Source organism: Sorex fumeus, unplaced genomic scaffold, assembly GCF_029834395.1.
Source record: "Sorex fumeus unplaced genomic scaffold, SorFum_2.1 ptg000123l, whole genome shotgun sequence".
Classification (NCBI taxonomy): Eukaryota; Metazoa; Chordata; class Mammalia; order Eulipotyphla; family Soricidae; genus Sorex; species Sorex fumeus.
In genome coordinates, this window is record NW_026606180.1 from 384,951 (window position 1) to 457,039 (window position 72,089).

Below are 72,089 nucleotides of genomic sequence, written 5' to 3' on the forward strand. Positions count from 1 at the left end.
GCATTCTTGCAGAACTAGCGGGTGGTAAGAGGCCAGCTTTTTTACTCAAACCATGACCTCCACTGAGAAGGTGTCCAGATTGAACACCTGGGAACACACCAAACATTATAGCATGTTTGGTGAACACACCAAACATTATAGCATGCCTCCTTGGCAGTCATCTTCTGGCCACTGAGGAGCATTTCAGAGGCAGCCATTCCTCACATGATCATGGGAAAGGTCAGGCTGAGCAGGCATCTGGGGTCTGGCCTTGGGTGGTATAAGGGGTCTGGAACCAAGCCTTGTCACTGGACCACAGTATATCACACAGGGCCAGAATGGACACTCCTAAGCCCACGGTAGGCCCATGAACTGCAGCCACGATGGGTTTCTGAAAGTGAGTGAAATGATTCACAAAGCTTTTCAGGGCTTCTGCAGTCTTCTCACTATGCCCTTCAGGGTATACTCCTAGGCTCTTTCTCAAATAGACCAAATCCAGTCCCGCGCAGGAAGTAATGCTTACTGCACATAGCAGTACACACCCGCTGACATCCTGAGCTGTACTGCTCAGGGCATGCTGAAATTCTGCCATGATACCTGGGTTGAGGCAGTTCTTCTCTGAAGACCTGCTGAACAAGATGATATGGGTGAAAGTCTCTTGCTTCCTGACTACTGTATCTTGGTATGTGTGGAGACCTTCTTCCTGTCTCAGTGGAAGGGAGACGGAGTTTCAAAAGCCTGCTTCCGGCTCTCAGACGCAGGTCTCCTCTGCCTCGAGAACTCCTTCGCTAGCCATGCCCATCTCATGCTTTTCCCAGGGGCTGGTGATGTGGACTTCCTAGGGGAATCTCTTCCTTCACCGAGAGTTGGCCTTAGGGGCTTCGACTAAATACCCAGGCCACATATATGCAGCCCCTGCACTGAAAGACAAGGCCTACTTTCCCTTTCTGACAGCTCGGTGTTATGGACAAGTCGACTGGGCACGGCTACCTTCTCTGCTGCTGCCACCGTAGCATCCTGGTCCTGAGCCAGCAGAACCACCTGGATCATGGGGCAGCCTTGGCCCTGTTGTTCCCAGAGCTGATTCTTGGTCCTGATGCTCCGGGTCACAGGGGTCTTCGAAGCTGCTCTGACGCTGATGTCCCTCAACATCTGGCTGCTCGCCAACAGTCTGGTGTTCGCAGTGTCCTGGCTGGGGCCATTGAACCCCACTTGAACAGAGTCTGTGTGCAGGGAGTCACAGAGTTGTGTTTCAGGCCCACTCTGAGGCCAACCCGAGCCAGAAGCGTTCCGTTGGTGGAGTCCTTCTGCCTGACACAGCCTGAAGTCTCGAAGTGATACAGCACAGTCCACCAGATTATCTTCTGGCTCCCACGTGTCTGAATACCAGACATAGCCTTTCCACTGCACCAGGTATTCTCGCTTTTCATTTAGCCCTTGCCTCTTAACCGCGATCCTCTCCACCTCAAACAGTTGTTCGCTCTCCATGCCGCTGATCGCACGAAGAAGCCTTTGGTGCGATGCAGCCAAGGCCTGGACTTCTATGACACTTCCGCTTCCTGTCCTTGCCAGGGCAGCTCTCAGAACACGGACAAACAGGAAGCGGGCGGGGCTCTGAGAGAATGTGGCTGCTAATTCGCGGGAGAGCTTCCATCAACTCAGAATTGCAGAGGAATTCCCAGGTTAGCACCAGCTAGCTTGGTACCTTTCTCAGGATGAGCATTTGAGTCCAGACCCTCTTTGTGGTCATGCTCGATTTTCCACACTCTTTTGTGCCTCGGCACCTCGAGGTCTTCCCAAAAGAGCACTGCAGGACATCAAAGCCCTAGCACTTGAGACTCAAACTGCAAGACAATATCTTTGAAGTCAAGGTTCTCTCCTGGGCCAATGTTGAGGGACGCACGACCACGCACTGTACAAACATGCACCCTTCCAAGATTCCATTCCAACCAAGAAATACGAGTTGCTCAGAAAATCCATCACGTTTTCCTTCTACACTTCCTCTGCATGACTCTTTTGCCTATTCCTTATCTTCGATTTATATACTGGAGACTCCCTATGTTGGCCAACATTTCTCTCATTTTGGCCATATCTGCATTTCTGCAGTGGATCTCAGAATGCTTACTTGGATGAAAATTGCATTTCATGGCTGCTTTCCTGATTCGGTTGTTTCCAGCACAACAGGTCAAGTCTACTCATGTAGCGAAATAGACAGACATTTTCTCGGATGAACTAGGCTCCCTCTAGTTTCTCGCTGCTTACCATAGATCCCAGGAATAATAGATATAGACTGGCTTTAATACACACTATGATAGAAAGCATCATCCTTCCTATTTATACAAGAAGGCAATGAATTGTGTGAATGCTTAACACATGAAAAAAAAAAAAACCTGCTATCCATTCCTTTTGTGAAAACGCAGAATAAAGTGGAAACAGCAGCTGATTCCGTAACATAGTGATGACCACACATGATGACCAAATAAGATACCCTATTCATTATGGAAAACTCCACCTCATAAATATTGTGCTTGCGACACCGATGTACTTTCTGCAGAATGGAGTGCTGCAGTTTCATCATACATAGTCTTGATTCTAAAACATATTATCTCAGGGTCCTAACACTATGCAAGAAATGACCTGGGGTAGAGTGTTCTCAAGTTGCTCTCCAGGTTCTGAGAAATGACCTTTAGAGCTCAACAGTCCTGGGCCCATCAGGCAAACCGTAAACTGGTTCAATATGCATTCAGCTCCTGCTATGCAGGTCTCTGAATCTCTCCAGGTCCCGTTGACCTCCTTTTGGTGTTGTCGTCAGGAGAGGTTTCGTGTCAGCACACTATTTTCCACTTCACAGTCTCTACATGTTGTCGATATTAAATGAAAAACTGTTCCCATGTCTTTTCTATGAATTGATATACAGTATTTCATTTATGTCGACGTCCCTATCCTCATGCCCAGAATCTTCTTGTAAAACTCTTGAGTCATGTCATCTTCTTCAGAGATCTTATACTTTCTTCATTTTAATGTTTTAGCAGTTTTCAAACGAAACTCTTTTTTTTTTCTGCTTCTGGATTTCTTTCATGTTCCTTGGACTTTTGTGTCTTTGGTGCCCCTCATATATGTAGGGAATATGCTATTGCATCCAGCAGGAAATGGAACACTTTGTGGAATGTTTTGGTAACATATTTTGTCAAGTATTCCTAGAAGAGGAATCGTTATCTTAAATTATGTTGGTAGAATATAAAGAGATTGATATACATATGTTTATGACTCTATAAGCAGAGAGAGAGGCAGGCACATTGCTGGAATTATGACATGCCACGCATATAACTTTGTATAGTTTCTCTCTGAATTCAAGGTTTTTCCAATTTTGAGCCACCGCCGCGACCAAGTCCATGGGCACCTGCCTCCACTTCCACAGCCAGCGCCAGACCAACTAGTCACACAGCAGCCCCAACGGGTCTGTTCTATCTTAGCGACGCCCGACCCAAACTGAGGATTGGGAAAGCCAGCCGGCCCTGGTTCACCAGCCTGGGAACTTGCCTCCACTTCTGCGGCGAGCGCTAGTCCAATTGTTTCTGCGACTCCCCAACAGGTCTTTGGACTAGCATTGGGACTGGCTGGGGGTGTCGCCACCACTGTAGGGGCCATGGCCTCCTCGATAGTGGGTGTGGCCTTCTCAAGTGGGCGTGCCCTTCTCTGAGGAGGGCCACCACTCAAGGAGCCGCAGTTACATTTCCCAGTCCCACCACTCTTGACTTTCATCCCAGCCTTTACCATCTAATTCTGTGGGGAAATTCTGACCACCTCAACCACAACAATTAACCACTGGACTACTGCAATTCTAACAAAAGAGTACTATGCCGGAATCTGTCCAAACCCAAAACTGAAAGAAAACCTCCCCCAAAGCTTCACAAGATGCCCATCATTAGCCAAAGAAAATCACCTGGGACCAAGGTCCGTCTCGAGAAAGGATAAGGGTGACCACCATCAACTGGCCTATCCAGAATTCTTACCCACGATAAGAGGGAACTGTTCTAGTGAATTCCTGATCCAAGATAAAAGGGAACAGAGCTACTGAATTCCAGGCTTTTATGACTAGACAATCAAAACAACATGAAGAGAAAAAGTAAAGGTAGAAAAACTGGAAGAAAGAGAAGAAGAAAAAGAAAAAGAAGAAAAAGGAGGAGAAAAACAAAAATGAAAAAGAAGAACCAGCTCTCACTATTCTCAGATCATATAGTACTTGTGGGAAGCCAAGAGCCCTCTCATAGACCTTAGCTGTGGTTCCCATGTTAGGAACTGCTTGGGACAGACATTGGTAACAGTCTCCCAGGGCTTCCTGACCTCAACGGATGCCCGATCTATAGCCACACATCAGGCTGACAATTCTTTTATCTGGCCTTAACTATAGTAACCTCCAGGATGCGGATATGCAGATGTAAAGCTCAGGATGCACCTACTGCCTTAGACCCTTTTGATCTACAAATGTTTACCTTGAATGTTAGCTCTTGTTGCTGACTTTACCATATATGGTTATACTGCTTCTGCTCCTGACTGAGCTGCCCGGACCCTATATAAACAGCCTGTATTCCTCGATAAAGTGCTGTCCCCTTTTCTCTCTATTTCTATTTCTAAACTGTACTCTGTCTCTTGTGTCTTGTGTTCATTTGGTTCGTTCTTCCGTGCACTTATGCATCCTAGGGCCACCTCCGTCGGCCGGAAAGTGGTTTGCGGGTCCTCTTGCAAGTGGCGCCCATGTGAGGCAGTGTCTGGGAGACGACTTCCGAACTCCCCTTCAGGAAGCGGTGGCAACCGGGATGCACGGAAAAGTAAGTGCGCGCCTAAACAAAAATCCCCGTCTCGTTCGAGGCCGAGTGGGAACATCCCTGTCTCGTTCGAGGCCAAGTGGGTATTAGCGCCTGCCTCATTATAGAGGTAAACGGGATGGGATAAGGGGAGAATTGAGTGTTCAGTCTCATATGAGGTATATGAGACGGTCACTGGGTTGGATAAGCCCCCCCCCCCCACACTCCGTTGTTGTGTCCTTTGTGGAATGTGTGTGCGAGTGAATGAGTGGTTAGAGGCATCCTCGCCTCTGATTCGAGTCTGTGCTTCTAAGGCCGCGCACCCTTAAGGTTCCTGAAAAGGCTACGGAATTCAGTTGGGCTGTCTGTGGTTCCATGGGAAACATCCATCTTTCTTTTTCCCTAAGGCTACATTTCCCACTGGCCAGACAAGCATCTGAGTGGGCCCTTTGTCGGGCCTCCCCCATGTCTTGCGTTTTGTTTCCCAGGTATTCACGTGGGGCTTCAGCCTTCCAGTGACCCATCTCGTGTCTCGTCTCTATTCATTTTTTTTTCCTTTTCTGCCTTCTAGTCCTTCTGTCTGTGTTACAATTGAGTGTTCAGTCCCATATGAGGTATATGAGATGGTCACTTGGTTGGATAAGCCCCCCCCCCCCGCGCCCCTTTGTTGTGTCCTTTGTGGAATGTGTGTGCGAGTGAACAAATGGTCAGAGGCGTCCTCGCCTCTGATTCGAGTCTGTGGTTCCACAGCTGGGCACCCTTAAGGTCCCTGAAAAGGCTACGGAATCCAGTTGGGCTGTCTATGGTTCCACAGGAAACATATGGTCTATGGTGGTGCTGACTTAGACGTCAGCCGTAAGTCACCTTTGGCTGATCCAATACGACTAAGTTTCCCACTGGCCAGACAAGCACCTGAGTGGGCCCCTTTGTCGGGCCTCCTCCGTGTCTTGCATCTGTTTCTCCCAGGTATTCACGCAGGCAACAGCCTTCCAGTGACCCATCTCCTGTCTCATCTCTCTTTACGTCTTGTCTGCCTTCTATTTCTTTCATCTGCCTTACTCCTCTCCTTCCTATATTTCTCATTTTCTATATTCATGTGTATCTGTATCTCTGAACTAAGAAAGAAGGAATTGTTTGTTCGTGGTTTAAAGACCTCCCTTAAGCACCGAGGAATCTAGGTACCTTGTCAATTTCTTTCTTCTTGAAGAAACGTAGGGGCTATGACTGTCTTAAATCCCCACCTCGACCTTTTCCTACTGGCAATGAAGCTTAGAAACGTTGTTAAAGAGCTACAGTCCTTCTGCTCCACAATCCCCGGTCCTTCTCGGCCTCCCTCTATCCCCTCCCCCCTATTAGCCCAATCTTGTTTCGGCTGGCCCGGTTAGTGGACCGATCTTTCTCCCTCTCACTCTCATGTCCCAGCGTTTCCTCCCTGCAGGCACGGGTCGAGCACTTAAAGGCCGCTAGGGCGCTCGCTGCTAGAAGATTCCTGTGACAGGATGAGGTGGTCACAGCCGCGATTCCCAGAATAAAATTGCGTCCCCCACAGAAGAAAAAACTGCATCGTTAGGTACTCCTCAGTTAAGCACACCCACATCCCCACTTTTGAAAACGCCGCCTTTCTCTTTTCCTCTCCCTCCACCCTCCTTTCTTAGGACCTTGAGAATTTCGCTTAGCAAAAGGGAACTCTTTGTTGTAGGTCTTAAAGACTCTCTCTGGGTTCCAATTACACACTATAAAGTAGCTTTTTCATGTAAAATGAGATTGTAAAAAAAAAAACTTGGGAATGCCTGAATGATTTCTATCTGACCCTCTGACCAGGAGAGCTCCCAGGAGCCTTGTGGATTGTAGGGCATTTTGAATCTGATGTAGAGGATGCTGTGAAAGATTCAGAGGCCTTCTTGCAAGCAAAGTCTCTCGGGCCTCCGCTCCTGTGAAGAAGCCCATGTCCCAGTCTCTCGTTACTATCCTCACGCCTGTTTCTGAGGCTAATGTTCCTCGTTTATACCCAGTTCTTAAGGACAATCTCACAGATCCACCCTTTGCTCCCCACCATGACTCCCCTTCTGTCCTATCCCCAGAGGATGAGGCAGACCTACAGCAGGAGGCTGTCCGATATCAAGAGGCCAAATGGCCCCCACACCTCCCTACCTTTTCTTCCTGACCTCCCCCTTACAACCCTAAAATGTATTTGCAAGAGAAAATGGACCTCTCTTTGGCTGCAGAATTCCAGTTATGCACTGCTAATTAGTAACTTGATCTGTAAAACCTGGCGCCAGGAGAAGACTTGGAAGAATTGAAACACTGAAGGTGAAAATCACATACACGCCCTTTGGGGAAATTAGGAAATCTCTGTGTGATTGGTGAGTGTGGTGCGCACTCGTGTAAGTGGAGGACCGGTCAGAGCGAGTGTAGGAGTGTGATCTGCGCGTGTGTTCCTAGTGTGTGTATTGTGTTAATATCTTTCTCCTAGTTCTGTTTATTAAGGTTGTTTAACATGGGTCAGAATCGATCGACCCCCAAAGCTTCAATTCTTAATCACTTCTCTGAGATCCAAAGGAAAGCTCAGGATCTGGGCTTGAGGGTCAAGAAAGGTAAGTTTGCCATTTATTTTTCATCAGGATTACCTTCCTTTGGTGTGTATTGGCCTCCACAAGATTCCTTCTCAACAAACCATGTGGCTCCAGTAAAAGAGGTAATCTGTAGAAAATCTGCTGTGAAGGTATACTCCCCTGGAAATATCTAGGGGGCATGGGGAAGGAATGTGATAACCTCTTTGTGAATGATCTCTGCAAAGAGGCACCCATCCTTTGTCTGTTTTGCGTCACCCTCCACTAAGAGGAAGCCCACTAGTGAGAAAGACTCTGGGAAACTTAGGCAAGCCAATTTCCAGGCATAAGATCCTTTTCTCCACCCAGGTCTAACTAGAAGATAGAGGTCAATTGAAATGCTAATGAAGACAGTTTAGACAAAAGAAATAAAAAGGGTAAAAGGCCAAAGGATAGGCCAATTTACAGGGGGTTAGAATCCCCTTGGAGAGGCCAAAGTGACAGACCTGGAAAAAAGTTTTGCCAAGGAACCATCCTACTTTACATATAGATTTTTGCTTGCAATTAGAAAAACATCCTAGGAGCTTTCAGCTAGGTAGTTTAGATAAAGAGTATCTTGTTGAGCCCCGTAACACCATGTGGCCTGAGTATAGTGGGGAAAGATAGCAAATTTGCATTACCAGATCATTTTGCAGTCAGATCTTTGCAGGTAACAAAAGAAATTGGAGAGTATCGAAGCAGAGCAGGCAGGAAAAAGCAAGATCTTATGATTAACAAAGAAGCCTATCCCCATGTCTGATAAGAAGTTGCTAGCTCCCTGCCTCAGAATTAGTCTTGGCCAAAAAATGGTAACATCTTTGTGATAATTTATTTTGCCAGCCTATACCAACAAGAGCTTTCCTGGCCCATTTTAACAACAGGAGTCTGGCTGTTTAGGCTGCAAATGGGGAGCAGTGGTCCCAATCGTCTGATAAGGTTTCTTCGCCCTGGGGACTGTCCTTACTTTCTCAGACCATCAGTTTCTCCCTGTCATCTTTTGAAGGGTAAAATTGATCTATCAACTGCAGATGTGTGCACATGTATGTTTGGTGTTTTAGTCAGTTCATTGTCTGTCTGTCTGTCTGTCTGTCTGTCTGTCTATGTTCAACACTCGAGTGTTGGAACCAGATTGAAATAAGAAGTAGAAATTTTAAGTTATTGATACGCTACCCAGTGATTTAAGAAATGCAGTTGTTTTTCGAACCTGTTAGAAAAGGGTGAATCCTTCTCAGAAGGTTGAACTTAGAGAGAAAGCAGAATTCTCAATCTAAATTTATTGGTAGAATAACATTAATGATTATGTGATTGGTAGTTGAAATTCTTTTAAACTTAAGAATCTTGTACCATCTAGAAGATCTATGGAACTAGAGCCTGAAACTGAAGTGAAATAAGAATTCAGAGAAAGCAAGACCTTATCTTACAAGACTCAGATAACTTTAATGAAAAATTAGGCCGCTTTTACAAACTACAGAGGTACAGTAGCCATTAAAACGAAGTTTCCTTATTTTCCTAAACAGTGGCAATTTATAGGATAACAATTGGATTTGTCCATTCTCCCTTGACACAACGAGCTAAGGTTTATCAGGTTACACCCATCACAGTGCTCCTGAGTCACTTCCATTCCTTTGTTTTTCCATAACCACTTCTGTATGCTCTCCTCCCCAACCAGTTAATCAGCTTTTCCCCTAGACAAAATTTGTTAATTTGTAAGATCAGATCCTTCTAGGACACTGAACTTGTATTGTAAATTGTGAGTTTATCTGCTAAGTGAGAATCTGTCCTAGAAGAATATCCTGACTGGTTTGGATGAGGATAAACATTTTTTCCCTTTCAAACTGCCTTCAGTAAATAATTTCAGTATACTGCAAGTGGCAGCTTACCTTAACTCACAGAAACCTTGCTGTTATAGGAAGCTTCTCTTATCTCACAGAGAAGATCTCAGGTGCTAGCCAGGCCTGATCTTTGGGATATAGATGCCAGGCTCCAGGAAGGCTGATCTTTGAGATGTAGATTGGTCTTTGATGTGCTAATCCAAGTGCTTGTAGCTTGTAAAGGTGAGGAAAAAATTACTGGCCTGCAGATGTAAAGAAGCAATGTATGTTTTGCAGCCTCAATGTTCTTTCTCCTTTTGATGACATCACTCTATTGCCCCTTTAGAGGTACCATGATCTATATGAGGAGATTTCAGGGCTCTCTACTAGGAGGTCTGAGAGTACAGGGGAAAACATGCCTGAGAGAACCTGAATTTCTTTTATTGGATATAATGAGACTGTAAGAATGGGCTGGGAGAGACAGAAGAGATACAAGAGTGAATGTCGAGAGGATTGGATTAAATTGGAACTAAGATCAAGCAACCTGGCCATAAGGTTTCCTTCCTTTTCCTGCCCATCGCCATCCACCTCACTGGATTTGGAGAAACTACTGAACGCGGGTCCTGGGAAAGATAGATTGCTGCCATCCTTTTTGTGTTCACACAGCAATTCAAATATTTTCTTATGCTAATATCAAAGTTTGGTTAAAAAATCCTAAGGGTTTTTTCTGTGTCTGAAAGCATGTTTGTATTTTTGTGGAATTGTTAAAAATATCTGGTATAGAAAGCTCATGATTTTAAATAATTTAGGTACAAGAACTATTGAAATTAAGTCAAAGAAGTTTTTATCATGTTTTGTAAAAATTGATCATAGGTCTTATGTTATGTTAATGTACATATTTGTATCTGCATTGGAATAGAATATTTGATCTAGAAGGACTTAAAATAACTATGACACATGTAAACAGGTTTAAAAAGGTAATGGTTTAGTTTAAACATGAGTTTCTAGAGTTATAAAATTGGTTGCAAAATTTGTCCTTACCAGTGCTCTATTTGAACTCTGAGACTCTTGGTAACAAAAATTTCTAGAACTTCTAAGAGTTATAAGTGGGATAATCTCAGATGTCAGCCTTCTGTAATGATTTATGAGAATGGAGAATTTCATGGAAAATGTGGGAAATTTTACTAACTACATTGTTAATCAACCTGTCCAGTGTTTGAAAGTACATGCTATAATTTTGATAACTATATTTCTTGCTAAGCCTTGTCACCAGGTATCAACCTGGCCCTGTTCTTCAGAAAGCTTTGTACACAAGTATGAAATACTTCATTTTTCATAATAATCTATGAGTGCTTTAATCTTTGTATTTGTGTTTTCCTGGAAATCAGAATTTTAAGATGTCTTCTGGTTGATTTCTAATGTAAAGTGATCTTTTGCCCAGTGAATATTCCTTGTAAGAGCTTTAATTGTGAGCATTTTTAAGGCTTTTTGAATATCTATGAAAACATTGCAGAGCTCAGTTTTTGTTAAGTGAGATTAAGATTAGGTCAGCACCATTTCTGCCTCCTCTCCAGTCTGGCTCTGCAGACGCCCTCTGGGCTCTAGTGGTCGCCTACTTTGACCCCGACCGAGGATGCCAGTCACTCTGCTCAGAGGATGCCTGTTACTCTGCTCAGTGACAGGCCTGACTCCTCATCTTGCTGCCTCTGTTTTTGACTCCTCTTCACATTTCTGTATGACTGTTCTCGTGGTCCCTGTATTTTGTACCACCCAACTTCCACCCTTTATGATTACTGGTCCCCACACAATGTTGTCACACCCCACCGACTCCACCAGGATCCTGTCACCGACCTCACCATCGCTGCCCTGTTCACCCTTGACCCTGCAGGTGCCAGTTCGGGCATAACCAATCTGACCTCACAGCACTCCGGTTTAGCTACACTTCGTGTCGCCGTGGATACAGACTTAAAGCACCTTGAACAATCCATTTCTCACCTTGAGAATTAGCTGACATCTTTCGGGGATTGCTCTTCAAAACCAGTGAGGACTGGACTTGTTCTTTATTAAAGAGGGGGCATTGTGTGCTGACTTGGGGGAGGAGTGTTGCTTTTATGTTAACCACAGTGGAGTGATTAAAAACTCCATGCAAGGACTAAGGAAAAGTTTGGAGCAGAAACACTGGCAAAGTGAGTCTTCTAGCTCTGGATGGACCCTGCACACTATACTTCCTTACTTGCTGCCACTCTTGGGTACCCTGACTGCCTTTTATTGATTGCTACAGTGGGCCCCTGCATTTTTAACCGGATTATCGCTCTTGTTAGACAGCAGATAGCTTCTCTATCTGACAACCTCTCTATATTTGCCTGGCTATGGAAGAAGCTACGCTGTCGCAGGCCTCCACTGGGTCAATTGAGCTCCCCCGTCAGTCTATCGAATGGACCTTCCCAACACGGGAGTAGTGGCATCGGACCCGCTCCCTGTGCCCCTTTTTTTCTTTTTGGAACCCGTCAGTTGAAAGGCAAAGCACTGCAAGGGATGGCCCTGTGGCCAATTTCCTACTCCCTGAGAGGCATGCTGGGTCTACCTGGAGGTTCCTCTGTCCCTGCCTTTTTCCACAATTCCCTTTTAGCAAGAAGAATTGAGAGATAGGCATCTCTTCCTCCCCTCCACAAAACAGAGGTATTTTGCAATCTTGGGGAACCAGCCAATACCTCCCTCAATGAGGCTTTTATATAATATCAAATGGGGAAATGTGGGAAGACAAAAGCCCTCTCCTAGACCTTAGCTGTGGTTCCCATGTTAGGAACTGCTTGGGACAGACATTGGTAACAGACTCCCAGGGCTTCCTGACCTCAGCAGATGCCTGATCTATAGTCACACACCAGACTGACAATTATCTTATCTGGCCTTAGCTATAGTAACCTCCAGGATGAGGATATACAGATGTAAAGCTCAGGACGCACCTACTGCCATAGACCATTTTGATGTACAAATGTTTACATTGCATGTTAGCTCTTGCTGCTGACTTTACCATATATGGTTATACTGCTTCTGCTCCTGATTGAGCTGCCCAGACCCTATATAAACAGCCTGTATCCCTCAATAAAGTGCTGTTCCTTTCTCTCTCTATTTCTATTTCTAAACTGTACTCTATCTCTTGTGTCTTGTGTTCATTTGGCCGGTCCTTCCCTGCACCTACAGAAGTTAGGGCCACCTCCGCGGGCCGAAACGTAGTTTGCAGGCCCTCCGCCAATACTATACTTAGAGAACCCAATAACCTCCTCCAAAAACTCCTAGAAATAATAGACTTGTATAGTAAAATTGCAGGCTTTAAAATCAATACCCAATATTCCACGTCTTTCCTATATGCAAACAGTGAGAGAGAAGAAAGCTACATGAAAATAACAATCCCGTTCACAATTGTGCCCCAGAAAATAACATACCTAGGAATCAGTTTTACTAAGGAGGTAAAGGATCTGTACAAAGAAAACTACAAAACGGTACTTCAGGAAATAAAAGAGGACATGAGGAAATGGAAAGATATCCCCTGGTACTGGGTCGGGAGATTTAACATTTTCAAAATGGCAATACTATCGAAAGAATTGTATAAATTCAATGCAATCCATATAAGCATACTCTGGCATTCTTCAAAGAAATGGAGCAAACGCTCCTGAAATTTGTATGGAACAATAAGCTCCACGGATAGATAAAGCAATTCTTGGGAAAAAGAAAATGGGAGAAATCAACCTCCCTAACTTCAAACACTACTATAAAGCGGTAATCATTAAAACAGCATGGTACTGGAACAAAGTCAGAACTGCAGACCAATGGGACAGGGTTGAATACACTGACATCTCCCCTCAATCATATGATCATCTAATCTTTGATAAAGGTGCAGGAAATGTGAACTGGTGTAAGGAAAGACTCCTTACCAAATTCTGCTGGCATCCCTCGATGGCTACATTCAAAAAAAATGGGCTCAGAGCTCTGCCTACCACCATCTACAAAAGTAAGATCAAAATGGCTAATAGACCTCAACATGAGACCAGAAACCATAAGGAACATTGAAGACAAAGTTGGCCAAACCCTCCATGACATTGAAGCTAATGGTATTTTCAAAGATGCCACGCCACGGGCCGAGCAAGTGAAAACGGAGATAGATAAATGGGACTATCTTAAACTAAGAAGCTTCTGCACCTCCAAAGAAACAGTGACCAAAATACAAAGACATTCTACAGAATTGGAAAGGATATTCGCTGAATACACATCTGACACGGGTTGATATCAAGGATATACAAAGTACTGGTTGAACTTCACAAGAATAAAACATCCAACCCCATCGAAAAATGGGGCAATGAAATGAACAGACACTTTCTCAAAGAAGAAATCAGAAAGGCAAAAAAACACATGAGAAAATCCTCTACATGATTAATTATCAAGGAGATGCAAAGAAAAACCACAATGAGATACAATCTCACACCTCAGAGACTGGCCCACATTCAAAAGAATGAAAGCAACCAATGCTGGCATGCATGTGGGGAGAAAGGGACACTCCTTGACTGTTGTAGGGAATGCCAAATCGTTCAGCCCTTTTGCAAAACCGTATGGAAGATTCTCAAAATATTAGAAATTGAGCTCCAATTTGACCCAGCAATGCTACTCCTGGGAATATATCCCAGAGAGGCAAAAATGTATAGTCAAAGTTACATCTACACTTGTTTCTTCATTGCAGCACTCTTTAAAATAGCCAGAAATTTGAAGAAACCTGAGTGCTCAAGAAACGATGACTGGTTAAAGAAACTTTGGTACATCTACACAATGGAGTAATATGTAGCTGTTAGAAAGGATGAAGTCATGAAATATACATACACGTGGTACAACATGGAAAGTATCATGCTAAGCAAAGTGAAAGAGAGGGATAGACATAGAAATATTGCATTCATCTGAGGGATATAGAGTAACAAAATATGAGATTAATACCCAAGAATAGCTGGGTTCAGCACCAGCAGGATTACTTCATAGGTAAGAGGTCTGCCGGGTATACTAAGGAAAAGGGCAGCTCAGACAGAGAAAGGAGCACCAAAAAAACGGTGTTTGGAGGCTCATCGGAGGAGGGGAAATGCGGGTTGGGAGTAGTCTATGGACTGAACATTTTTGCCACTCAATGCTTCTTTCGCAGACCACTACACCCAAACGGATAGAGAGGGAAAAAAGGGAATGCCCTGCATCAGATGCAGGGTGGTATGGTGATGATGGCGGTGGGAGGGATATTATTCATGGTGGTGGAAAATGGGCACTGGTGGAGGGATGGGCAATTGATCATTGTATAATTGAAACCAAAGCACGAAGATTTGTGGGTCCACAACTGTACAACATGGTGTTTCACTAAAGAAATAAAATTAAGAAAAAATATCTGAAAATAATTAAACAAATAAATAAACCTGTAAGACATATGGGCCCAAGAAAGGTGAACTCTATAATTCATTGTTTAGTGTCTAAGGCTAAATAGATTTGCATCTGAAATTAGAGGGACATGAAACAAATTCAATGTGTGTTAATACACACTAATGATTGCATAAAAAAAAACATGAAGAAAGAGCGCCAAACTCCACGACAAGGAGAGGACGAAGAAAAGAGTCACAACCCTCAACTAGGGTTATCCACATATATGCTTTCTTCGAAAAAGAATTCCGAGATAAAAGGCAGAGGATGCTTAAGGAATTACTCATAGAATCAATGCAGGAGATATTCAGAAGACTAAAGGAAGGAATGAAAGAAACAATAGAATCATAGTCGAGAAAACACAGGGAGAACAGAGAGACAGGAAATAAAGCTACAAAAAGAAGTATCACAAATTAAGGATTCGGTAGAAGAAAAATTAAAAACTCTGTAGCTGCCCTCAACAGTAGGATGAATACAGCTGAAGACAGCATCAGTGAGATGAAGATGGACAACAGAAATCCCATAGGGAAAAACAAGCCATGGCAAAAGATCTCAAAATGGCTCTTAGCAGAAACAGAGACGTAAGGGATGAGGACAAGAGCAAGACGAGTAGAATCATTGGAGTGCCAGGAAGACAGGGAGGAAACCCCAATGAAAAAGCCACAGTTGAAGAAAACATTGCTGAAAAGTTGCCAGATTTAAAGAATATAGACATCCAGATCCAAGGAGCCGGAAGAGTGCCCGCTAAAACAGACTCAAAGAAAAACACTTCAAGGCATATATATATATATGTATATGTATATATATATATATATATATATATATATATATATTAGACAGAATGATGGCTGCTGTGGACAAGGCACAATACTGAAAGTAGCAAGGTCAAAGCAGGAAATCACATACAAAGGAGCACCACTTATGTTCACAGCAGACCTGTGAGAGGAAACTCAAGAAGCCCGAAGACAATGGTGGGATATAGTGAAAAAACTCCATGAAATGAAAGTCTCACAAAGAATACTCTATCGAGCTAAACTGTCACTCTAACTCAATGGAAAAATACACGATTTTGTAGATAAACAAAAACTCAGGAACTTCATACACTCAAAACCAAATCTAAAAGAAGGATTAAAGGACTCCTGCAAGATAAGAAGGAAAACACTGATGAAAACAACCAACCCCTCCAGCTAGATGCCGCAAAAGACCATGACAATAATCTCTCACAGTTTCAATGGTCTATATGCCCGAAGCAAGAGACACAGAGTGGCGAAATGGATACAGAAACTGAAACCAATATTCTGCTGTCTACAAGAGACTCATCTGAACATTCAGAGCAACCACAGACTCAAAGTTAAAGGATGGAAAACAATCATGCAAGCAAACAGCTCCCTCAGAAAAGCTGGGGTGGCCATACTAGTATCTGATCACATAAATTTCAGGTTGAAAAGTATTAGAAGGGAAGTGGAGGCTACTTTCTATTTCAAAGGATCACTTAATCACTTAATTAATCACTTAATCCCCGTTATTCATCGATTTATTCCAGCGGGTGCCAGTAACGTCTCCATTCATCCCAGTTGCGTGCTAGCATAGCCCAATGATACCTGTTTGTTCTAGGAACATGCAGAGCCTCAAACCGATCATTTAGGGTCTTGACGAAGAAGTCTGACCATCTTATAGGTGGGCGTCCACATGATCTTTTGATGTCCAGTGGAATCCAATCAGTAATGGCTCTAGTCCAGCGGATGTCTGTAAATCTCATTACGTGTCCAGCCCATCTGATTATTGATGTCTTGGAAAATGAGACAGCGTCCCTGATTCCTGAGCGTTGACGAAGATCAGAATTCCGGATTCTATCTCTCATTTGAGTGAATCGAGATATTCCAAGCATAGTTCTTTCGATTCCTCTTTGAGAGACCCAAATAGCGTTCTCATCCTGTTTTCGTAGGGTCCAGGTCTCTGAGGCATATGTTAATGCAGGAAGAATAGTGGAATCAAAGAGATGTGCTCGTAGCTGGAGGTTCTTTGTCCTTTTAGTTATTTCTCCAATGCTCTTGAAGGCATTCCAAGCCGCTCTCTTCCTCCTGCGCAACTCAGGTGCCAGGTCATTCATCACGTTGATTTCTCGACCTAGGTATATATAACTGTTGCATTCGGAGATGGTGGTTCCGTTGAGAGCGAATGGAGCATCAGGAACAAGGCTGTTTCTCATAAACATTGTCTTCATAAGATTCAGCTGTAGTCCGAACTTTCCACATTCACGGTCAAAGTCGTTCAGCATTTGTGCCGCTTGGCTGATGTTTGGTGTTATTAGAATGATGTCATCAGCAAAGCGGAGGTGGTGTAGTTGCCGACCATCTATCTTCACTCCCATGTTTTCCTATTCCAGTCGTCGCATGATGTTTTTGAGGGTGGCACTGAAGAATTTTGGTGAAATGGTATCACCCTGCCGAACCCCTCTCTTGATATGGATGATTACTTCTTTGTAGAACGGTGAGATCTTGGTAGTGAATCTGCAATAGAGCTCACGAAGGATCCTGATGTAGTGAGTTTGTACGCCCTGATTGGCTAGGGCTTCCACGACCGCTTCCGTCTCAACAGAATCAAAGGCCTTCTTTAAATCAATGAACGTTAGACAGAGCGGCATCTTGAACTCCCGAGATACCTCAATGAGCTTGGTTATTGTGTGGATATGGTCGATGGTACTGAATCCTTTTCGGAATCCAGCTTGTTCACATGGTTGTCCTTCATCTAGTGTTCTGCTAATCCTATTCAGGATGACTCGAGTGAATAGTTTGTAGATGACAGACAATAGGCAGATTGGGCGATAGTTGCCAATGTCGTGGATGTCTCCTTTCTTGTACAGTCCTGCTGGTTTTCCATTGGGATGGAACCTTGCATTCAGACAGGTAGTGTGTGAAGAGTCGAGGCAATGTATTGATGAGTACTGATGGTAAGTTCTTCAAAGGAAAGGTACAAAAAAAGAAAAAGGAATCACACTCTTAAATGGATATGGACCGAATGAGAGAACAGCTCAATACATAAAACTACTGCTTACAGATTTTGTTTCGGGCATTGCGAACAACCAAGCAGTAACTGGAGATGACAACATCGCCTTGACTTCTCTGGATAGATCAAGAAGAACAAAACTCAACAGGGAATCATTAGATTTGAAGAAAGAAATAGAAGAATGTGGGATAATAAACCTATACATGGCCTTACACCCCAGAAAAAGAGAATGCACTTTCTACTCCAGTACACACGGAAAATTCTCCGAAATAAACCACGTTCTGGGCCACAAAACATACCTCAGTCGAATCAGAAAGGTAAAAATACTATCAGAAACCTTTTCAGACCTCATTGTGATAAAGTTATGCACAAGATCCAGCTCAAGTGGATGATGAATACTTGCGCCAAAATGGTTTTTGAAGGAACTTTCCGCAAGATAGTCAAAGCCATCTATGACAACTCCAGGGCAAGCATTATCCTCAAAGGGAAAAGACTAAGGGCCTTTCCTCGAAGAGCAGTGAGAAGACAAGGATGCCCACTGTCAAAACATCGCTTGAACATAGTGCTGGAAGTAGTTACAAAAACGGTTAGACAAGAAAAGGACATTAAAGGTATTCAGAGAGGAAAGGAAGAAATCAAGCTCTAACTATTCGCAGATGATAGGATACTGTATCTAGAGAATCGTAAGTCCTCTAACAAGAAACTCCTAGGAGCAATAGCTTTGTATAGTAACGTCCAAGGCTATAATATCAATGTGCAAAAATCCATGGCCGTCTTATATGCAAATAATGAGAGAGACGAAAGTGATATGAAAAAAAAATTCCGTTCGCAATCGTAACCAAGAAAATCAGATACCTCAATATCAGTCTAATAAAGAGGTAAAGGACATCTCCAGTGAAAAGTGCAATAATCTACTACATGAAATAAACGAGGAAACGAGGAAATGGAAACATATCCCCTGCTCATGGATAGGGAGAATTAACATCGTCAAAATGGCATTATCCCCGACAGCACGACAAGAATTAAACGTGATCCCCATCAGGAAACCCATGAATCAGATCAAGCACTTCTGAAATTCATATTTAACAACAAACGCCCACGAATAGCTAAAGCAACTCTTGAGGAAAAGACGTGGGAATGCCCAAGGGTACTCCCCAACCTCAAATTCTACTAAACAATGGTAATAATGAAACAGCCACGTAGTGGAACAAAGGTATGGCCGAAGAGCAATGGAAGATTTTGAATATACTGGCATCTCCCTCCAAACATACGATCACCTAATCTTTGATACGGGAGCACGAAATCAGAAGTGTTGCAAGGAGAGCCTCTTTAAGAAATGGTACTAGCACAACCGGAAAACCAAGTGCAGAAAAAGGGGCTAAGACCACGACTTAACAGTATACGCAACAGTCAGATCAAAATGGAATAAAGAGGGTAATGTCACGACAAACTCCATTAGGAACATTGAAGACAAGGTCGGCCAAACTCTGTTCGAAATTGAGACTAAAGTTGTCTTCAAAGACGACACTCCACTGACCAACCAAGTGGAAACAGAGATAAACAAAGGGGAATATCTTCAATTCGGAAGATTCTGCCCATCAAATATACAGGGCCAAAATACTTTCGACCCACGTGCAAAAGAACGAAAGCAACCTTTGTTGGCATGAATGTGCTGAGAACGGGACTCTCCTTTACTGCTGGAGGGAATGGCTACTGTTTCGACCCTTTTAGAAAACAGTGTGGATGATTCTCAAACTATGAGAAATTGAACTCACATTCGATCCAGCTCTATGACGCTTGGGAATATATCCCGGAGAGGCCAAAAATGCAGTCGAAATGACATTTGCACTTCTATGTTCATTGCTACACTATTCACAATGGCTACAATCTGGGAAAAGAACCCGAGTGCCCGAGAACAGATAACACGTTAAAGAAAATTTGGTGCATCTACACAATGGAGTACTATGTAGCAGTTAGAAAAGATAAAGTCATGCAATTTACATACAAATGGTACTGTGTGGAAAGTATCATGTTAAACGAAATTTGTCACAAAGAGAAGGGCAGACATGGAACGATGGCATTCATTTGTGGAGTATAAAATAACAACATAGGGCACTAACACTCAAGATTAGTCAAAATAAATAAAAGGAGGGTCGGTCACTCCATGGCTTTGAGACGAGCTGCACATACTAGGGAAAAGGTAGATCAGATATAGAGAACACCAAATAAAGGGTGTTGGAAAGATCCACCCAGGATCACAGATGCCTGCTGAAAGTAGACTACCGATCGGAAACAATTGCCACTCAATTCCTCTTTTGAAAACCAGCGCACACCCCCAAATGGGGCAGCACATAAAAGAGAATCCCCTGCTAGAGGCATGGGGTGGCCTGGAAGGAAGGGGCGGTGGGATACTGGGAGCACTGGAGGTGGAGAATGGGAACTGGTAGAGGGATGGATACTCAATCATTGTATAATTGAAACCCAAGCACAAACAATTGTAAGTCTACAACTCTACCTCATGGTATTCCCATAATTAAAATAAAGAATTAAAAATTGAAAAAGGATCATCAAAAAGACCTTTACAAAATAGAATCCTCCATGCAGAAGATTTTAAAGTTGTGTGTCTCTATGTCTTTCTCGTTGTCTTGATTGTTAAAATCATTTTGTTGTATAGCAGTTCTAAAGAATTGTAATTTACTGGGCTTTCCTTTTTATTTACTTTTTATCATTCTGTAAATTTGTCCTGTCTACTCAAAATTGATGAGTGATTTTTCATAGTTCCTAATTTGGGGAAGTAATACACGAAATTCTTTGAATACTCACATATGCAATATGAAAGAATGGAACATTTTTGTTCTGCCTAACCATTTCATCAGGAATTGCTGAAATTAATTATTTGCATGCATTGCATACTTTGTATATATAAACATGTATGCGTAGATACATCCACAGATATGAACTTAACATGCACACACATAAGTGTAGCTGAAGAAAACATTCCTGTATAGATTTTAATTTCTGATAACAGGAAAGCAACATAAAAAAAAACGACATCCGAAGAAGCCTTGCTAAGTTCCTCTAAAAATGCTGGCTTAATTTACTAATGAAACTTATCAGGATTTCCCTTTACTATTTTTAAGTTATTATAATAGTGCTCATCATAATGGTTAGGATGAACGTGCAGTCCAAGATAACAGCTACTATCAGCCCACCAATGTCAATAATATAGTTCACAAACAAAATTGGATTTCAACAAGTTCTTGATAAGATTCTGCCAAGGAACTACCCGGCAAGCTACTGAGTAGGGTTTCCCAATCAATCCCTAGAGAAACAGTAAGGAGATTTTTCTGCAAAGCAACAGAGGTAATCAATGACTCAAATATAAACTATAATATACCTACATGACACACAAACCAAACAACCAAAATGCTCATGCACAACCCTCATCTTTGTAGCACTTATTCCAGCAATAGGTTATGCAGTGAATCCAGGAATGCTGAGAAAGGCAGGTAGATAAGGCAGGTGTGGTGCTGATCAATGATGGAATAATATGCCCCTCAAGAATTGAAGAAATCATGCAAGTTCCTGCGACCTGGAGGATCCTTGAATTTATCATGTCATGGGAAAAGACATACATCTAGGAAGAATGAGCAATGCCAGAAAAGCTCATGCATCTGTGAAAAAATAAAAGAAGGAAGAGTGGAAGGCAAATGATCTAAATGCCAAGATTACATTTGAACTAGGGAATGGAATTTAGAAACGAATAAGAAACAAACATCAGTGAAGGGCATTTCATTAGAAGGGAACGGTTCCAGGGGCAAGATTACATTGTGCACTTTGGTGTTGTCAATTGCTTATGTAAATTGTATATATATATATATATATATATATATGTATATGTGTGTAGATGTAAATATATATGCTCACTTTGATTAGAGCACTTCTCAAAATGAAGCACATTAAGATGTTGCAAGTCATATTTGGACCTATTTCGCTTTAAGAAAATCTGTACACCCTGCAGTGTAGTGTTCAGTGCCAAATGAACTACAGCACGTTTAGATGCTAACAGATATCGGTGAATTACCTGTCAGGTGGCATCCAATAAATGTCGCAGCCACCTCATTTTGCTAGCTTTATATATCGTTGAGTGGCATGTCTTCACTGTCTATTTTCCTTTGGAAAACACACATACTGCCCATTGTTTATGACCTTTTTTCCCCTTAACGTTTCAATTTAATCACCAGGAGATACAGTTACAGACTTACAACCTTTCCAGTTGTTTCAGCATACAACGATTGAGCACTCATCCCTCAAATCATGCCAGTATCCCTCCCGTTAATTCACAATTCTCCCTATTTCCCGCTGTGTCAGATGCATTCCTTTGTAGTTTCGCTCTGCTTGGCTGATATGGTTTGAAGACAGTTATTTAGAGGCTTGCATGTTCGGTCCATAGTCAAATTTCAGCACACATTTCCCATTGTTAGGTATCCCTCCAAGTATCATTTACTTGGTATTCCCTTCCCTCTCCCAGCTGCCTTGTCTGCCAGTTTGTGAGTTTGTTTTGCTAGTCGTGGTTCGATCGTCCTTGCCCGTATTTCTACTGTCCTTTGATGTTAGCAACCGTGTATGTTATTTTTTGTTCCACATACGGCTGTTCTCACTCGATGTTTGTCTTGCACTCTCTGGCTAATTCCACTTAGCATGACGCTCTGTATATCCATCCACTTCTATGCAAAAGTCATAATTTCAACTTTTCTAACACCTGCATAATACCCAATTTTGTAGAGGTACAAAGTTTCTTTAACCAGTCCTCTGTGTTGGGACACTCGGTTTTTTCCCAGATTCTTGTCACTATGAACATTGCTGCAGTAAAACTCAAAATGCATGTCCATACAGCCGTGTTTGTTTCGGCTCTCCTGGATATATTCCCAAAAGTGTTATTGCGGATCATGGAAGCTCAGTTTTTAGTTTTTGAAGGAATGCCAACATTGGTTTCCAAAAGTGCTGGACTAGTTGGCATTCCCACCAACAAAGATTGAGTGTCCATTTTTCCCCTAAACTGGGCCAGTATAGGTTGTTCTTGTACTTTTAGATATGGGCCAGTTTCTGCGTTGCAAAATGATGCCTAAGTGTTGTTCTGATTCCTTAGGAATGCAGAAGCAAAGTTCCTCAACAAATTACCAGCAAATAGAATCCAAGGACTCATCCAAAAGATCCTAATGCATGACCAACAGGATTTATGTTGGGCCAGGAAAGATGGTTTAGCATTCACCAGTCAATAAGCATCATGCAACATATCAATAAGAGGAAAGATAGAAATCACGTGAGCACATCAAAAGATGCAGAGAAGGCATTTGCCAAGAGCCTGCAGCCATTTATGGCAATGACCTCAGCAAAATGGCTATTGAATGCCAATGCTAAACTGCATATATAGGACGGAGACAACGGATGAAAGCCATCCGAGTTGGTTTGTGACCAAGCTAGAACAGTTGCCCCAAGTCGGAATAATGACCTAGATTAACTCCTGGATAAGGAATTCGAATGGAACTCCTAAGGACCCATAATGAACTTGAAGACAGAGTGGAAATCAACGTCGATAAACTCCAGGAGGACATGAAAGCAGAAATGAGGAAAATGCAAGTGAAAATACAGGTATCCGTAACTTCAGATCTGAGAAATAAGGTCAGTGAAACGAAAAAATCACAACAGCTTCTGAGGACCTTCCACTGAGCTTCAAGATCAGTGGATAAAATCTGCAGATATGAGCAGATGCAAACGTGTTTCCAAATAAGCCAACAGATGATCAGAGCACATCGGGAAGAAGTCAAGAGGTACATTCGATGAATATTAAGGCAGAGTGATAACCCTGAGGAAGAAGTAGTGTCAAAGTCAAAATTGGTTCCAGAGATCAAGTGTCCATACGCGCAAATGAAGAAATCCGCAGAGTATCAGTCATCCTTACGAGGATCCCAAAAACAGAGACATAGGCAGAATATTGAAAGCGACAAAATCACAAAGGGAAATTAAATTGAAGGAGAATTCTTCCACGTTGAGGGCAGACTGATTAGAAATTTTCTAACTGCCCAAATACAGTAGTGTGATGCATTGCAAAAGACGAAATAACGCGAACTTCTTGATGAATTACCAAACCTCAATATCATGCAGAGTTCAAGGAATAGTACACTACTTTCAGAATACAAAAATCAGAAATGATCATCTTAGACTCGCTGGAATTGTTACAAAGAAGCCATACAGGCTATTTTTCAGCAAAGAAAAGCATGACAAGTACAGCGAACTCCTGCCTAAGGATTCGCACCGAAGTCTTTCCAACTTCTCTTTCACATTTCCAGCGGATTCACTGTATCACTCAATAGGCAGAGATGATCACCACAGGACGGATCAGAATATTGAACCCAATGCTTTGCCAGAGAGAAACACATTCGAACAATAGCAAAACCACTTATATAATACAAAGCCTGGAAAAAAATTCATCAAGCAAACCACCACTCTGAGAAAGGTAGTATCCACACTGGTAACAAAAGATTTCAGGATGAAGAGTATTAGAAGAAAGAGTGAAGGTGACTTAATAATGATCAAGCAATCTGCACATGTAGAAGAGCTCACAAACCCAAAGCATACATTCCAAATGAGGGAGCTGCAAATCTTTAAAACATCTCATAGATCTTGAAGAAACGTTCATAGCAAATAAATAGTAGTTGGCTTTGTTAACACACATTTTCACCTCTCCCTAGATCAGAAAGAAACAATATCAGGAAGCAATTAATTTATTCAGGGAAGCATGAAGTTAGGTGTTAAGTATATGTCTCTATATCGATATATACATATATGTGTGTATGTGAACATATATTCATGCATATTTAGATTCACATATCTATGTGGATACATATGTACTTATGTGCGTATTAAATAACCATCGGGAATCTCCTGAAAACCTCTCTCCAATTTGTGGCCACCTAAGGTTGATAGGGGAATTAGAAACGGGAATGATAGCAAGGAATTCCTCGTCAACAAACGTGTGGCAAAAATGGCATGCTATGTGCAAAAAAGTTCTAATACCAAGCAATGAAAGTTAGACCAAAATGCCTTAAGACACCAATATCAGTCCAGAAGCCACACAGTTATTTAGGAAAAATATGGGGTACACCTCCATGACATTGAAGATAAGGACATAATCAAACTGAAAACACCGCTGACCTAGCAAATTCTGGAAAAGTTGTACATTCACACGGCTTTGAACTATTACGCTTTTGAAATCTAAAGTAAATGGTGACAATTATACAAAGAGAACCCATCGACTGGGAAAATATGTGCCTTAAATCCATGTGAAAATGGGTTCATGTCCAAGACTTACTAGGTACTGAGAGAACTTTACCAGTAAAAAAAAAAAAAAAAAAAAAAAAAAAACAAAAAAAAAAAACTTCTAACCTCTTCCAATGGACTGGAGAAGCATTGAGCAGAGAGTTTTCCAGGTAAGATGTCTAAATGTTCAAAAGACTCATAAAAAACCCTCCATCGCTCATCGTTCGGGATACTCAAATCAAAACTGAAATCAGATTTTGTCTAACACCGAATAGGATGGCACATATTTAAATGCACAATCTCTAGCAGCGTTTTCCTGGTTGCAGGGAGAAAAGCAATCTTCCGTGTTGGGTGGTTTGACAAATCTTCCAGGCTTTCTGGACCACAACAGCCAGAAATGTAGCTGCCATAGGAATCAGCGATCCTCCTTTGGGGCATATGCCACAAAACACAAAGTGAAAACATCACTTATACTCTGATATTCAGTATTGCATCATTGCTCCAAATAGCTAGTATCCGCAAAAAGCCTCAGTGCCTCACAACCGATGCTGAGGTAAAGAAACTCGGTTACAACTACATTGAAATACTAAGAATACTTAGGAAAAATCATTTCATCACAATCTCTGATAAAGGGATGCTCATATCTATCAAACTGTTTGACTCTTCCCTGCACACTTATAACTAAGCTCTGCCAGATATGTGTAGGAAAGCATTTCTTTGATTAAACTTTGGACGGAAAATATGCATGACTCTTTGATAAAAACTCTAATTTTCTGTCATAGTGACAATGCTTGAAGTTCAAGTTTCCATAATTGTGTCTGATTTATTCCTATATATGCCAAATATCTGCAGAAATTTGTTACTAATATCTCAAAGATCATATATGTGTATATATATATACACATATATATATGTGTGTGTGTGTCTTTGTTTGTGGGTGTTTTTTATGCTACTCTGCCTCAGAACAAGGGTAGAAAAATGTGGAAAAAAATGATTCCAAAAATCTTTAATTCAGAATCACTTTAGATAAAGACATGGAAAAAGATATGCACACAGACAAAAAACTTTACGTGACAATAAGATCAACACATAGATTTCAGTCTTCCACGAACGCTAGTCCCAGCAGAAACAGAGGCAAGTAAACAATTTGAAGAAAGTCATCCAGGTCTCCCAAACTACCCCGTTAACAACCACTTTAGCCACTACTCCTCACCTAAGTAGACAGGCCACCATGGGGCTGTTTGGATAAAAGTACAAGAGATTCAACCTGAAAAAATAAAATAATTCACAACCTGAAAAAAGAAAATAATTCGCAATAATTCGACGATTAGATCACTGAAGCCAAAGCTTTGTTGCCAGCGAGAAAAACACAGAAAAAGGAGAGACAATTCAGAAGCTCAGTCCAAGGCTGGAAACTATGATTCTGCAGACCATCCACCAAATATGCCAGTCTGCCCTCCTGGTATCTGCTGGCACGGATTTCAGCCTAATGACAGTGATGATAATTTGTTAAAGATCGAATGATTCTGTAGATCAGGAGGAATTCACACAGTTACACATCTAGTTGAGTACTGAGGGCAAAGAAAAATGCTTTTGAAAAGATTAATAGGCTAGAAGAGTGTTGTGAACAGAAAAACTATATTAATTGAAGATTGCTTTAGTGCTTTATTACCTCAAGAGAAAACAATCAGACGGAAGCTCAGGAAGCAAATCTTTGATGTGCAGGAGAAAATGTTAGAGAAGTGATGAGTGATTCCTCAGAATGCTTTGTCATGAACATCGGCATGAGCTATTTGAACTTCAGAGAAACAGCAACAGTAATGATAAGATGAAGGTTCATAGCTTCTCAATCATTAAAGCTGATGGAAGATAGAACCAAACTCTTCACAAAACGTCACAGCTCGGCGTACTGGAAAATGAAAGAAGAAGAAGAAGAAGAAGAAGAAGAAGAAGAAGAAGAAGAAGAAGAAGAAGAAGAAGAAGAAGAAGAAGAAGAAGAAGAAGAAGAAGAAGAGAAGAAGAAGAACAACAACAAGAAGAAGAAGAACAAGAACAAGAACAAGAAGGAGTAGGAGGAGGAAGAGAAACAGAACGAGAAGGAAAAGGAGAAAGAGAAGGAGAGGAGGAGAAGGAGAGAGCTCCATCTCCTAGAAAGCCAGTTTTCTCCCATGATCTGCGTGGGACTGGCATGGAGGACCAGCTCTGGGCAACAAAGCTGAACGGCTCCTATTCCAACCAGGTACAGCCCGCGCCCAATGGCCTGGAACCCTCTTTTGGGCATGGGCAGCTATATCCATCTCCAAGAAAGCCGGATTTCTTCCCTGATCTGCTCGGTATGGGCAGGGAGGTCGAGCTCTGGGCAACAAAGCTGAATGGCTCCTATTCAAACCATGTACAGCCTGTTCCCAAGGGTCTGGTACCCTCTCTTGCATGAAATGCTAGCTCCATCTGATAGAAAGATGGTTTTCTCCCCTGATCTGCGCACGACGGCCATGGAGAACCAGCTCTGGGCAACAAAGCTGAACGGCTCCAATTCCAACCAGATTCAGCCCTCCCCAAAAGCCCTGGGACACTCTCTGGGCATGTGTAGCTAGCTCCATCTCCTAGAAAGTTGGTTTTCTCCCTTTCTCTGCGTGGGACAGGCATGGAGACCCCGCACTGGGCAAAAAAGCAAAATGGCTCCTATTCTAACCAGGTACAGCCCGCCCAAAAGGCCTGGGATCCTCTCTCAGCATGCGCAGCTAGCTCCATCTCCAAAACAGCCGGTTTTCTACCCTGATCTACGCTAAACTAGAATTAGAAGAAAAATAAAAAGAGAAGGAGACTAAAAAGACAAAGAAGAAATGGAAGAAAATACTAAGGACAAGAAATGAAGAAGATAAAGAAAACGAGGATGACCACGACAACGAAGAAGAAGAAGAAGAAGAAGAAGAAGAAGAAGAAGAAGAAGAAGAAGAAGAAGAAGAAGAAGAAGAAGAAGAAGAAAGAAAATAAAGAAGAAGAAGACTAAGAAGAGGCAGAAGAGGATGAATAAGAAAAATCAGAGAAAGATCAATTAGAAAAAGAAGAATTATTTAGGGAAGAATATTATAAGAAACAAGAAAAAGAAGAATATTAATAATAAAAAGAAAAGGAGAAAATGAAGAAACAGAAGAGGATGATGAAGACGAATAAGAACAACTAGTTCCAGTTTGCAACTTACCAAATCAAAGGATCACACTGAAATCAGGCTACAATACAGTGTCAATTATTTATTTATTGTGTGCTTTGGGCGAAGCAATTTTCCGAGTTCTTAGTTATTGTGCACTCTGGCTTTTTAAGAACGATGCCAGTGATGCACATATTGTGAAGTGTAGGCAACTGTAGTGAGCTGTCTGGAATGACACTGGAGTACTCTGTTGATGTTGTACTATGTAAGTCCATATTGACTGCTTGGGCATAGGTCACTGGTGGTGGTGTCTACCTTCGCAAGTCCGAGAGATCCAGCTTTCTGTCCAAGACATGGAGCATGAACTGAGAAGCATGGGAAGAAGCCCAGATCCTCTTCAACGTTTCACATTCCCTGATATTGGCCTGCTCCAGGTCAGCCTTAATACTGGAGCCAATCAGGCTCTTGCATTCTTGCAGAACTAGCGGGTGGTATGAGGCCAGCTTTTTGACTCGTGCCATGACCTCCCTCGTGAAGGTGTCCGGATTGAACACCTGGGAGACCAAACCTTTATCGCATGCCTCCTTGGCAGTCATCTTCCGGCCACTGAGGAGCATTTCAGAGGCAGCCGTTCCTCCCATGATCATGGGAAAGGTCAGGCTGCAGCAGCCATCTGGGGTCTGGCCTTGGGTGGCATAAGGAGTCTGGAACCAAGCCTTGTCACTGGACCACACTATATCACAAAGGGCCAGAATGGACGCTCCTAAGCCCACCGCAGGCCCATGAACTGCAGCCACGATGGGTTTCTGAAAGTGAATGAAATGATTCACAAAGCTTTTCAGGGCTTCTGCAGTCTTCTCACTATGCTGTTCTGGGTCTACTCCTAGGCTCTTGCTCAAATAGACCAAATCCAGTCCAGTGCAGAAAGTAATGCCTACTGCGCCTAGCAGTACAAACCGGCTGCCATCCTTAGCTGCACTGCTCAGGGCATGCTCCATTTCTGCCATGATTCCTGGGTTGAGGCAGTTGTTCTCTGAAGACCTGCTGAACAAGATGATATGGGTGAAAGCCTCTTGCTTCCTGACTACTATATCTTGGTATGTGTGGCGACCTTCTTCCTGTCTCCAGCGGAAGCGAGACAGAGCTGCAAAAGCATGCTTCCGGCTCTCAAACGCAGATCTCTGCCTCGAGCACTCCTTCGTTTGGCGCGCCCGTTTCATGCTTTTTCCAGGGTTTGCTGATGTGGACTTCCTTGGGGAATCTCTTCCTGCACCGAGGGTTGGTCTTAGGGGCTTCGACTCAATACCCAGGCCACACATATGCAGCCCATGCTTGGAAAGACAAGGACTACTTTCCCTTTCTGACAGCTCGGTGTTATGGACAAGTCGAGTGGGTACAGCTACCTTCTCTGCTGCGGCCACCGTGGCATCCTGGTCCTGAGCCAGCAGACCCACCTGGATCATGGGGCAGCTATGGTCCTGTTGTTCCCAGACCTGATTCTTGGTCCTGACGCTCCGGGCCACAGGGGTCTTCGAAGCTGCTCTGACGCTGATGTTCCTCATCATCTGGCTGCTCGCCAACAGTCCGGTGTTCACACTGTCCGGGCCGGGACCGTTGAACCCCACTTGAGCAGAGTCTGTGTGCAGGGAGTCGCCGAGTTGTGTATCAGGCCCACTCTGAGGCCACCACGGACCACACACGGCACGTTGGTGGAGTCCTTCTGCCTGCCACAGCCTGAAGTCTCGAAGTGCTTCAGCACAATCCACCAGATTCTCTTCTGGCTCCCACGTGTCTGAATACCAGCCATAGCCCTTCCACTGCACCAGATACTCTCGCGTTCCTTTTATCCCTTGCCTCTCACCCGCGATCCTCTCCACCTCAAACAGTTGCTCGCTCTCCATGCGGCCGATCACATTGAGAAGCCTTTGATGCGATGCAGCCACGGCCTGGCCTTCTATGACAACACTTCCGCTCCCTGTCCTTGCCAGTGCAGCTCTCAGAACCCGAATGCACAGGAAGCGGGGGGCGGGGGGGGGGGAAGCGATCTGAGAGAATGTGGCTGCGTATGCGCGGGAGAGCTTCCATCTGCTCAGAATTCCAGAGGAATTCCCTGGTTAGCACCGGCTAGCTAAGTACCTTTCTTAGGATTAGCTATTGAGTCCAGTCACTCTTCATTGGTCCTGCTCGACTTGCCGCACTCTTTTGTGCCTCGGCACCTCGAGGTCTTCCCAACAGAGCACTGACGGGCATCAAAGCCCTAGCACTTGGGATTCAAACTGCAAGTCAATCTCTTTGAAGTCAAGATTCTCGGCTGGGCCAATGTTTACAGATGTACGACAACACACTGTAGAGCCGTGACCCTTCCAAGATTCCGTTCCAACCAAGTAATACGAGTTGTTCAGAAAATTCATCATATTTTCCTTCTATACTTTCTCTGCACGACTCTTTTGTGTATTACTTATCTTCTATTAATATACTGTAGTCTCCCTTGTTGGCCGGCATTTCTCTCATTTTGGCCCTATCTGCATTTCTGCAGTGGATCTCAGAATGTTTACTTGGATGGAAATTGCAATTCATGGCTGCATTCCTGATTTGGATATGTTTCCAGCAAAACAGATCAGGTCTACTCATGTAGCAAAATAGACAGACATTGTCTCCGATGAACTAGTCTCCCTCTAGTTTCTCGCTGCTTTCCATAGATCCCCAGAAATAATAGATACAGACTGGCTTTAATACACATTTTACGATAAAAAGCATATCCTTCCTGTTTGTACAAGAGGGCAATGAATTATGTGAATGCTCAACACATGTAAAAAAAAAAACCCTGATATCCATTCCTTTCGTGAAAACGCTGAATAAAGTAGAAGCAGCAGGTGATTCCATAACATAGTGATGACCACACATGATGACCAAATAAGGAACCCTATTCATTATGAAAAACTCCACTTCATAAATATTGTGCTTGCGACACCATTGTACTTTCTGTCCAATGGGGTTCTGCAGTTTCATCTTACATATTCTTGATTGTAAAACATATTTTCTCAGGGTCCTAACACTATGCAACACATCACCTGGGGTAGAGTGTTCTCAAGCTGCGCTCCAGGTTCTGAGAAATGACCTTTAGAGCTCAACAGTCCTGGACCCATCAGGTAAAGCGTAAACTGGTTCAGTATACATTCAGCTCCTGCAATGAAGGTTTCTGAACCTCTCCAGGTCCCGTTGACCTCCTGTTGGTGTTCTCTTCTAGAGAGGTTTCGTGTCAGCACACTGCTTCTGCTTCAGATTCTCTACATGTTATGGATATTAAATGAAAAACTGCTCCCATATCTTTTCTATGAATTGATATACAATACTTCATTTATGTCGACGTCCCTATCGTCATGCCCAGAATCTTCTTGTAACCTCTTGAGTCATGTCGTCTTCTTTAGAGATGTTATTCTTCCTTCATTTTCATATTTTAAGAGTTTTCAAAGAAAACTCTTTTTTTTCGGCTTCTGGATTTTTTCTTGTTCCTTGGACTTTTGCGTCTTTGGAGCCCATCAAGTATATAGGGTATATGCTATTGCATCCAGCAGGGAATGGAACACTTTGGGGTATGTAAAATGTCAATTGAATGCAAACGCGAAACTGCATATATTGCGATGGTGGTAACATATTTTGTCAAGCATTCCTAGGACATGAATCGTTATCTTAAATTCTGTCGAAAGAATATAAATAGATAGATATAAATATCTTTATGTCTCTATAAGCAGAGAGAGAGGCAGGCACATTGCTGGAATTATGACATTCCATGCATATAATTTTCTATTCTTCCTCTCTGAATTCAAGTTCTTTCCAATATTGAGCCATCGCCGGGACACCATCCTTGGGCACCTGCCTCCACTTCCACAGCCAGCGCCAGGCCAACTAGTCACACCGCAGCCCCAACGGGTCAGTTATATCTTGGCGACGCCCTACCCAAATTCAGGACCATGAAAGCCAGCCGCCCCAGATTCCCCAGCCTGGGCACCTTCATCTACTTCTGCAGCGAGCGTTAGTCCAACTGTTTCCTACTCTCCAACAGGTCTATGGACTAGCTTTGGGACTGGCTGGGGGCGTGCCCACCACTGTAGGGGCCATGGCCTCCTGGAAAGTGGCCGTGGCCTCCTCAAGTGGGCGTGCCCTTCTCTGAGGTGGGCCACCATTCAAGGAGCCGCAGTTCCATTTCCAGTCCCACCACGCTTGACTTTCATCCCAGCATTTACCATCTAACTCTGTGGGGAAATTCTGGCCACCTCAACAGCAACAATTAACCACTGGCCTATTCCAATTCTAACAAAAGAGCACTATGCCAGAAGCTGTCCAAGCCCAAAACTAGAAGAAAACCTTCCCCAAAGCTTCACAAGATGCCCATCAATAGACAAATGAAATCACCTGGGACAAGGACCGACTCCAGAAAGGAGAATGGTGACCACCATCAACTGACCTATACAGAATTCTTAACCACGATAAGAGGGAACTGTGCTAGTGAATTCCTGATCCAAGATAAGAGGGAACAGAGTTACTGAATTCTGGGCTTTTATGACTAGAAGACCAAAACAACATGAAAAGAAAAAGTAAAGGTAGAAAAATTGGAAGAAAGCGAAGAAGAAAAAGGAGAAAAACAACGAAAAGAAAAAGAAGAAACAGCTCTCAGTATTCTCAGATCATTTGATACTATCCTTAGAGAACCCAATAACCTCCACAAAAAAAACTCGGAGAAACAATAGACTTGTATAGTAAAGTTGCAGACTTTAAAATAAATACACAATAGTCCATGGCTTTCCTATATGCAAACAGTGAGAGAGAAGAAAACTACATGAAAAAAACAATCCCGTTCACAATTGTGCCCCAGAAAATCAAGTAATTAGGAATCAGCTTTACTAAGGAAGTAAAGGACCTTTACAAAGAAAACTACTAAATGCTACTTCCGGAAATAAAAGACGACATGAGGAATGGAAAGATATCACCTGCTCATGGGTCGGGAGACTTAATATTTTCAAAATGGCAATACTACCGAAAGCATTGTACAAATTCAATGCAATACCTATACGGAAGCCCTGGCATTCTTCAAAGAAATGGAGCAAACACTCCTGAAATTTGTATGGAACAATAAGCCCCACGAATAGATAAAGTAATTCTTGGGAAAAAGAAAATGGGAGGAATCAAACTCCATAACTTTAAACTCTACTACAAAGTGGTAATAATTAAATCAGCATGGTAATGAAACAAAGGCAGAACTGCAAACCAATGGAACAGGGTTGAATACACTAACAACTCCCCTCAATCATACGATCATCTAATCTTTGATAAAGATGCAAGAAATGTGAACCTGTGTAAGGAAAGCCTTCTTAACAAATTGTGCTGGCATCAATGGACGGCTACATGCAAAAAAAATGGTTTCAGAACTCTGCCTAACACCATCTACAAATGTAAGATCAAAATGGATTAAAGACCTCAACATCAGACCAGAAACCATAAGGAACATTGAAGAAAAGTTGGCAAAACCCTCCATGACATTGAAGCTAATGGTATTTTCAAAGATGCCACGCCACGGGCCAAGCAAGTGAAAACAGAGATAGATAAATGGGACTATCTTAAACGAAGAAACTTCTGCACCACCAAAGAAACAGTGACGAAAATACAAAGACAGTCTACAGAATGGGAAAGGATATTCACTGATTACACATCTGCATGTGTTGATATCAAGGATATACAAAGTACTGGTTGAACTCCACAAGAAGAAAACATTCAACCCCATACAAAAATGGGGCAATGAATTGGAAAGAAAGTTTCTCAAAGAAGAAATCCGAATGGCAAATAAGCACATGAGAAAATGCTCTACATCCTTTATCATCAAGGAGTTGCAGAGCAAAACCACAATGTGATACCATCTCACAACTCAGAGACTGGCCCACATTCAAAAGGACAAAAACAACCGATTCTGGTGCGCATGTGGCGAGGAAGAGACACTTCTTCACTGTTGGTGGGAATGCCGACTGGATCTGCTCTTCGGGAAAACAGTATAAAACGATTCTCTAAGAGTTAGAAATTGAGCTCCTATTTGACCCAGCACTGCTACTCCTGGAAATAAACCCAAGGGAGACAAAAAACATATTGTCGAAGTGACATCTGCACGTGTTTGTGCATTGCAGCACTCTTTACAATAGCCAGAAACTGGAAGAAACCTGAGTGCTCAAGAAACGACGACTGGTTAAAAAAACTTTGGTACATCTACACAATGGTGTACTATGTCGATGTTAGAAAGGATGAAGTCATGAAATTTACATACAAGTGGTACAACATGGAAAGTATCATACTAAGCAAAGTGAGTCAGAAAGAAAGGGATAAACATAGAAAATTTGCATTCATCTGGGGGACAAACAGTAACAAAATATGAAATTAATACCCAAGAATAGTTGAGTTTAGCACCAGCAGGATTAGATCATAGCTCAGAGGCCAGCCGGGTATTCTAAGGAAAAGGGTAGCTCAGACAGAGTAGGGAGCACCAAAAAAGGGTGTTTGGAGACTCATCCTAGGAGGGGACATGCGTGTTGGGAGTAGACTATGGACTGAACATTTATGCCACTCAAGGACTTTTTTTAGCACCGAAGATCATAGCACCGAAAGGAATAGAGAGAACAAAAGGGAATGACCTGTCACAGAGGCAGGGTGGGATGGGGAGAAGGAGGGGGGAGGGATATTATCCATAGTGGTGGAAATGGGCACTGGTGGAGGGATGGGTATTTGATCATTGTATAATCGAAACACAAGCACGAAGAGATGTGGGTCCACAAATGTACCTCATGGAGTTTCTATAATAAAATAAAAAAAATTAAAAAATTAAGAAAAAAATACCTGAAAATAAATAAATAACTAAAACCTCTAAGAGATATTGGCCAGAGAAAACTGAACTCTATAATTTATTATTTAGTCTCTAAGGGTAAATAGATTTGTATCTGAAATTAGTGGGACATTAAACAAATTCAATGTGTGTTAAATAAACAATAATGTTTGCAAAAAAAAAAAAACATGAAGAAAGAGCGCCAAACTCCACGGCAAGGAGAAGACGAAGAAAAGACTCCCAACCCTCAACTAGGGTTATCCACATATATGCTCTGTTCAAAAAAGAATTCCGAGATGAAAGGCAGAGGATGCTCAAGGAATTACTCATAGAATCAATGCAGGAGATACTCAGAAAACTAAAGCAAGGAATAAAAGCTGCAAAAAGAAGTATCACAAATTAAGAATTCGGTAGAAGAAAAATTAAAAACTCTGTAGCTGCCCTCAGCAGTAGGATGAATACAGCTGAAGACAGCATCAGTGAGATGAAGATGAACAACAGAAATCCCATAGGGAAAAACAAGCAATGGCGAAAGATCTCAAAATGGTTCTTAGCAGAAACAGAGATGTAGGGGATGAGACCAAGAGCAAAATGAGTAGAATCATCGGAATGCCAGGAAGACAGGGAGGAAACCCCAATGAAAAAGCCACAGTCTAAGAAATCATTGCTGAAGAGTTGCCAGATTTAAAGAATACAGACATCCAGATCCAAGGAGCCGGAAGTGTGCCAGCTAAAAGAGACTCAAAAACACTTCAACGCATATATATATATATATATATATATATATATATATATATATATGTGTGTGTGTATATACATATATACTTACCATCAGTACTCATCAATACATTGGCTCGACACTTCACACGCTACCTGTCTGAATGCAAGGTTCCATCCCAATGGAAAACCAGCAGGACTGTACTACTATACAAGAAAGGAGACATCCACGACATTGGCAACTATCGCCCAATCTGCCTATTGTCTGTCATCTACAAACTATTCACTCGAGTCATCCTGAATAGGATTAGCAGAACACTAGATGAATGACAACCATGTGAACAAGCCGGATTCCGAAAAGGATTCAGTACCATCGACCATAGCCACACAATAACCAAGCTCATTGAGGTATCTCGGGAGTTCAAGATGCCGCTCTGTCTAACGTTCATTGATTTAAAGAAGACCTTTGAGTCTATTGAGATGGAAGCGGTCGTGGAAGCCCTAGCCAATCAGGGCGTACAAACTCAATACATCAGGATCCTTCGTGAGCTCTATTGCTGATTCACTACCAAGATCTCACCATTCTACAAAGAAGTAATCATCCATATCAAGAGAGGGATTCAGCAGGGTGATACCATTTCACCAAAACTCTTCAGTGCCACCCTCGAGAACATCATGCAACGACTAGAATGGGAAAACATGGGAGTGAAGATGGTCGGCAACTACACAACCTCTGCTTTGCTGATGACATCGTTCTAATAACACCAAACATCAGCCAAGCGGCACAAATGCTTGCGGACTTTGACCGTGAATGTGGAAAGGTCGGACTACAGCCGAATATTACGAAGACAATGTGTATGAGAAACAGCCTTGTTCCTGACGCTCCATTCGCTCTCAACGGAACCACCATCTCCGAATGCAACAGTAATATATACCTATGTCGAGAAATCAACATGATGAATAACCTGGCACCTGAGTTGCGCAGGAGGAAGAGAGCGGCTTGGAATGCCTTCGAGAGCACTGAAGAAATAACTAAAAGGACAAAGAACCTCCAGCTACGAGCACATGTCTTTGATTCCACTATTCTTCCTGCAATAACATATGCCTCAGAGACCTGGACCCTACGAAAACAGGATGAGAATGCTATTCGGGTCTCTCAAAGAGGAATCCAAAGAACTATGCTTGGAATATCACGATTCACTCAAATGAGAGATAGAATCCGGAGTTCTGATCTTCGTTAAGTCTCAAGAATCAGGGACGCTGTCTCATTTCCCAAGACATCAAAAATCAGATGGGCTGGACACGTAATGAGGTTTACAGACAACCGCTGGACTAGAGCCATTACTGATTGGATTCCACGGGACATCAAAAGATCACGTGGACGCCCACCTATACGATGGTCAGACTTCTTCGTCAAGACTCTAAATGATCGGTTTGAGGCTCTGCATGTTCCTAGAACAAACAGATACCATTGCCTATGCTAGCACGCAACCAGGATGAATGGAGACGTTACTGGCACCCGCTCGAATAAATCCATGAATAACGGGGATTAAGTGATTAAGTGATTAAATGATATATATATACATATATATATATATGTATATATATATCATAACCACAATGATGATGGCGGCTGTGGACAAGGCAGAATACTGCAAGCAGCAAGGTCAAAGCAGGAAATCACATACAAAAGAGCACCACTTAGGTTCACAGCAGACCAGTGAGAGGAAACTCAACAAGCCCGAAGACAATGGTGGGATATAGTGAAAAAACTCCATGAAATGAAAGTCTCACAAAGAATATTCTATCCAGCTAAACTCTCACTCTAACTCATTGGAACAATATATGATTTTGTAGATAAACAAAAACTCATGAACTTCATAGACTCAAAACCAAATCTAAAAGAAGGATTAAAGGGGCTCCTGCAAGAGAAGAAGGAAAACACACTGATAAAAACAACCAACCCCTTCAGCTAGATGCCACAAAAATCCATGACATAATCTCTCTCAGTGTCAATGTTCTACATGCCCCAAGCTAGAGACGCAGAGTGGCAAAATGGATCCAGAAACTGAAAGCAACATTCTGTTGTCTACAAGAGACTCATCTGAACATTCAGAGTTACCACACACTCAAAGTAAAGGATGGAAAACAATCCTGCAAGCAAACATCTCCTTCAAAAAAGCTGGGGTGACCATACTAGGATGTGATAACATAAATTTCTGGTTGAAAAATATTAGAAAGGGAAGTGGAGGCCACTTTCTATTTCAAAGGATAGGTGCAAAAAAGAAAAAGGAATCACACTCCTAAATGGATATGGACCAAATGAGGGAACAGCTCAATACCTAAAACTACTGCTTATAGATTTTTATTCGGAGCCTGCGACCAACCAAACAGTAATTGGAGATGACAGCATCGCCTTGTCATCTCTGGATAGATCAAGAAGAACAAAACTCAGCAGGGAATCACTGGATTTTAAGAAAGAAATAGAAGAATGTGGTATAATAGACCTATACATGGCCTTACACGCCAGAAAAAGAAAATGCACTTTCTACTCCAGTGCACACGGAAAATTCTCTGAAATAAATCACGTGCTAGGCCACAAAACATACCTCAGTCAAATCAGAAAGGTAAAAATATTATCAGCAATCTTTTCAGACCTCATTGTGCTCAAGATATGCACAAGATACAGCACAAGTGGATGATAAAAACTTGCGCCAAAATGGGTTTTGAAGGAACATTCCTCAAGATAGTCAAAGCCATCTACGACAAGCCCAGGGCAAGCATTATCCTCAAAGGGGATTGAATAAGGGCCTTTCCTCTAAGACCAGTGTCATGACAAGGAAGCCCTCTATCAACACATTTCTTGAACATAGTGCTGGAAGTAATTGCAAGAACGATTAGACAAGAAAAAGACATTAAATGTATCCAGATAGAAAAGTAAGAAATCAAGCTCTAACTATTCTCAGATGATAGTACACTGTGTCTCGAGAATCCTAAGTCCTCTAACAAGAAACTCCTAGGAGCAATAGCCTTGTACAGTAACGTCCAAGCTTATAATATCAATGTGCAAAAATCCATGGCCTGCTTATACGCAAATAAGGAGAGAGACGAAAGTGATATAAAAAAATAATCCCGTTCGCAAGAGTGCCCAAGAAAATCAGATACCTCGGTATCAGTATAATAAAGAGGTAAAGGACATCCCCAGTGAAAACTGCAATACGCTACTCCATGCAATAAACGAGGAAACGAGGAAATGGAAACATATCCCCTGCTCATGGATAGGAAGAATTAACATCGTCAAAATGGCATTACCCCCGAGAGCCCGACACGGATTAAACGTGATCCCTGTCAGGAAAACCATGAAATTCTTTAGAGAAACAGATCAAGCACTCCTGAAATTCATATGGAACAACAATCGCACATGAATAGCTAAAGCAATTCTTGGGGAAAAGATGTGGGAACGCACGAGGGTACTCTCCAACCTCAACCTGTACTAAACAATGGTAATGATGAAACAGCCAGGTAGTGGAACAAAGGTAGGCCCGAAGAGCAATAGAAGATTTTTGAATATACTGGCATCTCCATCCAAACATACGATCACCTAATCTTCGATAAGGGAGCAAGAATTCAGAAGTGTTGCAAGGAGAGCCTCTTTAAGAAATTGTGCTAGCACAACGGGAAAAACCAAGTGCAAAAAAGGGGCTAAGACCACGACTTAACAACATACGCAAGAGTCAGATCAAAATGGATTAAAGAGGGTAATGTCAGGACAAACTCCATTAGGTACATTGAAGACAAGGTCGGCCAAACCCTCTTCAACATTGAGGCTAAAGTTGTCTTCAAAGACGACACTCCACTGACCAACCAAGTGGAAACAGAGATAAACAAAGGGTCTATCTTCATTTAAGAAGCTTCTTCACCTCAAAAGACACAGGGACAAAATACTTTTGGCCCACGTGCAAAAGAATGAAAGCAACCTTTATTGGCATGGATGTGGCGAGAACCTGACTCTGCTTCACTGCTGGAGGGAATGTCTACTGTTTCGGCCCTTTTAGAAAACAGTGTGGACGATTATCAAAATATTAGAAATTGAACTCACATTCGATTCAGCTCTACTACACCTGGGAATATATCCCGGAGAGGCCAAAAATATAGTCGAAATGACAGTTGCACTTCCATGCTAATTGCTGCACTATTCACAATGGCTCCAATCTGGGAAAAGAACCCGAGTGCCCGAGAACAGATGACAAGTTACAGAAACTTTGATACATCTACACAATGGAGTACTATGTAGCAGTTAGAAAAGATGAAGTCAAGCGATTTATATACAAGTGTTACTATGAGGAAAGTATCATGTTAAACAAAATGAGTCATAAAGAGAATGGAAGACATGGAACGATGGCATTCATCTGGGGAGTATAAAGTAACAACATAGGAGACAAACACTCAAGATTAGTCAAAATAAATACCAGGAGGATCGATCACTCCAGGGCTCTGAGGCAAGCCGTACATACTAGAGGAAAAAGCAGATCAGATGTAGAGAACACCAAATAAAGGATGTGAGGAAGATTCACCTAGGATCAGAGATGACTGCTGAAAGTAGACTATTGATCGGACATTATTGCCACTCAATGCCTCTTTTGAAAACCACAACACCCGCCCAAGGGGGCAGAACATAAAAGGGAATCCCCTGCTTCAGGCGTCGAGTGGCCTGGAAGGAAGGGGGGTGGGATGCTGTGAGCACTGGAGGTGCAGAATGGGCACTGGTGGAAGGATGGATACAAAATCATTGTATAATTGAAACTCAAGCACAAACAATTGTAAGTCTACAACTGTACCTCATGGTGTTTCAATAATTAAAGTAAAGAATAAAAATATTGAAAAAGGATCATAAAAAAGACATTTCCAATATAGAATCCTCCATGGAGAATATTTTAAAGTTGTGTTTCTCTATGACTTTCACGTTGTCTTGATTGTTAAAATCATTTTGTTGAATAGCAGTTCTGAAGAATTGTAATTTATTGGGTTTTCCTTTTTATTTACTTTTATCATTATATACATTTGTCCTGTCTACTCTAAGTTGATGGGTGATTTTTCATAGTTCCTAATTTGGGGAAGTAATACACTTAAATCTTTGAATACTCACATAGGCAATATGAAAGGATCGATCATTTTTGTTCTGCCTAAGCATTTCATCAGAAATTGCCGAAATTAATTATTTGCATGCATTGAGTACTTTGTATATATTAACATATATATGCGTAGATATATCCACAGATATTAACTTAACATGTACACACATAAGTGTAGCTGAGAAAACATCCCCGTATAGATTTCAGTTACTGATAACAGGAAAGCAACATAAACACAAAACGATATCTAATGAAACCTTGGTAAGTTCCTCTAAAAATGCTGGTTTATTTTTCTAATGAACCTTATCAGGTTTTCCCTTTACTATTTTTAAGTTATTATAATAATGCTCATCATAATGTTTAGGATGAACGTGCAGTCCAGGATAACAGCTACTATCAGCCCACCAATGTCAATAATATAGTTCACAAACAAAACTGGATTTCAGCAACTTTTTGATAAGATTCTGCTAAGGAACTACCGGCAAGCTACTGAGTACAGTTTCCCAATCAATCCCTAGGGAAAGGGTAAGGAGATTTTTTTGCAAAGCAATAGAGGTAATCGATGACTCAAATATAAACCATAATATACCTACATGACACTCAAACCAAACAACCAAAATGCTCATGCACAACCCTCATCTTTGTAGCACTTAGCCCAGCAGTATGTTATGCAGTGAATCCAGGAATGCTGAGAAAGGCAGGGCGATAAGGCAGGTGTGGTGCTGAACAATGATGGAATGATATGCCCCTCAAGAATTCAAGAAATCATGCAAGTTCCGGCGACCTGGAGGATCTTTGAATTTATCATGTCATGGGAAAAGACATACGTCTAGGAAGAATGAGCAATGCCAGAAAACCTCATGCATCTGTGAAAAAATAAAAGAAGGAAGAGAGGAAGGCAAATAATCTAAATGCCAAGACTACATGTGACCTAAGGGAATGGAACATGGCAACGAATAAGAAACAAACATCGGTGGAGGGTATTTCATCAGAAGCAAACATTTTCAGCGGCAAGATTACATTGTGCACGTTGTTGTTGTCAATTGCTGATGTAAATTGTGTGTGTGTGTATATATATATATGTATGTATAGATGTATATACATGCTCACTTCAAGTTCCTATATTCTAATCATGCCTCAGTTTTCTCTATCATCCCCTATTTGTTTGAGAGCTGTTGCTTTTTCCTCTTAAAAGTGTATGTATTTTGGGGAGAGCATGGTATATGGAACTTCAAAGAAATCAGGTCTGGCTCCTGTCTAGTTTCTCACCCGGTAAATCACCACCACCGTATTAAAGGCAAGGTTAATCGCAGTTTTGAGCAACAATGGTCAATAACATCTAGCAAGCAATCTGCAGTTGGACAACTCTATTTTGAAAATACAAAAAGCCTGGTTAGGACACTTCTCAAAATGAAGAACATTAAGATGTTGTAAATCGTATTTGGACCTATTTCGCTTTAAGAATATCTGTTTACCCTGCAGAGTAGTGTTCAGTGCAAAACGAACTGCAGCACGTTTATATGCTAACAGATGTTGGTGAATTACCTGTCAGCTGGCATCCAATAGAGGTCGCAGCCACTTCATTTTGCTAGCTTTAGATATCGTTGAGTGGCGTGACTTCACTGTCTATTTTCCTTTGGGAAACACACATACTGTCCATTGTTTGTGAGCTTTTTTCCCCTTATCGTTTCAATTTAATCACCAGGAGATACAGTTACAGACTTACAACCTTTCCCGATTGTTTCAGCCATAGAACGATTGAGCACCCATACCTCGACTCACGCCAGTATCCCTCCCGTTAATCCACCTCTTCTCCCCATTTCCCTCTGTGGCAGATGCATTACTTTTTAGTTTCGCTCTCCTTGGGTGATATGGTTTGAAGACAGGTAGTTAGAGACTACCATGCTCGGTCCATAGTCAAATTTCAGCACACATTTCCCATTGTTAGGCATCCCTCCAAGTATCATTTACTTGATGTTCCTTCCCCTCTCCCAGCTGCCTTGTCTGCCAGTTTGTGAGGTTGTTTTTCATTTCGTGGTGTGATCATCCTTGCCTGTATTTCTACTGTTCTTTGGTGTTAGCCACCGTGTATGTGATTTTTTGTTCGACACACGACTGTTCTCATTCGATGTCTGTCTCTTTGGCTAATTCCACTTAGCATGACACTCTGTATATCCATCCACTTCTACGCAAAAGTCATAATTTCAACTTTTCTAACACCTGCATAATACCCAACTGTATAGAGGCACTAAAGTTTCTTTAAGCAGTCCTCTGTTTTGGGTCACTTGGGTTTTTCCCAGATTCTGGTCACTGTGAACATTGCTGCAGTAAAACTCAAAATGCTGATGTCAATACTGCCGTGTTTGTTTCGCCTCTCCTGGATATATTCCGACAAGTGTTATTGCGGTTCATGGAAGCTCAATTTTTAGTTTTTGAAGGTATGGCAATATTGGTTTCCAAAAGGGCTGGACTAGTTGTCATTCCCACCAACAAAGATTGAGTGTCCGTTTATCCCCTAATCTGGGCCATCATTGGTTGTTCTTGTACTTTTAGATATGTGCCAGTTTCTGTGTTGTAAAATCACGCCTAAGTGTTGTTCTGAACCCTTAGTAATGTAGAAGCAAAGTTCCTCAACAAATTTCCAGCAAATAGAATCCAAGGACTCCTACAAAAGATCCTAATGTATCACCAACAGGATTCATGTTGGGCCAGCAAAAATGGTTTAGCTTTCACCAATCAATCAGCATCATGCAACATATCGATAAGAGGAAAGATTGAAACCACGTGAGCACATCAAAAAGATGCAGAGAAGGCATTTGCCACGAGCCTGCACCCATTAATGGCAATAACCTCAGCAAAATGGCTATTGAATGCCAATGCTAAACTGCATATATTGCGACGGTGACAATGGAGGAAAGCATCTGAGTTGGTGAGTGACCAAGCTAGAACAGTTGCCCCAAGTCGGAATAACGACCTAGATTAATTCCTCGATAAGGAATTTGAATGGAACTCCTAAAGACCCATAAAGAACTTGAAGACACAGTGGAAATCACCATCGATAAACTCCAGGAGGACATGAGAGCAGAAGTGAGGAAAGTGCAAGTGAAAATACAGGTAGCTGTATCTTCACATCTGAAAAACACCGTCAGTGTAATGAAAAAATCACAGAAGCCTATGAGGACATTCCACTGAGCTCCAATATCAGTGGATAAAATCTCCAGTTATGAGAAGATGCAAACTTGTTTCCAAAGAAGCCAACAGTTGATCAGAGCACATCGGGAAGAAGTCAAGAAGTACATTCAAAGAATATAAGGTCAGAGCGATAACCCTGAAGAAGAAGAAGTAGTCTCAAAGTCGAAATTGGTTCTAGAGATCAGCGGCCATGCACGCAAATCAAGAAATCCGCAGAGTATCAGTCATCCTTACGAGGATTCCAAAAACAGAGACAGAGACAGAATACTGAAGGCGACAAAATCAAAATGGGAAATTGAATCTAAGGAGCATTCTTCCCCGTTGAGGGCAGACTGATTAGAAATTTCCCAACTGCCAAAATACAGTAGATGGATGCAGTGCAAAAGACGAAATAACGCAAAATTCTTGATGAAATATCAAACCTCAATCTTATGCAGAGTTCAAGGAATAGTACACTACTTCCAGAATACAAAAATCAGAAATGCACATCTTAGTCTCGCTGGCATTGTTACAAAGAAGCCATCATGGCTATTTTTCAGCAAAGAAAAGCCCGAAAAGTACAGCGAACTCCTACCTAACGACTCGCACCAAAGCCTTTCCTACCTCTCTTTCACAGTTCCCGCGGATTCATTGTATCACTCAATAGGCATAGATGATCACCACAGGACGGATCAGAATATTGAACCCAACGCTCTGCCAGAAAGAAACACATTCGAACAATTAGAGCGAACACACTTATATAATCCAAAGCCTGGAAAAAATTCTTCAAGCAAACCACCACTATGAGAAAGATAGTTAACCACACCACACTGGTAACCAAAGATTTCAGGCTGAAGAGTATTAGAAGAAAGAGCGAAGGTGACTTAATAATGGACAAGCTATCTGCACATGTAGAACAGCTCACAAACCCAACAGCATGCATTCCAATTGAGGGAGCTGCAAATCTTTAAAACATCTCATGGTTCTTGATGAACCATTCATAGCAAATAAATAGTAGTTGGCTATATTAACACACATTTTTCACATCTCCCTAGATCAGTAAGACACGATGACAGGAAGCAATTACTTTATTCTGAGAAGCATGAAGATAGGTGTTAAGTATATGTCTCTATATCGATATATACATATATGTGTGTATGTGAACATATATTCATGCATATCTAGATTCACATATCTATGTGGATATATATGTACTTATATGTGTATTAGATAACCATCTGGAATCTCCTGAAAACCACCCTCCAATTTGTGGCCACCTCAGCTTTGATAGGGGAATTAGAAATGGGAATAATAGCGAGGAATTCCTCGTCAACAAACGTGTGGCAAAAGTGGGATACTATGTGCAAAAAAGTTCTAATACCAAGCAATGAAAGTTAGATCAAAATGCATTAAGACAGCAATAGCAGTCTAGAAACCACACGGTTATTTAAGAAAAATATGGGCTACACCTCCATGACATTGAAGATAAGGACATAATCAAGCTGAAAACACAGCTGACCAAGCAAATTCTGGCAAAGTTGTACATTCACACGACTTTGAACTATTAAGCTTTTGAAACCTAAAAGAAATGGTGACCACTATACAAAGAGAACCCATTGAATGGGAAAATATGTGCCTTAACCCCATATGAAAATGGGTTCATATCCAAGACTTACTAGGTAATGATAGAACTTTACCAGGAAAAAAACAACTTCTAACCTCTTCAAATGGAGTGGAGAAGTAATGAGCAGAAAGTTTTCCATGTTAGAGATCTAAATGTTCAAAAGACACATGCAAAAGCCTCCATTGCTCATCGTTCGGGATACTCAAATCAAAACTGAAATAAGATTTTATCTAACACCGCAAAGGATGGCACACATCTAAAAGCACAATCTCTAGCAGCGCTCTCCTGGTTGCAGGAAGAAAAGGAATCTTGCGTCTTGGGAGGAATGCCAAATGTTCCAGGCTTTCTGGACCAAAATAGCCAGAAATGTAGCTGGCATAGGAATCAGCGATCATCCTTTGGGGCATATCCCACAAAACACAAAGTGAAAACAGCACTTGTACTCTGATATTCAATATTGCATCATTGCTCCAAATAGCCAGTATCCGCAAAAAGCCTCAGTGCCTCCCAACCGATGCTGAGGTAAAGAAACTCGATTACAATTACATTGTAATACTAAAAAGACTTAGGAAAAATGATTTCCTGACAATCTCTGATAAAGGGATGCTCATATCTATCACGCTATTTGACTCTTCCCTGCACACTTAAAACTAAGCTCTGTCAAATATGTTTAGGAAAGAATTTCTTTGATTAAACTTTGGACGGAAAATATGCATGGCTCTTTGAAAAAAACCCTAATTTTCTGTCATAGTGACAATGCTTGAAGTTCAAGTTTCCATGATGGTGTCTGATTTATTCCTATATATGCCAAATATCTGTTGAAATTTGTTACTAATATCTCAAAGATCATATATGTGTCTGTATATGTATATATACATATATATGTGTGTGTGTATATGTGTCTGTGTAAAAGTGTAATTTGTATGCTACTCTGCCTTGGAACAAGGGTAATAAAATGTGGAAATAATGAATCCAAAAATCTTTAATTCAGACTCACTTTAGTTAAAGATATGAAAAAAGATATGCACAAAGACAAAAGAACATAATCTGGCACTAAGATCAACACATTGATTTCAGTGTTCCTTGAACGCAAGTTGCAGCAGGAACAGAGGAATGTAAACAATATAAAGAAAGCCATCCAGGCCTCCCAAACTATCCTGTTGACAACCACTTTAGCCACTACTCTTCACCTAAGTAGACCGGCCCTCATGGGGCTGTTTGCGAGAAAAGTACAAGTAATCCAACCTGAAAAAAAGGAAAAAAAATTAGCATCTAATTTGGGCAGAGAGAGCACATAGACAGCCCATGTGCTGTCTATGCCCACGAGTTGCTGCCAAGCAGTTCCTTAGATCAGGGGTCACCACACCTGTCCTCTTGAGATACATATGTTCATATTGAGTGCTAGAATGTGTCCTGTGCCTGCGCACTGGAGAAGGCCACGTTCTCTCTGCTTGTATTTCTCTTCTGTCTCTATTTCTCCTCCTTTCAAAACTCCAAACAAAACCTATTGCACTTTACTCATGCACATTTTCCACTGAAATCGTTTTCTATTAGTGAAAGATGCAGAGCCCTCAAAGCCAGGTGAAATCCAAGGACGTACTTTCCGTTACTGCAAGAAGAATGCAGAAAGCCTCTCTTTCCCTTGCCATCCAGTGGTAGATGAGAAACAGGAAATTCGCTTCTGAGGGTGTCCCTTACTCCAAAGCTGTTATAGCTCAAATTCAGACTCCACAAAATTTCAAAAGAAGTTGATAAAGCCTCCAAGCATCATTTACTTAGGAATACGTTCTCTATCCCTGCTGCCTTTCCCCCAGCATGTGAGACCAGCTTCCAAGTCATGGAGTGAAACCTCCTGTGTCTGTGTGCCTGTTCTCTGTAATCCGTTATTGCTTGTTTCCCATTCCTTTACTTCATACTTCTCAAATGTGTGAAGGGATCCTATCTCTCTCTCTCTCTCTCTCTCTCTCTCTCTCTCTCTCTCTCTCTCTGTCGTATTTCATTTAGGAAGATCTTCTCTATGATGATTACATACGTTGCAAGTGTCACGATTTCACCTTTTGTAGCAGCTGCATAATTTTTCATTGTAGTGGTGGAGAATGTACACTAGTGGAGGGATGGGCACTCTGTCATTATATGACTGAAATTTAATCATGAACCTTTGTATATGTGCAATTGTATCTCATCGCAATTTTAAAAATTAAATTGAAGAAAGAAAAATGCTTTTAAAAGATGTTGGTAAACCTAAATTCTATGGAAAAAACATATACTATTCGACAGTTTCTTTTATTTTCAGAGCTCAGTTTATAGCACCCGGCGAGCAAATATGATCATAAATCCAGGGAGGTGTCCTATGCTCAATTACACTATACTTCTGCTGGAAAAATCTTCCACAGAGTAATCCCTTATAGACGAGTTTTGAACTCAAGGCTCCCTCATGCTTCTGCTTTGAAGGTCATGATTGGAAGGTTCATGCAAAGGGGGTAGGACTACTGGCCTTATTGAGTGGACACGACCCACTTGAATTTCTTAAAAAGTAAAAGGCAAGGCAAGCACCTGGGAGAAACCGTTTGAATGGAGCCGTGACGTTTTGATTCCCATGCGAACAAAAGACACCTTTACTTGACACCTGTGAATTTCGTCACCACTGTATCACTTGAAACATGCAAGGCATCCTAAAGGAAAGATTTTCAGCACACAACCTTGTTGTGCCCGAGTTTCAGATCCGCAGGCACGAAAAGACCAAACCCACACACAAAAATCCCCAAAGGAACTTTACTGCTAGCTTGATCTAGGGTCCAAGTCTCAGCCAACGCAGTGGAGTCATGACAAAGGACAAGACTCCAAATCACAAGTGGATTATATAGGTTCCAAAGTTATGTAAGCGCTATCGTAACAGTGCTCAGGCAAGAGTGCTCAGAGACCAGTGGAGAGAAGTGAGACCATAGATTCCAGTAACAAGAACAGTTCATTTGTTCATTTTTAAGGTTAAAAAATGACCGCCTCTGGGGCATTGGGATTGATTGAGCGGCCTGGCCCAAAAACATTCCCGCTGGGTCCAGGTGAGCAAATTACCTGTTGTTTCATTGAGGGGAAAATGACTGACAGTGTTTCTGGTCCAGGAACTGAACCTGAGGCCTACTTGATTTTTCTCATTTCTGCTGCCTTTAATGGCATCACATTCTCCTTCCACATTCAGACTAGAAATAACTCCATAGGGCACAAGTCAAAATGATAAAGCTGCCAAGAATTCCACCAGGCGTCCTGACTGAAGCAGCTTGAGAGAAAACCCAAAGACTCACAATGAATGACTTAACTCCCTGTTAGGAATTGAGTAAGCCATTGGTGAGGATGCATAATCGGCTCAGAGTAACATAGAAGGCAACACAAATCAAATATTTCCCGTGTAAGTGCTCTACATACAAAGATATAGACAAAGAAATGTCAGATCTAAAAAACTTCTCATGTGAAGTATTAAAATCACGGAATGTCATAGGACCACAATCACAGTTGCTAAGAGCAGAAATCCTGAACTCCATGATGAGGGTCATCAAATTCCAGACAGTGGCAGGAGACGGAGAAAAGCCTTCAATTGATCGAAAAGATGACAGGAGAACTTTGTGAAAATGTTAGGGGAAGTAGCATAAGATTCATTTGTGTCCCCAACTTTCAGGAACATAGCATATCAAAGGCATTCTTGCATAGAAGTTCCCACTGCAATACCAAAACATTTGCATATCTAAGAGTCCCGGATGGTACCACCTACAATACTCAAAATACATGTGCCTGAGACATATCCTCACCACAATGATAAAAACCGCAATCAAGTTCGAAAAGTCAGAGCTGCAAGATCAAGGATGGTAGTCACATACAAACAAGCAAGCATCCTTGAGATTTACAACAAACTTCTCTTAAGCAACCTTCAGGGCCCCAAAGCAGTGGAGGGAATCAATTGGGGTGAAATCAATGGAGTACGCATTCACCTAGACCATTTTCCCCAGCAAGACTCGCGTTTATATTTGAGGGATTATACAGAGATTTCGAGAAAAGTACCCAGGATCTTCATAGACAAAACACTGCTTCTACTAGAAGAACTCTTGCAAATAGTGATAGGTAAGACGAGCCCCACAAACATACTAAGATCTTGTAGTAAATGGCGGAATCCCAGAAACCCCCATAACAATCATTTTGCTGTCACTCAATAACAATCGGCTAAATGTACCCAATAAGGATCGACGATTCGATAATTGAAACCAAAGCTTTGTTGCCTGCGAGAAACACATAGCAGCAATCAGATCCAATGCAGAAGCTAAGTCCAAGGCTGGAAATCATGATTCTGCAGACCATCCCCCAAATTTGCCAGGCTGCCCTCCTTGTATCTGCTGGCACGGATTTCAGCCTTAAGACAGTGATGATAATTTGTTAAAGATCAAATGATTCTGTAGATCAGGAGGAACTCACACAGTTACACATCTAGTTGAATACTGAGGGAAAAGCAAAATGCTTTTGAAATGATTAAGAGGCTAGAAGAGTGTTGTGGACAGCAAAACTATATTAGTTGAAGATTGCTACAGTGCTTCCAATGTGACGGAAGCTTAGGAAGCAAATCTTTGATGTGCAGGAGGAAATTTAAGAGAAAACATGAGTGACTGCTCGAAATGCTTCATCATGAACATTGGCATGAGCTATTTGAACTTGTGAGAAACAGCAATAGTAGTGATAAGTTGAAGGTTCATAGCTTCTCGGTCATTAAATCGGATGGAAGATAGAACCATACACTTCACCTAAGATCACAGCTCAGCTTCCTGGAAAATGAACAACAACAGAAGTCCAAACCAGGAAAGGTAAGGAAAGAATCAAACCTAGAATAGAAATGTAGGAACTGGGCACGCGCCAGAGGCATCCTTTAGGACCCTGGGAGTCAAGCTTCACTGAGGCTCTTCCTGTTCGTCCCCAAAGATGTGCTGTTCTGTCCCCCCTCCCAAGTCAGTTAAGCCACCAGTGTTCAATCCCAGGACTTGGCTTTCTCCGCGTACGCGCCCCCGGTATAGTCTAGTACCCGTGGATGTCTAGCATCCCTGAGCCTCTTCCTGTTCCTCCCCAAAGCTGTACCAGACTTCTACCCTCCCAGGTCATTTGATCTGTCAGAGTCGAAGCCGTGACTTGGCTTTCTCTGTGTAAGTGCCTAAGGGGTCTTTCCTTAGTCTCTTCCTGTTTGTCCCCAACATTGTGCAGGTCTTCTCCTCCCGTTGCTACCCCCCCCCAGACACACACCAGGTACCCGCTGGGGCATGGCATCCTCAGTAATGGACGTGGCTACTGTAGAAGTATGTGTGTCCTAAGTTTGGGCCGCAGGTAATTTAGTCGTACCAAGAAATCTAGTGTAACATCTCAGTCTACATACCTCCAAACCAGCGTGAAGAAACAACGAAAATCCCAAACACATGGGCAGGATAAAGGTAAGAGTCCTGAAATATGAGAAGATGTTACTCGCTTACAGGGCCTCACTGAGATAAAATTCAGATAATAAGGAATGAAATTGTCAATGAACTCAAGTGAAAGTATCAGACAGCTACTCAGTAACATGAGAGAAAAAATCAAGAAATTACAGAAGAAATGAGAGCAGAAATTGAAAGCTACTCAGAGAAATGACACGAACAAAAGAGTTCGTAGTTTAAACAAAATAATCTGTGCCCTCAACAGTAGATTGAAGACATCTGAAGACAGAACCAGGCTCAGGTGTACCAAGCGAACAGGCAACAGCAAAAGAAAATGGCAAGAATGTAAAAATACCTCTAGAATGAATCAGAGTCCTAGATGATTGAAAGAGATAAAACATTAGAATCATTGGAGTACCAGAAGTTCAGGGAAACAATTCCAGTCCAAAAGTCATGGTTAAACAAACCGTTGCTGAAAAATTCCCAGAGCTGCACAATGAAGCAATTCATATTCCAGGAGCCCGAATGCTGCCAGATAAAAGGGACACTAACAAAAACACTCTAAGACATATCATAGTTCAAATGATGGGCGCTGCGGATGGAGACACAAAAATGCAAGCAGCAAGGTCTGAGAAGGAAATCACTTACAAAAGAGCACACCTTCGATTCACAGCAGACCTATCGAATGAAACTCTCCAATCGTGAAGGCAATGGAGAGATATAGTGGAAAAAATCACTGAAATAAAAGTTGCAGGAAGAATTCTCTATCTGGCTAAAGTCTCACTCAACCTTGAATGAATGTGAAGTAGAGTAAGAAGCATCTGCTGAAAATGGATATTAATATGTAAATTTCCGTCCAAATTAGGAAAAGTGAACACACATTCTGAAAAACATCGAAGAGAACAGGAGAGATATGCATAGCTTATGGGGTATAATAATAATATGAAGAAGAGTAAGAAGAAGAGGCAGAAGAAGAAGAAAATGAAGAAGAAGAAGAAGAAGAAGAAGAAGAAGAAGAAGAAGAAGAAGAAGTAGAAGAAGAAGAAGGAGAAGAAGAAGAAGGAGAAGAAGAAAAGCAAAAGAAGGAAAAAAGTCTAAAGGGAGAAGAAGACGGATAAGAAAACACATACCTGCAATGATTTAGAAGCAGGTGCTGCAAAAATGCTTCGAAATCACATATTTCCTCCCGAGATTAGGAAACGGTAAATGACTTTAAACGGAAAATAGGGATGTTATGTAGAGTGAAAGTTCAAATATGGAAAATAAAGGTAAGAGTAAAAAACACGGGGAAGAAGAATAAGATGGACAAGAAGAAGAAATATAAGAAGAGGGATAAGAGAATGAAGAAGAAAAAGAATGAGAAGTAAAGTGAGATAAGAAGTTGAAGAAATTGAGCAGAAAGTGAAAGAGTATAAGAAGAAAAAGCAATATAAAATAAAGGAGAAGTGGAGTAGAATAAGGATATAGAAAGAAGAAGAAAGAGAAAAGATTCAGAAGTGAGGAGGAAAAATAAGATGAAGAGGTAGAAGTGGAAGAAGAGAAAGAACTCAAAGGGAAGTATAAAAAGAAGAAAGAGAAGAAGATGAAGAGGCAGAAGAAGAAGAAGAAGAAGAAGAAGAAGAAGAAGAAGAAGAAGAAGAAGTATAAGAAGAAGAAAAAGAAGTAGGAGGAGGAGGTTGAGGAGGAGGAGGAAAAGGGAGAAAACCATGGGAATTTAGGTTGAATATAGAAATTTCCAACTGATTATTAAAATTGTGAAAAATATTTCCACAAAAATTGACGATATATATAGATTAGGATACATAATAAAGCATAGAATTTGAAAACATAATAGAAAATCAGAAGAAGAAAAAGAGCATGAGGAGAAGACAAGTAAGAAAGAGAATTAGTAGAAATGCTAGTAGTCGTAGAAGAAGAAGAAGAAGAAGAAGAAGAAGATGATGATGATGATGATGATTAAGAAGAAGAAGAAGAAGAAGGAGGAGGAGGAGAAGGAGGAGGAAGAGGAGGAGGAGGAGGAAGAGGAGCAGGAAGAGGAGCAGGAAGAGGAGGAAGAGGAGGAGGTGCGGGAGGAGGAAGAGGAGCAGGAGGAGGAGGAGGAGAAGCAGGAGCAGCAGCAGCAGCAGCGGGAGCAGGAGCAGTAGCAGTAGCAGCAGCAGCAGAAGAAGAAGAAAAAGAAGAAGAAGAAAAAGAAGAAGAAGAAGAAGAAGTAGAAGAAGAAGAAGAAGAAGAAGAAGAAGAAGTAGAAGAAGAAGAAGTAGAAGAAGAAGAAGTAGAAGAAGAAGAAGAAGTAGAAGAAGAAGAAGAAGAAGAAGAAGAAGAAGAAGAAGAAGAAGAAGAAGTGGAGGTGGAGGAAGATGAGGAAAATATATGAAAACTCTGGGAATTTGTATTGAATTCATAAATTCCTACCAATTCTTAGAAAAATGAAAAGTAATTCTGTAAAAATAGAAAACAAAAGCAGGGATATCCAAAGAATTCTACATAGAAGATGAAGACGAAGAGAAGTATTACAATGAGAAAAGTAAGAAGGAGAAGGAGAAGTTGAAGATGAAGATGATGAGTAATAATCAGAAGAATCAGAAGTAGAAGAAAAAGATGTAGAAAAATAAGAAGTAGAAGAAGGAGGAAAAGTAGGAGGAGGAGGAGCAGGAGGAGGAGGAGGAGGAGGAGGAGAAGAAGAAGAAGAAGAAGAAGAAGAAGAAGAAGAAGAAGAAGAAGAAGAAGAAGAAGAAGAAGAAGAACTTAAGGGCAAGAGATAGAAATGAAGACGTTGAAAATTTGAATATTATACTAAAACATCATAAAAATCGTACTTGAGAATTAATTCAAAAGAAAAACAAAACAGTGATATTGCCAGACTACTCTGTATTCAGAGTAGACGATAAAGTACATGATAAAATAGAAAAGAAGATAAAGAGGAAGAGGAAGATTAAGAACAAAAAGAAGAAGAAGAAGAAGAAGAAGAAGAAGAAGAAGGAGAAGGAAAAGAAGAAAGGTTACCAATTTTATTTGATTATGTCAATTTCCTACTTGTTCTTGAAAACGTGAAGTCATTGTTCAAAAATAGTAAATTATTTGACAGAAATTTAAATAATTCAGAATAGAATATGAAGTAGATTAAGAAAAGAAGAAGATAATTAGAATAAGAGGAAATAGAAGAAAAGTTTGAAGAAGAAGAAAAAGAAAAAGAGTTGAAGTCACAGAGAAGAAGAGAAGAGGAAAAAATCTGAGAATTTTGTGGGAATATCTATATAAGCATACAGTGCTTTGAACATGAAAAGTCATTCTTAGATAATATCAGGTAAACAATTAGAAATTTGAAGATTTCTGAGTAGAAGATGAATTTGATTTTGAAAAAGAAGACATGGAGAAGAAGAAGAAGAAGAAGAAAAAGAAGAAGAAGGAGAAGAAGAAGAAGAAGAAGAAGAAGACGAAGAAAAAGAAGCAGAAGTAGAAGTAGAAGAAGTTGAAAGAGATGGATCGGAAGGGGAAGAAAAAGAATATTGGGAGGTAGAATGAGAGGAAGTGCTACAAGGTGAAGAAGAAAAATGATAAAGAAGAAGAAAGAAGAGGAAAAGAAAAAGGACAAGAAGAGAAGCAGAAAAAAACAGGACAAAGGAGGAGAATAATAAGAAAGAGAAGGCGAAGAAAAATAACAAGTAGAAACAGATGCAAAAGCAGAAGAAGAAGCAATAACAGTAGCAGAAGCAGAAGCAACAGAAGGAGAAGAAGAAGAACAAGAAGAAGAAGAAGAAGAAGAAGAAGAAGAAGAAGAAGAAGAAGAAGCAGTAGCAACAGCAGCGGCAGCATTATTAATAGTAGTAGGGGGATTAATAGGAGTAGTAGGAGTGAAATATGAAAAAGAAGCAGAAGTCGAAGAAGTAGAAGGAGATGGAGAGGAAGCAGAAGAAAGTGAAGGATATGGGAAAGTAGAACAAGAAGAGCAACAAGATGAAGAAGAAAAATGATAAAGAAGAAAAAAAGAAGAATAAAAGAAGAAAAAGGACAAGAAGAGAAGAAGAAAAAGAACACGACAAAGAAGGTGAATAAGAAGAAATAGAAGGAGAAGAAAAAAACAAGTAGAAACAGATGCAGAAGCAGAAGCTGAAGCAGCAGCAGCAGAGGAAGAAGAAGAAAACGAAGAAGAAGAAGAAGAAGAAGAAGAAGAAGAAGAAGAAGAAGAAGAAGAAGAAGAAGAAGAAGAAGAAGAAGAAGATGATGATGATGAAAAAGAAGCAGAAGTCGAAGAAGTAGAAGGAGATGGATAGGAAGGGGAAGAAAAAGAATGTGGGAATATAGAAGGAGAAGAAGCGCTACAAGGTGAAGAAGAAAAATGATAAAGAAGAAGAAAAAATAACAAAAGAAGAAAAAGTACATGAAGAGTAGCAAAAAAAAAAAAAAACATGACAGAGCCCCGCCGGAGGCCAGTGCGGACCCCAGCCCCCAGCGTGCATCCAGCTCCGGGACAGGCGCGCACAGCAGCCCACCGGTACCCCACATCCAGGTGGGTTGGAGGAGCCCAGCGGAGCTGCGCCCCTGACCCCAGACGTGCCGCCTGCCGAGCGAGCCCCACCAGAGTACAGCGCGGACCCTAGCCCCCAGCGTGCGTCCAGCTCTGGGACAGGCGCGCACAGCAGCCCACTGGTCCCCCACATCCAGGTGGGTTGGAGGAGCCCAGCGGAGCTGCGCCCCTGACCCCAGATGCGGAACCCAGGATCCTGGGAGGGAGTGGCCTGGGACTGGCTAGGGGTGTGGCCTCTAAGAAAGGGGCGTGGCCTCCTAAAGTGGGCGTGGCCTGCTTCTGGGCGCAGGTATATCACTCACTCCAAGCAATTTGGACCTTTATCCTTTCATCCTTTTCATCAACTTGTTATCTAATACCAATCAAAATTTCTCACGTCTTCTACTACAATTCAACAAAATCCCACTCGCCTACTCCATTTCCAACAAAAGTTCTGTTTGAAAACACTATACAAGCCCAGTAGTAGATAGAAACTCCTCCAAAAGTTTCACTCAATGTCAGTTATAAAACAAAGAATAATGCCTGATTGAGAAGAAGGTCAGACTCAGAAAGGTAGAAGAGGCGCATCTAGCAGCAACAAAGCTGAACGGCTCCGGGCAGTCTCTCCTCACTCAACCAGAACAGTAGCAGCGAGTGTGAAGGACCAAACCACACTGGACACAATGGTAAAGCAACGCAAAAGCCCACCAAACTTTCTTATTCACGAGGCTAACCCAGAAGATACCAACAGTACTATAGCATTAGACAACCTCTCTGACAAGGAATTCAGAATGGAGATACTCAGGATGCTTAGGGAACTAAAAGAAACAATGGAAACCAATGCCAATAAAAGACAAGAGGATTTGAAGGCAAAAATGAGGAAAATGCAATCGGAAATATCGGACCTGAAAAACCTGGTAGCCGAATTGAAAACCACAGTGGAAGGCCTCACCAGCAGAGTAACAGCGGCTGAGAACAGAATCAGTGAGCTCGAAGATGAAGTCCAGTGACTCTCCAGAAAAGAGCAGAAAATGGAAAAGAGACTCACAATTCGGAACAGATGGCAAGAGAATATCGTGATGAAGCCAAGAGGGGTAACATAAGAATTATTGGAGTCCCAAAGGTACTGGAAGAAAACCTTGATGAAGAAGAAACTGTCAAAGACATCATTGCTTCAACGTTTCCAGAGCTGAAGAAAACTTGTGACAACATTCAGGAGGCCCGAAGGGTACCAGCTAGAAGAAATCCGAATAAAAATACCCCAAGACACATTCTGATCAAAATGACCAAAACCTTAGACAGAGACAAAATTCCGAAAGCAGCAAGATCGAAGAAAGAAATCTCTTACAAAGGAACATCCTTAAAATTCACAGCTGATTTTTCTGATGAAACCCTCAGGGCCAGAAAACAGTGGTGGGACATAGTGAAAAAACTCAATGAAATAAATGCCCCCCCCCAAAAAAAATACTTTTCCCAGCAAGACTCTCATTCATAATAGAAGGAACAACACACAGTTTCACAGACAAACAACAGCTAAGGAACTTCATAGACTCAAAACCATCGTTACAAGAACAACTAAAAGGGCTACTTTAAGGCAAGAAAGGCCCCTCAAATACACCAAATTTTAACAGAACAATGAGACAAAATCTCATAACAATAATCTCTCTCAATGTCAATGGGCTAAACGCACCAATTAACAGACATAGAGTGGCAGGATGGATTAGAAAATTGAACCCAACATTCTGCTGCTTGCAAGAAATGCATCTCAATAGTCAAAGCAAACACAGACTCAGAGTCAAAGGCTGGAAAACAATCCTACAGGCAAACAGCTCCCAGAAAAAAGCTGGCGTAGCTATCCTAATATCAGACCACATCGATTTCAGAGTGAAGAAGGTCATAAGAGACAGTGAAGACCATTTCCTATTGACCAAAGGATCGTAACAACAGGAAGAACTTACAATAATAAATGTATATGCACCTAATGAGAGACCAGCAAAGTACTTAAAACAATTACTCATATATTTGGAAAAAGACATCGATAGCAACACAATACTAGTGGGAGACTTCAACACTGCTTTGTCACCTCTTGATAGATCAACCAGACTCAAGCTTAGCAAGGACATACTTCATCTGAGGGAAACAATGGAAGAAAAGGACTTAGTATATATATACAGGACACTTCATCCACAAAAAGCTGAATACACATTCTTCTCAAGCGTACATGGAAAGTTCTCCAAGATAGACCACATGCTGAGCCAAAAAACATGCCTCCAAAAAATGAAGAAGGTAGAGATTGTATCAACAAACTTCTCAGACCATAATGCGCTGAAATTAGAAGTAAATCACACGCAAAAACAGAAAACTAAATTAAACACATGGAAATTAAACAGTGCGCTATTAAACAACGAGTGGCTTAGACAGGAAATTAAAGAAGAAATCAAAAGGTTCCTAGAAACGAATGAAAATGAGGACACGAGTTACCAAAACTTATGGGACACAGAAAAAGCGGTCTTAAGAGGAAAGTTTATAGCTCTGCAAGCATTCCTCAGAAAGGAGGAGCGAGCCCACATAAATAAACTAACCTCACAGCTTAAGAACTTGGAGAAGGACCAACAAAAGGAGCACAACCCGATCAGGAGGAAGGAAATAATAAAACTCAGAGCAGATATTAATGAGATGGAAACCCAGAAAACAATCCGAAAGATCAATGAAACCAAGAGCTGGTTCTTTGAGAAAATTAACAAAATCGATAAGCCCCTAGCAAAACTCACAAAGAAACGGAGAGAGAAAACCCTAATAAACAGAATCAGAAATGAAAAGGGGGTCATTACAACAGAAACTACAGAAATTCAAATGATCCTCAGTGAGTACTTTGAAAAGCTTTATGCCACGGAACATCAAAACCTCGAGGAAATGGATAAATTCCTAGACTCCTACAGACTCCCAAGGCTGAACCAAGAAGACCTGGAATACCTGAACAGACCTATCACCATCAAGGAAATTGAAATGGTAATAAAAAGTCTCCCCAAGCACAAAAGCCCTGTCCCGGATGGATTCACCAGTGAATTCTTCCAATTCTTTAAAGAAGACTTACTCCCAATCCTCTTTAAGCTTTTCCATGAAATTGAAATATTAAATACACTTCCGAACAGTTTCTATGAAGCAAATATCACACTGATAACAAAAGCAGACAGAGATAACACAAAGAAAGAGAACTACAGGCCGATATCCCTGATGAACACAGATGCAAAGATCCTCAACAAACTACTAGCAAATAGAATCCAACTACTCATCAAAATGATCATAACCATGACCAAGTAGAATTCATCCCAGGGATGCAAGGATGGTTTAACATTCGAAAATCAATCAACATAATCCATCATATCAACAAAAGAAAAGATAAAAAGCATATGATAATAACAATAGATGCAGAGAAAGCATTTGACAAGATCTAGCACCACTTTATGATGAAAACCCTAGCCAAAATGGGTATAGAGGGGACTTTCCTCGGCATAGTTAAAGCCATCTACCATAAGCCTACAGCAAGTACCATCCTCAATGGGGAAAAACTGAGAGCCTTCCCTCTAAGATCAGGGACGAGACAAGGATGCCCACTCTCTCCACTGCGGTTCAATATAGTACTGGAAGTACTTGCAATATCAATTAGGCAAGAAAAAGATATTAAGGGCATTCAGGTAGGAAAGGAAGAAATCAAGCTCTCACTATTCGCAGATGATATGATACTATACTTAGAGAACCCAATAACCTCCACCAAAAAACTCCTAGAAACAATAGACCTGTATAGTAAAGTTGCAGGCTATAAAATCAATACCCAAAAGTTCATGGCTTTCCTATAAGCAAACAGTGAGAGAGAGGAAAGCTATATGAAAACATCAATACCGTTCACAATTGTGCCCCAGAAAATCAAGTACCTAGGAATCAGCTTAACTAAGGAAGTAAAGGACCTGTACAAAGAAAACTACAAAACGCTACTTCAGGAAATAAAAGAGGACATGAGGAAATGGAAAGACATCCCGTGCTCATGGGTCGGGAGACTTAACATTGTCAAAATGGCAATACTACCAAAAGTACTGTACAAATTCAATGCAATTCCTATAAGGATACCCATGACATTCCTCAAAGAAATGGAGCAAACACTCCTGAAATTTATATGGAACAATAAACCCCCACGAATAGCTAAAGCAATTCTTGGGAAAAAGAAAATGGTAGGAATCAAACTCACTAACTGCAAACTTTACTACAAAGCGGTAATAATCAAAACAGCATGGTACTGGAACAAAGGCAGAACTGCAGACCAATGGAACAGAGTTGAATAGACTGACATCTCCCCTCAATCATATGATCATCTAATCTTTGATAAAGGTGCAAGAAATGTGAAGTAGAGTAAGGAAAGCTTCTTTAACAAATTTTGTTGGCATCACTGGACGGCTCCATGCAAAAAAAATGGGCTCAGAACTCTGCCTAACACCATGTACAAGGGTAAGATCAAAATGGATTAAAGACCTCAACCTCAGACCAGAAACCATAATATACACTGAAGACAGAGTTGGCAAAGCCCTCCATGATATTGAGGCTAATGATATTTTCAAAGATGATATGCCACTTGCTGAGCAAGTGAAAACAGAGATAGATAAATGGGACTGTCTTAAACTAAGAAGCTTCTGTACCTCCAAAGAAACAGTTACCAAGGTATAAAGACAGTCTACAGAATGGGAAAGAATATTCGCCGAATACACATCTGACAAGGGGTTGATATCAAGGATATACAAAATACTGTTTGAACTCCACAAGAAGAAAACACCCAACCCCATCCAAAAATGGGGCAATGAAATGAACAGAAACTTTCTCAAAGAAGAAATCCAAATGGCAAAAAAGCACATGAGAAAATGCTCTACATCATTAATCATCAGGGAGATGCAGATCAAAACCACAATGAGATACCATATCACACCTCAGAGACTGGCCCACATTCAAAAGAACAAAAGCAACCATTGCTGGTGCGGATGTGGCGAGAAAGGGACACTCCTTCACTGTTGGTGGGAATGCCGACTGGTTCAGCCCTTTTGGAAGACAGTATGGATGTTACTCAAAAAATTAGAAATTGAGCTCCCATTTGACCCAGCGATACCACTCCTGGGAATATATCCCAGAGAGGCAAAAATGTGTAGCCGAAGTGACATCTACACTTGTTTGTTCATTGCAGCACTCTTTACAGTAGCCAGAAACTGGAAGAGACCTGAGTGCCCAAGAACAGATGACAGGTTAAAGAAACTTTGGTACATCTACACAATGGAGTACTAGGTAGCCCTTAGAAAAGATGAAGTCATGAACTTTACATACAAGTGGTACAATATGGAAAGTATCATGCTAAGCGAAATGAGTCGGAAAGAGAGGGTTAGACATAGAAAGATTGCATTCATCTGGGGGATATAAGGTAACAAAATATAAGATTAATACTCAAGAATAGCTTAGATCAACATCAGGAGAATTACTCCATAACTTAGAGGCCAGCCGGGTATTCTAGGGGAAAGGACAATTCAGATAGAAAGGGGAACACTAAGTGGAGGGTGTTTGGAGGATCCTCCCAGGAGGAGAGATGCAGGTTGAAAGTAGACTGGACTGAACATGTTCGCCACTCAATGCCTCTTTTGCTGATCACAGCACCCAAAAGGAGAGAGAGAACAAAAGGGAATGCCCTGCCACAGTGGCAAGGGGGGATGGGGGGATGGGGGCGGGATATTATCCTGGTGGTGGAAAATGGGCACTGGTGGAGGGATGGGTATTTGATCGTGGTATGACTGAGATCCAAGCACAAAGATTTGTAAAACTACAACTGTACCTCATGGTGTTTCACTAATAATAAAAATAAAATAAAATAAAAAAACAGGACAAAGAAGGAGAATAAGAAGAAAGAGAAGGAGAAGAAAAATAACAAGTAGAAACAGATGCAGAAGCAGAAGAAGAAGCAATAGCAATAGCAGAAGCAGAAGAAGAAATAGAAGAAGAAGAAGAAGAAGAAGAAGAAGAAGAAGAAGAAGAAGAAGAAGAAGAAGAAGAAGAAGAAAACAAGAACAAAAGCAACAAGAAGAAATAGAAGAATAATTAGGATAAGAAGTAACAGAATTAGCAGAATGAGACGAAGACCAAGAAGAAGCAGAAGAAGGAAAAACAAATAGAAGAAGCCAATGAAGAAGATGAAGCAGAATAAAAATTATAATGACCGGACGCCAGGAGACAAAGCAGCTTCGAGCCTCTGTGCCTCTACCTTTCCACCGCCCAAACTGAACTGGTCTCTTCTCACCACACAGGTCAGTTTTCCCACTGCGTCTCGACCCGGGACTTGGATTTCATCCAGCAAGCCCCCAGGCGTCCCCCAGACGCCAGGAGACGAAGCAGCTCTGAGCCTTTCTGTCTCTCCCTTTCCTTCGCCCAGCTGAGCTGGTGTCTTCTCCCCACCCAGTCTTTAATCCACCTACACACACCAGGTACCAGTGGGGGTGTGGCCACTTTAGAAGTGGAGGTAGTTTTTTAGAAGTGGGCGTGGCCTGATTTTCGCGGGACAACGCTTACGCAGCTGCAAGTACTCTCCTCATACCAAAAAATCTAAGCCTTAAAACCAGACACGAACATGAAGAAACAATGCAAATCCCCGCCACAGGGAGAGGACAAGGAAACAAGTCCAGAAGCCTCTGTAGGTGCTAGTCAGCTAAGGGACCTCTTTGACAAAGAATTCACATATGAAGTTATCAAGGTGTTCAATCAACTCAGTGAAACAGTCAGACAGTAAATTGAAAGAGGACATGAAAGAAACAATCGATCGCACAATCGACAAAATACAGGAAGAAATGAGAACGGAAATTGGAAAACTTTGCACAGAAATGGCATGTATTAAAGATTCCATAGGTTGAATGAAAAACTCAGCCTGTGTCCTCAAAAATAGAATGACCACAGGTGAGGGAAAAATCACTTAGCTAAAAGATTAGCTGCAACAAGCCAACAGACAACAACAAACCATTGCAAGGGACCTCAAAATAGCTCTAGAAGTATCAGAGTCCTAGGAGACGATTCCAAAAGAAACAAAATTAGAATCATCGGACTACCATAATCTCAGGGAAACAATCCTAATGGAAAACCATGGTTAAACAAATCATGGCAGAAAAATTTCCAGAGCTCTACAATGCAGTCATTCATTTCAAGAAGCCCAAAGGGTGCCAGCTAAAAGACACCCAAACAAAAACACTCCAACACATATCATAGTTAGGATGATCGATGCTGCCGATAGAGACACAATACTGCAAGCAGCAAGGACAACGAAGGAAATTACATGCAAGGAGTACCCCTTAGCTTCACAGCACAGCTATCAGAGGAAACCCTACAAGCCAGAATGCAATGGCGAGATATCGTGAAAAAACTCACTGAAGTGAATACTACAGCAAGAATACTCTATCCACCTAAACTCTCACTCAACATCGAAGGAATGTTGCACTATTTTCGAGATAAGAAGCAGCTCAGAAACTTCATAGACTCAAAACCAAACCTAAAACCAGGGCTAAAGGGGCTACTATAAGACAAGACAAACCCTACAACCACAACACATCCTTACAGAAAGATGACACAAAACCTCCTAACCATACTCTCTCTCAAAGTCAACAGTCTAAATTCACCATTTATGAGAGAAAGAGTGGCAAAATGGATACAGTGACAGAACCCAACATTCTGCTGCCTACAAGAAACTCAACTCAACAACCAGAACAAACACAGACTCAAAGTCAAAGTATGGTAAACAATCCTGCAAGCAAACGGCTCTTTCAAAAAGGCTGGGGTGGCCATACTAGTATGCAACAACATTAATTTCACGTTGAAAAAGATTAGAAGGGACAGTGAAGCCTATTTTCTCTTCATCAAGGGATATATACAACAGGAAGAAATCACACTCTTAAATGTATACGCACCTAATGAGGGAAGAGCTAAATATTTAAAACAACTGCTAACAGATTTTAAGGACATCGTAACCAACACAATAGTACTTGGAGACTTCTACATCGCCTTATCAACTCTGGATAGATCAACAAGAACAAAACCCAGCAAGGAATTATAGGCTTTGAAAGAAGAAATAGAAGAGAAAGGGCTTAGAGAACTATACAGGGCTTTACACCCCAAAAAGAAAGAATACACATTCTTCTCTAGTGTGCACGGAACATTTTCCAAAATAGACCATGTGCTAGGACACAAAACATACCTCAACAGAATCAGGAAGATAGAAATAGTATCATCCATCTTTTCAGACCATGAAGCAATGAGGATAGAAGTGAATCACACACTGACACGGAGAACCAAATCAAGCACCTGGAAATTAAACAACTCGATGCTGAACAATGAGTGGGTCAGGAACGAAGTCAAGGACCAAGTAAAAAGATACCTGGAAACAAGTGAGAATGAAGACACAAACTACCAGAACTTATGAGATGCAGCGAAAGCTGTATTAAGGGGAAAATTTATATCTCTACAAGCATATCTTAGATCTGTAGAAACGATGCACATAAACAACTTGACCTCACAGCTCAAGACCTTAGAAAAGGATCAACAGAAAGATCCTAAATCAGGCAGAAGGAAAGAGATCATAAAACTTAGAGCAGAAATCAACGACATGGAAAACAAAGAAACAATGCGAAAGATCAATGAAACAAAGAGCTGGTTCTTTGAGAAAATAAATAAGATAGATAAACCACTAGCAACACTCACAAAGAAACTGAGAGAGAGATAGCCTTAATAAATCAAATCAGAAATAAGAATGAGGATATCACAACAGAAACTAAAGAAATTCAAGAGATCATCAGAGAGTACTTTGAAAGTCTGTATGCCAGAAGACAAGAGAACCAAGAAGAAATGGATGAATTCCTGGATTCCTATCATCTCCCAAAGCTGATTCAAGAAGATATAGAGAACCTGAATAGACCTATTCACATCAAGGAAATTGAAACTGTAATCAAAAGTCTTCCCAAAAATAAAAGCCCAGGACCAGATGGATTTACTAGCGAATTTTTCCAAACATTTAAAGAGGAAGATTCTCAACAAAATACGAGCGAATTGAATTCAGCAACTCATCAAAAAGATCATACATCATGACCAAGTGGGATTCATCCCAGGGATGCAAGGATGGTTCAACATTCAGAAATCAATCAACATAATCTATCATATCAACAAAAGAAAAGATAAAAATCATATGATCATATCAATAGATGCAGAGAAAGCATATGATGAGATCCAGAACCCATTCATGATGAAAACCCTTGCCAAAATGGGGATAGAGGGTCTTTCCTCAATATAGTTAAAGCCATCTACCACAAACCTAGAGCAAACATCATCCTCAACGGGGAAAAACTGAGAGCCTTCCCCCTAAGGTGAGGGACGAGACAAGGTTGCCCATTCTCTCCCTGCTGTTCAATATAGCACTGGAAGTACTTGCAATAGCAATTAGTGAAGAAAATGATATTAAGGGCATTCAGGTAGGAAAGGAAGAAATCAAGCTCTCAGTATTCGCAGATGATATCATACTATAGTTAGAGAACCCTAAAACCTCTACCAAGAAACTGCTAGAAACAGTAGGCTTGTATAGTAAAGTGGTAGGCTATCAAATCAATACCGAAAAATCCATGGCTTTACTATATGCAAATAGTGGAAGAGAAGAAAGTGATATGAAGAAAACAATTCCATTCACAATTGTGGCCCAGAAAATCAAGTATTTAGGAATCACCTTAACTAAGGAAGTAAAGGATCTGTACAAAGAAAACTACAAAACGCTACTTCAGGAAAAAAAAGAGGAAACGAGGAAATGGAAAAATATCCCCTGATCATGGATGGGGAGAATCAACATTGTCAAAATGGCAATACTTCCCAAGGCACTGTACAAATTCAATGCAATCCCTATAAAGATACCCATGACGTTCTTCAAAGAAATGGAGCAAACACTTCTGAAATTTATATGGAACTATAAGCCCCCACGAATAGCTAAAGCAATTCTTGGGAAATAGAAAATGTGAAGAATCAACCTACCTAACTTCAACCTCTACTACAAAGTTGTAATAATCAAAACAGCATGGTCCTGGAACTAAGGCAGAGCTGCAGACCAATGGAACAGAGTTGAATATACTGACATCTCCTCCCAAATATATAATCATCTAATCTTCGATAAGGGGGAAAGAATAGTGAAATGGAGCAGAGAAAGCCTCTTTAATAAATTATGCTGACAAAACTGGACGGCTACATGCAAAAAAGAGGGCTCAGATCTCTGTCTAACGACATGCACAAAAGTAAGATCGAAATGGATTTATGACCTCAATATCAGACCGGAATCCATAATGTTTATTTAAGACAAAGTTGGCAAAACGCTCCATGATATTGAAGTTAATGGTATCTTCAAAGATGTCACGCCACTGGCAGATCAAGTGAAAATAGAGATAGACAAAGGGGACTATCTTAAACTAAGAAGCTTCTGCACCTCAAAAGAAACAGTGACCAAAATACAAACACAGCCTACAGAATGGGAAAGAACATTCACCAAATACACATCGGAGAAGGGGTTGATATCAAGGATGTACAAGGAACTGGTTAAAATACACAAGAATAAATCACCCAACCCCATCAAATAATGGAGCGAGGAAAGGAACAGAAACTATCGCAAAGAAGAAATCCTAATGTTAAAAAGGCACATGAGAAAATACTCTACATCACTAACCATCAGAGAGATGCAGATCAAAACAACAATGAGATATCATTTCACACCACAGAGACTGGCCCACATCCACAAAAGCAACAGGTGCTGGCGCGGATGTGGCGAGAAAGAGAACCTCCATCACTGCTGGTGGGAATACCGGCTGGTCCAACCCTTTTGGAAAACAGTATGAACGATTCTCAATAAATTAGAATTTGATCTCCCATTTGACCCAGTTATAGTACTCCTGGGAATATACTCCAGAGAGGCAAAAAGCTATAGTCGAAGTGACATCTGCAATTGTTTGTTCTTAGCAGCACTCTTTACAATAGCCAAAATCTGGAAAAAAACTCAGTGCCCGAGAACAGATGACTGGTTAAAGAAACTTTGGTACATTTACAAAATGGAGTAATATGTAGCTGTTAGAAAAGATGAAGTTATGAAATTTACATACAAGTGGTACTACATGGAAAGTATCATGTTAAGCGAAATGAGTCAGTAAGAGTGGGATAGACACTGAAAGATTGCATTCATCTCGGGAACATAAAGCAACAAAACAGGAGACTAATACCCAGGAATAGCTGAGATTAGTACCAGGAATTTTGCTCCATGATTTGAAAGCCAATCACGTGTGTTAGGTGAAAAGGAAGCTCAGATAAAGAAGAGAGCACCAAATGAAGGATGTTGTGAAGACGCTCCCTGGGTGGGAGAGACATGTTAAAAGATGTCTATAGACCAAACATGATTGCCACTCAATTCCTCTCTTGCAAACCACAGTACCCAAAAAAACAGAGAGAGAGAACAGTGGGGGAATGCACTGCCACAGCGGCAGTTTGTGACGGGGGATGGGGGGTGGGAGGGATGCTGAAACGTGTGGTGGGGGCGGATGGGCACTGGGGTAGGGATGGGTACTTGATCATTGTATAACTGAAACCCAAGAACAAAAATGTATAAGTCTATAATTGTACCTCATGGTGTTTCACTAATAAAAAATGATAAAAATAAATAAATTGTCTCTGAAATAGAAAAGAAGAAATATGATCTGTCATTATGTCGAAAATACAAGAGCCCAGGCATGAATATATACAGGGTTAATTATATACGAGAGTGTGTAGAAAAACAAACAGAAAAAGGAGATGAAAACAATAAGAAGAGCATGAATTGGTTGAAAAGTTGGAGAAGAGTCATACAAAAGTGTAGAATAAGGAGAAAAATAAGAGAAGGGGCATAAGAATATTAAGAAGAAATGGAAGAGGAAGAAAAGGAGATGAAGAACAAGAAGAAGGAGGAGAAGATGAAGAAGCAGAAGAAGAATGAGAAGAAGAAGAGGAAGAAGACGAAGAAAAGAAGAAGTTATGAATTGAAAGAGAAGAATAAAATTAGAAATGAAGAAAAGAAAGAAGAAAAAGAAGCTGAAGCAGTAGAAGGAGAAGAAGCAGAAGAAGAAGAAGAAGAAGAAGAAGAAGAAGAAGAAGAAGAAGAAGAAGATGATGATGATGATGATGATTATGAAGAAGAATAAGAAGAAACCGCTATAATTTGATTTGAATATTGAAATTGACTTTGGTATAGAAAACATGAAACAAGAACTGTTATTCTGTCACACATACAAGAGCCCTGACATGATAATATACAGAAATCATTATTTAAAAGAGTGTGAAAAGAACTAACTAAAGAAGAAAAAGAAAAAACAAGAACATGCTGTAATTGAAAATTGGAGAAGAGACATAAAAAATTGTAGAATAAGTAGAAAAAAGAAAAGAATAACAACACGAAGAAGAAAAGGAATAAGAAGAAAAAGGAGACGAAGATTCTGAAGAAGAAAAAGAAGAAGAACATGAAGAAGAAGAAGAAGAAGAAGAAGAAGAAGAAGAAGAAGAAGAAGAAGAAGAAGAAGAAGAAGAAGAAGAAGAAGAAGACTAAGACGAAGAAGAAGCAGGCCAAGAAGAGGAAGAAGAAGAAGAAGAAAAAGAAGATGAAGAAGAAGAAGTAGGAAAAAAGAAGAAGAAATCCAGGAAGAAGTAGAAGACACTGGAAATGTGGAATGCATACGTATCATTCAAAAATTTAAAAGTGGATATACTTCTATCTAGACCTGAAAACAATAAATATATAAGATACAGAATCCATATTAATAGAATTAACAGCAGAGGTGGGTGCAGCAAGCAAAGCATAATAATAGAAGAGCAAGAAGAAGGAGTAGGAGAAGAAGAACTAAATAAAGAAGAAGAATAAAAGAAGAAGAATATAAAGAAGAAAAGAAGACAGGAATAGAAGAACAAGAAGTAAAACAATGAGAAAGTATCTATAAGCTTCAGAGGAAGCAATATAAAAGTAGTAGGAGATGAAGAAGAAGAAGACAAAGAAGAAAAAGAGGAAAATTAAAAAGAAGGGGAAGAAAAATGAAGAAAGAAAGAAAGAAAGAAAGAAAGAAAGAAGAAGATGAAGAATCTGAGAAGTAGAAGTAGAAAAGTAGAGGAAGCAGAAGAAGAAATCGAAGAAAAAAAGAAGAAAAGGAAGAAGAAGAAGAAGAGGAAGAAGAAGAAGCAAAGATGATGAAGAGGAAGATGGCGATCCAGCTCTGGGAAATAAAGCTGAAAGGCTCCTATTCCAATCAGGTGCAGCCCGCCCTCAAGGACTAGGACCATCTCCAGGCATGCGCAGTTAGCTCCATCTCCTAGAAAGTCATTTTCCTTCCTTGATCTGGGCAGGACTGGCGGGGACCCCCAACTCTGGCAACAAAGCTGAACTCCTATTCCAACCAGGTTCAGACCACCACCAAGCACCTGGTACACTCGCTGTGAATGCACAGCTAGCTACATCTCCAAGAAAGCCGGTTTTGTCCACTGATGTGCGCTTGTCGGTCATGGAGACACAGCTCTGGGCAACAAAGCTACACTTTCCTATACCAACCAGCTACAGCCCGCCCCGAAGGGCATGGGACACTCTCTGGGCATGCACAGCTAGCACCATCTCCTAGAAAGCCGGTTTTATCCCCTGCTCTGTGCAGAACAGGCACAGATGACCAGCTCAGGGCAACAAAGCTTAATGGCTCCTATTCCAGCCAGGAAAATCGCCTGCCCCAAAGGGCCTGTGACACACTCTGGGCATGCGCAGCTAGCTGTAACTCCTAGAAACCCTGTTTTCTGTCCTGATCTGTGCGGGATGGCCACAAAAGCACAGACTTGGGTAACAAAGCTGAACGGCTCCTCTTCCAACGAGGTACAGCCTGCCCCCAAGGGCCAGGGAACGTCTCTGGGCATGCTCAGCTAGTTCACTCTCCTTGAAAGCCAGTTTTCTCACCTAATCTGTGTGGGACGGGCGCGGATGTCCAGCTATGGGCAACAAAGCTAAATGGCTATATTCCAACTAGGGAAACGTGCACCAGGTGCCTGGGACACAATCTGGGCATGCGCAGCTAGCCCTATCTCCTAGAATGCCGGTTTTCTCCCCTGCCCTGATTTGGCATGGAGGCCCAGCTCTGGGCAACAAACTAAACGGCGCCTATTTCAATCAGGTTCAGCGCACCCCCAAGGGTCTGGGACCCTCTCTGGGCATGCACAGCTAGCTCCATCTCCTAGAAAGATGATTTTCTCCCCTATTCTGTGCAGGACGGGCACGGAGCTCCAAATCTGGGAAAAAAAGCTGAAGGACTCCTTTTCCAACCAGGTACAGCCCGCCTCCAAGGGCCTGGGACCCTCTCTGCGCATGCACAGCTATCTACATCTGCTAGAAAGCCAGTTTTCTCCCCTGACCTGAGTTGCCGGGCACGGAGGACCAGCTCTCGGCAACAAAGCTGAACGGCTCCTATTCCAACAAGATACAGCCCGCCTCCAAGTGCCTGTAACAGTCTCTGGGCATTCGCAACTAGCTACATCTCCTAGAGAGCTGGTTTTCTCTCCTGATGTGCGCGGGACGGGCTCGTAGGCACAGCTCTGGGCACCAAAGCTGAACGGTTCCAATTCAAACCAGGTACAGCCCACCCCCAAAGGCCTGGGACCCTCAATGGGCATGCACAGCTAGCTCCATCTCCTATAAAGATGGTTTTGTACCCTAGTCTGCGTGTGATGGGCGCAGAGGCCCAGCTATGGGCAACAAAGCTAAATGTCTCCTACTCCAACCAGGGATACCCGCACCCAATTGCCTGGGACACCCTCTGGGCATGCGCAGCTAGCCTATCTCCTAGAAAGCCGGTTTTCTCCCTTGATCTGTTTGGGACGGGCACGCCAGCACAGTTCTGGGCGACAAAGCTTAACGGTTCCTAATCCAACAAGGTACAGCCAGTCCCAAAGGGATTGGGACACTCTCTTGGCATGCTCAGCTAGCTCCATCTCCACGAAATCCGGTTTACTCCAGTGATCTGCACGGGACCGGCACGGAGGCACAGCTCTGGACAATAATCCTGAATGGCTCCTCTTCCATCTGGGTACAGACAGCTACCAAGGGCCCAGGACCCTCTCTGGGCATACTCAGATAGCTCTATCATATAGAACGCTGGTTTTCTCCCCTGATCTTCGGGGGATGGGCACCAAGACCAGCTCTGGGCAACAAAGCTAAATGGCTCCAATTACAACCAGACACAGCCCGCCTCCAAGGGCCAGGGACATTCTCTGGGCATGCACACCTGGCTCCATCCCCAACAAAGTCGGTTTTCTCCCCTGATCTGCACGGGTTTTGCATGGAGGACCAGCCCTGGGCAAGAAACTGAACGGTTCCTATTCCAATCAGATACTTCCCACCCCCACGGGCCTGGGACCCTCTTTGGGCATGCGCAGCAAGCTGCATTTCCTAAGAAGGCCGGTTTTTTGCCCTGATCTATGCGGGTCTGGCACAGAGACCTACCTCTGGCCAGCAAAGCTGAAAGGCTCCTATTCCAACCAGGAAAAACGCCTGCCCCAAAGGGGCTGGGACACACTCTGGGCATGTGCAGCTACCTCTAACTCCTAGGAAGACTTTTTTCTGCCCTGAGCTGTGCAGGATGGGCAGGAAAGCACAGATTTGGGTAACAAACCTGAACGGCTCCTCTTCCAACCAGGTACAGCCCGCCCCCAAGGGCCAGGGAACATCTCTGGGCATGTTCAGCTGGCTCACTCTCCTTGAAAGCTGGTTTTCTCCCCTGATCTGCGTGGGACGGGCGCGGTTGCCCAGCTCTGGGCAAAAAAGCTAAATGGCTCCTATTCCAACCAAGGAAACCCACATCCAAGTGCCTGGGACATTCTCTGGGCATGCGCAGCTAGCCCTATATCCTAAAAAGCCGGTCTTCTCCCCTTCCCGGGTTTGGCATGGAGGCCCACCTCTGGGCAACAAACTGAACGGCGCCTATTTCAATCAGGCTCTTCACACCTCCAAGGGTCTGGGACCCTCTCTGGGCAAGCACAGCTAGCTCCATCTCCTAGAAAGACGATTTTCTCCCCTGTTCTGCGCGGGACTGGTACGGAGCCCCAACTCTGGACAAATTAGCTGAAGGACTCCTTTTCCAACCAAGTACAGCCCGCGTCCAAGGGCTTGGGAACCTCTCTGGGCGTGTGCAACTAGCTACGTCTGCTAGAAAGCCGGTTTTTGCCCCTGACCTGCGTTGCCGGGCACGGAGGACCAGCTCTTGGCAACAAAGCTGAACGGCTCCTATTCCAACAAGGTACAGCCCGCCACCAAGGGCCTGGGACCATCTATGTGCATGCGCAGCTAGCTACATCTGCTAGAAAGCCGATTTTCTCCCCTGACCTGAGCGGAGGATCAGCTCTCAACACTAAAGCTGAATGGCTAATATTCTAACCAGATACAGCCCTCCACCAATGGCCTGGAACACTATCTGG

The 72,089-nt window shown here is 41.8% G+C and overlaps 1 protein-coding gene across 1 annotated transcript; it reads right to left on the reverse strand.

Moving 5' to 3' along the window:
- Positions 1-28,410: 28,410 nt before the first annotated feature.
- On the reverse strand, positions 28,411-29,193 carry LOC130044698 (chromodomain Y-like protein). The gene has a single exon (XM_056137330.1). It carries the CDS (start codon positions 29,104-29,106, stop codon positions 28,411-28,413), a length of 696 nt encoding a protein of 231 aa, XP_055993305.1. The 5' UTR covers positions 29,107-29,193.
- Between the last annotated feature and the right edge of the window lie 42,896 nt (positions 29,194-72,089).

What these genes read in the sequence shown, in the direction of transcription:
- LOC130044698 (XM_056137330.1), bottom strand. Translation starts at nt 29,106, where the DNA reads ATGGCAGAAATGGAGCATGCCCTGAGCAGTGCAGCTAAGGATGGCAGC.